General features: G+C 32.4%; 5 protein-coding genes, 1 long non-coding RNA gene and 1 pseudogene across 8 annotated transcripts; 3 read left to right on the forward strand and 4 right to left on the reverse strand.

Moving 5' to 3' along the window:
• The first annotated feature begins 2,076 nt into the window (after window positions 1-2,076).
• Window positions 2,077-7,640, forward strand: LOC146884397 (uncharacterized; annotated as a pseudogene).
• A 1,184-nt stretch (window positions 7,641-8,824) lies between these two features.
• LOC114193899 (uncharacterized) lies at window positions 8,825-11,982 on the forward strand. Of its 2 annotated transcripts, XM_028083880.2 has the most exons (5): window positions 8,825-9,009; window positions 9,151-9,177; window positions 9,437-9,559; window positions 10,255-10,561; window positions 10,848-11,982. In XM_028083880.2, the coding sequence occupies exons 1-5, from the start codon at window positions 8,951-8,953 to the stop codon at window positions 11,649-11,651; spliced, it is 1,320 nt and encodes a 439-aa protein (XP_027939681.1). In that variant the 5' UTR covers window positions 8,825-8,950; the 3' UTR covers window positions 11,652-11,982. The 2 variants fall into 2 exon arrangements, with proteins under 2 accessions (XP_027939681.1, XP_027939682.1); XM_028083881.2 differs by lacking the exon at window positions 9,151-9,177 and having other exon boundaries at window positions 8,914-9,009.
• Window positions 11,983-15,984: 4,002 nt separating this feature from the next.
• On the reverse strand, window positions 15,985-17,585 carry LOC146884398 (uncharacterized). Its single transcript, XR_014984089.1, has 3 exons — window positions 17,447-17,585; window positions 17,262-17,327; window positions 15,985-16,185 (listed from the first exon to the last, which is right to left on the reverse strand). It is a non-coding gene; the product is annotated as an uncharacterized LOC146884398 (long non-coding RNA).
• Window positions 17,586-18,582: 997 nt separating this feature from the next.
• Window positions 18,583-35,008, reverse strand: LOC114193303 (E3 ubiquitin-protein ligase UPL1-like). Its single transcript, XM_028083037.2, has 17 exons — window positions 34,834-35,008; window positions 34,530-34,654; window positions 32,134-32,229; window positions 31,847-32,050; window positions 25,172-31,691; window positions 23,985-25,039; window positions 23,615-23,914; window positions 23,330-23,534; window positions 22,862-23,127; window positions 22,472-22,758; window positions 21,072-22,167; window positions 20,845-20,991; window positions 20,662-20,742; window positions 20,360-20,585; window positions 20,102-20,241; window positions 18,946-19,052; window positions 18,583-18,855 (listed from the first exon to the last, which is right to left on the reverse strand). The coding sequence occupies exons 2-17, from the start codon at window positions 34,623-34,625 to the stop codon at window positions 18,753-18,755; spliced, it is 10,929 nt and encodes a 3,642-aa protein (XP_027938838.2). The 5' UTR covers window positions 34,626-34,654; window positions 34,834-35,008; the 3' UTR covers window positions 18,583-18,752.
• An 8,931-nt stretch (window positions 35,009-43,939) lies between these two features.
• LOC114194558 (transcription initiation factor IIA gamma chain / TFIIA-gamma (TFIIA-S)) lies at window positions 43,940-48,379 on the reverse strand. The gene is made up of 4 exons (XM_028084877.2): window positions 48,186-48,379; window positions 47,868-48,016; window positions 47,715-47,765; window positions 43,940-44,321 (listed from the first exon to the last, which is right to left on the reverse strand). The coding sequence occupies exons 2-4, from the start codon at window positions 47,994-47,996 to the stop codon at window positions 44,181-44,183; spliced, it is 321 nt and encodes a 106-aa protein (XP_027940678.1). The 5' UTR covers window positions 47,997-48,016; window positions 48,186-48,379; the 3' UTR covers window positions 43,940-44,180.
• A 14,181-nt stretch (window positions 48,380-62,560) lies between these two features.
• LOC114195534 (uncharacterized) lies at window positions 62,561-66,694 on the forward strand. 2 transcript variants are annotated; one of them, XM_028086039.2, is made up of 4 exons: window positions 62,561-62,606; window positions 62,705-62,876; window positions 63,040-63,161; window positions 66,398-66,694. In XM_028086039.2, exons 2-4 carry the CDS (start codon window positions 62,751-62,753, stop codon window positions 66,402-66,404), a joined length of 255 nt encoding a protein of 84 aa, XP_027941840.1. In that variant the 5' UTR covers window positions 62,561-62,606; window positions 62,705-62,750; the 3' UTR covers window positions 66,405-66,694. The 2 variants fall into 2 exon arrangements, with proteins under 2 accessions (XP_027941840.1, XP_027941839.1); XM_028086038.2 differs by having other exon boundaries at window positions 62,565-62,876.
• Window positions 64,700-71,445, reverse strand: LOC114195533 (uncharacterized). The gene is made up of 15 exons (XM_028086037.2): window positions 71,231-71,445; window positions 71,030-71,151; window positions 70,893-70,952; window positions 69,743-69,862; window positions 69,522-69,641; window positions 69,287-69,428; window positions 68,654-68,836; window positions 67,809-67,964; window positions 67,465-67,571; window positions 67,220-67,310; window positions 66,964-67,105; window positions 66,406-66,562; window positions 66,181-66,297; window positions 65,240-65,366; window positions 64,700-65,130 (listed from the first exon to the last, which is right to left on the reverse strand). Exons 1-15 carry the CDS (start codon window positions 71,270-71,272, stop codon window positions 64,864-64,866), a joined length of 1,953 nt encoding a protein of 650 aa, XP_027941838.1. The 5' UTR covers window positions 71,273-71,445; the 3' UTR covers window positions 64,700-64,863.
• Window positions 71,446-72,089: the final 644 nt, after the last annotated feature.

Below are 72,089 nucleotides of genomic sequence, written 5' to 3' on the forward strand. Positions count from 1 at the left end.
TTTGTAGATTGGGCAGGTTATGGCCAGAAGAGCCAACAGAGCCATAAGTCCCATCTGATCTGGCTCTGAGGGTTGAGGAATACTTTGCATATTGCGACACTCTTTACATATATATTTTCTTGTTTAGAAATCTGATAAAAAAAAAAGAGTTTTTGAGCCTTATGATTATTTATATTCTTTTATAAGTATTACTCTACAGTGTATTCCGTAGATTCCTGCCTTTTATCTCCTACTACTGCTTTTCCGCTTTGCCTACTTACTATTGTTTTTCTGCCACTACACTGCTTTCTTGTTTTTCTGTTTAAAATTTTCTTTAATGGATAACATACAACCATTTCTAGGCTCCGACTACAAATCAGCCCTAACTGCTGTTGAAAAAATTACAAACTCTCCTCCTGTAGGTTATAAAAAACCTACTTCAGAAGTAGACCCTGTACACACAGTCATTATAGGACAAAATAACACTATAATAGCTCTTCTAGAAGAAGTTTCTAGAAAATTGAATCATATGATTGATTCTACTAAAGGGACGAACTTGTCCAAAGACATAGATGGTCTTATAAAGCAAGTATCAAAACTATCTTTAGGGACACATACACATATAAAAACAACTTCTAAAAATTCACAGAAATTTATCAAAGTTACAACTAAAAAAGATTCAAAAGCTGCAAGTACCAACGCAGCGCATTCTTCAAACAATGATAATAGTTTGTAATGATAACACAAACCAATACGTCTACACAAACACAAGCTGATAATATTAATATGAATAGTACAACAGAACCTAGTAGCACACAAAGATTCCCTGGAACCCCCAGAAGATTAAGGGAACATCAGACTAGAAGCCAAAATCTTATACAACATCCAGGAATCTTAGATAGATTCTTAAATAGACAAAGAACTACTAACATTAGAAGATTAGAAGATTTAGTAGATATACAACAAAATACAGATATAAGATCTAACTCAAGGATATATTCTCTAAATCCTAGACAATTATACAACATAGGGTGGCTAAGTTCTGAACGAACAAGCCTTTATCGATATAGGAGAATAGAAGATTTTCATCTCCCTGACAACACTTATGAGATAATCCCTCTAATATCTCCACAAACAGGAAGACAATTACAAAATCAACAAGGAAGATATGTTCACATGGGGTTAATTACCATTGGAGTCAGATCCTTAGCCAGACATATGATTGGAGCTAGAGCTTTGATAGTTCTACACGATTCAAGATTTCAGAATAATGATTCACAAAGTGTAATAGGGATTTTAGAAGTAGATTTAAATCAACCCTTTTCCCTTATTTATCTTGCTCCAAATTTCACATTAACTTTACAAGATTTTATAAATCATATAAACCTAGAAGTACAAACGATAGGTTTTGGACCCAATTGGATGGGTGAAAATCTACATTTAGACATAACCTTCATAGGAAGAATAAGTAACCATATTTGTTCTATGTATAGAATAAACACTAGACCATTAGAAGAAGCCATTAGCTCTTATGGTACACAATTCTTACCAGCTCAAGCCTTCACAAGAAGAAATGAAGGACATTTATGGCAAACACATTTACCTAGAGAAGAAAATAACCCAATTACAGCCCCTTCATCTGCCATTTTACATAACAGGTTTAGAGGACTTAGTCTAAGTTTTGTAGATTACACAAATATACCAAGACTTGACTTAGAACAAGATAGGTTAGCTGAAAATAGGCATAGCACTTCAGCCATTCCTGATAACGAACACATTTCCATGATGAATATCATACAATACGAAAAAGATGAAAATGATGAAATGACTGATGAAGAATGGAATCATCATCAAGCAATTATAGCCATGTATAGACAAGGATCTTTGGATCTCTCTACAAACACAAATATTGAAGATATTTACGATGAAACAGATAATATCATAAATAATTTCCTTGATAGCCTGTACTTAGACAAAGAAGACAACTCTTCAATAATATTAGAACCTTTATCTACAATAGGTTTCGTCAATACAAGTGTAGGATCAGTAAACCCCAACAGTTATCAGTTAGAACATGTTGGTACACAAAGCTATTCTACTGGATTCATACCCAGAGAATCCCCAACAAATGTTACTTTTACAGATAATCAATATACAACACAGGGAAAGAGGCTCCCAATAGAACCAAATTTCCCATTGCCAAATCTTTTATTAAACATAGGAGGAATTGACCCTCAATTATTACCAACATACATTGAACAATGGACTGCTACTGTAATCCGTGATTATGGTATCCATTACGAAAAAGAAGTTCAGTCTTCACAAGACATGATTGCCAAAGGAGAAACCTACTTAGGTGATATAGCTAGAGCATGTTGGGAATCTTTTAAAAAAAAATTACCCAACAGAATTAAATACATTAGTGATCGAACCAGGTCCTAACATTTATAATTTTTGCTCCCTAATACAAAGATTACTCACTTCTCAATCTGCAAATGATGGGAACACACTCAGACAACAAATTTATTTAGGACATCTAGAAAGGTTATCTATAACATATTTTGGAAAAATTAAAGAATTTTTACAAGATTATCTCATGTATGCCTCCATAGCCGGATGTTTTCATGATATAAGTGTTGGAGAAAAAATGTTTCTTAAACTTCCAGGAAAATTAGGCCAGAAAATCAGAGAATCCTGGAAAAACGATGAGGTAACTCCCATGTTAAATAACCTCTCAATAAGAATACAACATATTATGAAAGTAATGGAAGACACTTGTACACATATTGCAATACAAAAACAATTAAAAAATTCTGATTCTGGAATCTGTAAACAAATATACACTCCACAACAATACAATCAAAATAAAAAATATATGCCCAGAAGAAAACCTAGACATTGCCAACTTTATAGTCATAAGTCTCAATCGACTGTACAAAGACCAACTAATTCTAGAAAGACTTATACTATAAGATCCTCAAATTCTAGGAAACCAACTCTAAATCCTGACAGGCACGTTAGAAAATTTAGAGAAAATAAAAATTACAAACAAACACTAAAATGTTATGCTTGTAGCCAAACTGGACATTTCTCAAGAGATTGTCCAAACATAGCAAATCTTTATACAAAAGAAGCAGAGCTCATCAAATCTTGCCACATGAATCTTCTTCCAATCGATGAAGATGTATCTACTGATTCTGAAATATTATCAGTAGTTAGTATAACAGAATTCAATGATGAAATTAATTTAGAAAAACAACCCAAAAATTATGACTTAATAAATGATTTTACAAATAATGAATTTATCCAAATTTACCCTAAAGAATATGATTTCGAATTAAATGACAAATATAATGAATTGGGCGAAATATTAGATGATTCTGGATATTATCTAATGAATATAACTGAAACAAATATATGTCCTCATACATTACAATACTTTTCAGGACCAACATCTATTCCCTGCCAGTATTGTGATAGATATTTTCATAAATCACAAAGGGCTCATTGTCCTTTATGCTACAAAATTTTTTGTATAAAATGTATTACAACACATCTAAAAATACAAGAAATACCAATTTTTTTAGAACAAAAAGAAAACATAAAAGATAAAAACATAATTGATACTAGGACTTCAATTTTAGAAACCAGAATAAATAACCTGGAAGAAAAAATTCTTCGTCTAGAACAAATAATCCAAGATTCTGGAACAAGTATCATCTTAAAAAACATACAAAATAACATGATGGGAACCACAGAATGTATCCCATTAGTTTGCAATGAAAAACAACTAATATTTGTTAAAGTGTTAGTAAAATTAAATTTTCCAAAACAAAACAAAAACCCTGCTAAAGAAGAAATTATACAGGCCCTCTTAGACACAGGATGTTCTGACAGTCGTCTGCAAAACAAAAGTACCTTCATATATGATTACTAAAAGTAAATATATACAAAAAACAAGAACTATGTCTGGAGTAGTAATGATAAACGACGAAGAAATAAACAATATTTCTCTTCAATTTAGTACAAATTGTGACCTATTTGGCCAAAAAATACATCTTAAAACCATGCGTGTAGAAAATTTAGTCCCTTCAAAACAAAGCATGATTATTGGTTTAGATTTTATTTTAGGCCATAATAGAACTATCACTATAAACAAGGATTATGTCATCATTAGTGATAAAACACAAATGTCACCCATAATTAGTGGAGACAGCTATACAAAACAATCCTCTGATGAATGTTCATGTACAAGCACCAAATCCTCAGAAAAATGTGATTGTATGAAAGAAGATTTAGAATTCATAGATTACTGTCCAGATGACACTATGAACTCTTTTTCATCCATAAAAATACCTAAAACAATCACTTTTGATAATATCCAACAAATTTTGGATAGGTTAAATAAAACTAGTATAATAGGAGAAGATCCTACAAAATTTTGGGATCGTGATCCTGTTACTTGTAAATTAAACATAATCAACCTTGATTTAATTATAAAGACTAAAGATATACAGTTCAATAATTGGGAGCAGGAGGAATGTCGAATGCATATTGACCACCTTCTGAAACTAAAAGTAATAGCTCCAAGTGAAAGTCCTCACAGGAGTCCTGCTTTCATAATAAATAAATCTTCCGAACAAAAAAGAGGTAAATCTAGAATGGTTTACAATTATAAACGTTTAAACGATAATACAGTTGAAGATGGATATACAATTCCGTCTAAAGAAATTCTTATAAATCGTATTCAAAATGCAAAATGGTTTTCAAAATTTGATCTCAAAAGTGGATTCCATCAAGTAAAAATGGAACCAGAATCTATAAAATGGACAGCCTTCTCCTGTTTTGAAGGGTTATACGAATGGCATGTGATGCCTTTTGGTCTTAAAAATGCTCCTGCAATTTTTCAAAGAAAAATGGATAACATTTTCAATGACTGCAAAACTTTTACATGTGTCTATATAGACGACATACTAGTTTTTTCCAAAACAAAAGAAGATCATTACCTCCACCTAAAACAAGTATTATACAAACTTGAAAAATATGGTTTAATTATATCAAAAGGAAAAATGGAAATTTGTAAAAATTTCATAGAATTCCTTGGAACAGAAATAGGTAATGGAACCATAAAACTCCAACCTCACATTTCTAAGAAAATTCAAGACTTTCCTGATAAAATGGAAGACATAAAAACCCTAAGATCTTTTTTAGGACTTTTAAATTATGCCAGGAGTTTTATCCCAGATTTGGGAAAATACACTGCCCCTTTATATAAAAGGAGTCTAAAAGGAGAAAGAAAGTTTAATTCTGAAGATATAAAATTAGTTCAAAATATAAAACAAAAGGTAAATAAATTACCTACCTTACAATTACCATTAGATTCAGATTATTTAGTACTTGAATGTGATGGATGTGAATCAGGATGGGGAGCTATCCTAAAAAGGAAGAAAAATAAATATCTGTCAAAAGATAATAAACAAATATGCAGATATGCTTCTGGAAAATATACTATGAAACCACAAGTTTATCAGACCAGCACTGATTATGAGGTCGATGCAATTATACACGCCTTAGAAGCATTTAAATTATTTTTGATAAATAAGCCAGAAATAACCATTAGAACTGATTGTGAAGCAATCGTTTCCTATGGGAAAAACCAAATAAATAATGACAAAAAACCTCACAGACGATGGTTACTTTTTAGAGATTACATAAATTCCGGAAAAATAATAAATTTTGAACATATCAAAGGATCTGACAATATGTTTGCTGATATCCTTTCCAGGTACATCATACAAAAGTAAGACTCAAAGAATTTTCTATACCATCATATACATGAATATGTTACACATCGAAGATCCTGAAATCCCTCCTGGATTCCAGGTCAGGATCATAATACAACCATTACAGCCAAGAGGGATTAGTCCTGTCTTTAGTCCTAGTCCTGCCATCAAAATATCTAGACAAATAAAAAGGTTTAAAAGAAAGTTAGCCAAACTAAGGCAAAGAAGAAATGAACTATTCCCACACAATCCTTTCCAATATGCTTTTACACTTGCCTCGTACAAGGGCAACATCATGGTTTTAGAACAACACCTACAAAGGCTCAGACATTTTATTGCTTGACCCGTTTGCTTCTATATTGCAGGTACAAATATTCCAAAATGAAATTTATACAAAGCACAAAGAAAGGAATTTTAGGTCCTAAACCAGTCAAGTCCCCCTTTGTGGTGGAACAATACACAAAGTATGGCAAACAAAAATTGCCAATACTCACAAATACCTACCATTTTCCTGGTAGAGATAACACAAATGTCAAATTAAATGTTTTAATTGACAACATATGGAATATTCCAAAATACACAATTCAAAACGAACACCAAGTCACTAAGGTGAAACAAAGCATCATTAGTGCACTATACAATTTCTGCAATGCAGATAACAAAGGAGTTCTGTTAACTTCACCAGCCTCTCCCTCTGGGAAAGGATTTACACATTATGCCCTAATTACAAGGCCAAACAAAGGAGTTTATACTTCTTTCAAAGACATTTCTGAGGCAAAACAAGACCAATTTTGGTCTACTTACAAAGGCTTTAATTCTTTAGAAGAAGCCCAAATGGCTTTAAAGCTGGGAACTATTGATAAAGAAAAAATAAAAATAGGGTTGACATTTGAACCAAGAACCCAAACACACACCTATGCTGCCTCTTGTAGCTTCTCACCACAAATGAACCCAAACATTTTCCTTGCAAAATTCGAAGTCATACAAGAGTTCTTGTTTGAAGTTCATTCAGAAACACAAAATTACAATGGATTATTTGTAAAACCCCAGACTTATTTTGACACAAAAACACCATGCCAAGAGTCTTCAGACTATTGCAAAACAGTAACCACAAAATGCACATGCCAAATAAAATTCATTTTTAGAAAGGCTCAAATTGATTTTAAAACCTTTAAAAATCAATTATATAGAGACATAATCATATGTCTTTCACTATTATTAGAGGCAGGATGTCTCCAAACACTTCTTATCCCACCTACCGAAAAATTCAACTCTATAACCCAGGAGATAAACTCGGTAGTAAATGAAATACAGGCAGAATATATGACCAATATATGTTTACAAATCACCTCTTCCCCAAAAAGCGCCACAACCCCTGATAGTGTGGCAACACATGTCATAAAACTATTCACAGAATCAAATCCAGAGGCCCATGTCCATCTAGAACACAGTCTCTTGAAAGGGTTATCACTCAACAAAGAAAAGCTATACCAGTACCAACTGTGGAAAACTTACGTAGAAGGGTCAAATTGGAATTTCTCCAGAAAGGATAATACCGAATATATCCTTTTAAAAGAAACTATAAACACCAAAATATACTGGAAAAAGTTTATGGGAAACAAATTTCATCCTTTCCCTATAGAAGCCAGTCCAATACTGGTTAAAAGATTTGAAAAAGAAAGGATATATAGAGAAATTTATGAAGAAACAGGAAGCCACGGACAAGGAACTCCTGGATCTTCTTTCCCTTCTGACAATGAAGACTCAGACCAAATACTTGAGGAAGATCCCGAAGACATGATTTCTACGGTAGTCTCCAAAAGAGGACAGTTAAGTGTTCTTACCTGTGACACAGTAATTTTACTCATAACTGAGTAATAGACTGAAGGGTAAAAACACACAACATTCAAACACAGACCACGTCACCAGATGACTTAGACTATAAGTAACCGGTCACTTGAAAACCGGTTCAACAAGTTACAGGTTTCAAAGTTTTTCTATAAAAGAGTCTTTAAGTCCCTTATGCTGGGCAAGAACTCTGAACCCCTCTCTCTCTCTTAAACCTTCTCTCTCTACCTCTGCCTTCTCTCTACTTGTCTCCTGCTTGTCTCTCATCACCTTTCCTCTCTTGTATACTCTGCTTTCAACCATAAATAAACGAAGAATTTTAGAACTCTCTCCCCTCCCTCTGGAATCGAAGTAAGTTTTTATGGAGTAGTTTCTCTCTAGGCATCTACGGATGCCTTGAGTAATATTTATTAAAAGATGCGATAATCATTTAAAGGCTTAAGAACATTTTATGTACATAATTTAATCTTAAATTTATGAGAGAATATCTAACCGGCTCTGCCAGATTTATATTCTCATAAATTTTACATGTTTTAATTCCCCCTCTTTCATGTAATTTAATCTTAAATTTATGAGAGAATATCTAACCGGCTCTGTCAGATTTATATTCTCATAAATTTTACATGTTTTATTTCCCCCTCTTTCAATGAGAATATCTAACCGGCTATACCAGATTTATATTCTCATAAATTTTACAGGTTTTATTTCCCCCTCTTTCATGGTATCAACCAAGAAATTTTAGTCATGTCTAATTAAATTGATTGCATAACAGATCTTTTCAAATATAAGGGTGGAAACTAATTTGACAAGAAAAATATTGAATAACACATATCCTCTTATGGTGGTAACCAAATTACTAATTACACCAAAATTCAAAAAGTAAATCAAAGATGTTGTGTTGTTGAAGATAAAGAGACACCATTTCTCATTCAAAAAGCAAAAGATTCAAATCTAATTGGTAATTCTGTTTTCAATAAAAATTATGATGATTGGATTGGTGCAGCCGCGCAACACTCTGAAATAAAGTTGCTTTGTTGAGGAACTCACCATTTTTGGATTAGAACCACAAGGAAAAGGGAAGAAAAAAAAATACAAAAGAGAAATGATTTAGATTATAATAACAAGTATAAATTTTACTCCAATTGGATTAAAAATAATTTTGATTTTGTTGTGTTTTTTCTTCATTGGTTCATGCGGAAACAAAGAGACAGCACAGCAGTGATTTAATTGACTTTTAGTCTTCCCCTTCTCAACTGCTTTATTGGAACTTGTTGCTTCTCTTAAAGTTCTTTCTTTGTTGGAAGAAGATAAGAAAAGAGATTGAAATTAAGAAACAAAGAATGGATTGGGAAGAACCATTTTACACTCTCTTAACCAACTCATTCACCCTTCTTTCATGGTAAATCCAACTCTTCTCTTTTCTTCATTACACTTGTTTCAAAATTTAGCTGTGATCAACCAAGTTTAACCCTTTCGTTACATTTTCTTATGTTCTTATTCTCTTACATTGGTGTCTGTTTTGTTTTTCTTACACATGCAGGCCTCCGTTTACCTTGCTTTGTCCATTGTAAGTAGATGCTAATCAGTACTCGTAAATAGGATAATGATAACAATAAAGAAAAAATACCCCATTTTGTTGTTCAATTACATTACCCTTTAATTCTGCGAAGCATTCACTGTTCTGTTTGGGTATGAAATTAATTGTATTAAATTGTTGCAAAAATCAAATTGAATGTTTTTCCTTGGTAAAAAGATAATCTTTTTCTGAAAGTACCAGAGATGTATGTGTATGAGATTGGTTCCTATTATTTTTTTTCTTTTTCCAGATTTGTTTCTGTTCGTGCAATGGAGAGTGATTGTCGTTCCAGCAACCAGCGATGCCTTGTTTTTTGGGTTCTGTTTTCCCTGTCAATGATGGTGGAATGGGAACTTTCAGTGTTATTTAACTGGTATTTTCCTTTCTGCTGAGAATTTAATTGATAATCTGATAAAATCTAAAGAGTATTTAGTTTACATCAATCATTAAACTCACCTAATTGTTCATGCTCACTGATAAGCCTGAGTCAAGTTTTTGTCATTTTTTCTTAACCTCTAATACAGTCGCTACACATCTTTCTCTCTCGTAACTTCGAAGTCTAACATTATCTTTCATAGTATATTAGTCATAGAGCAATGTGACAGTAAAATTTTCCTTTAAGCTTCGTATTACTTTGTGATAACAAATAATTCCTAGTTTTTTTTTTTTTTTTTCATTTTAACCACTCATCTTACATCACAAGACATCTTCATTAATTTTTACCATTATTTTGTAATCTTGATCCCAAATACTCAAACTTGTAAACTCTTGGTATGCCATCTTTTCCAATTTTTACCTTCCAAGTTACTGCAATGTGCATACTTTGTTTTAATCCCGCTATTCAATTTATGTCTCCAAAGCTCAAATTAGAAGTTAACCTCTTCCCTTATTCTTCAATTTGATTGTATAGTTAGAAAAGAAAGAAAACATAGTAAGAGTTCACCCTGGTACAATCACTGTCTGCTGCATGGAACCAAATATAACTTGCATTGATAGTAACATATCCTGATCTTTTGATTTTCTACTTCAATTTCTTTTCATTTTTAATTTGCCTATTTTTATTTACAGCCTCCCATGGTGGCCTCATCTGAAATCCATAGCAACTATCTTGCTGTTGATACCTTATGTTGGTGCAGCACCATGTGCCTACAAATTCCTAATTAGACCCTACTGTTCTTGGAGTCCATTTACAAAGATATCAAACATCTTCACTGAGAAGGACACAGATTCTAAATCAGATGAGGGTGGTAAACTTTTTGATGTCTCTGACCAGACAACTACATCAACTCAAATACTGGAAAAGGAACTTGTTGATTTCTCTGATCAGATAATTACGCCAAGTCAAATAAAAGAAACGAAACTTGAAGCATGTCAGGTATTGGTTTCAAGCATTGCAACCCATCTGATAATATTAAGGTTTCAGCCATTTTTTTGCTACTTTTAATTTTTCAATTTATCTCTGAACCCAAATATGGAAATGCCATGGTGAATGTTCACTTGTAATTATGTTGCACATTTGTTTATATACAAGTCTTCACATCTACAATTAGGTGTCTGCTTCCTATTCATTCCTCATCAGATTTTCTATCACTCTACCTCTGATGTGTCATTGTCTCACTACAAATTGATATAGATTTCCTTTAACAAATTGTTTGCATCAGGATGATAGTGCAGGTTGTCACAAAACTGAAAGCAGTTATTCAAGGCTAACTAGTAAAAAGCTAGTTCAGAAGGAATGGAGCTGTGCTTTATGTCAGATTAGTACTACCAGTGAAAATTGCCTGAGGGCACATCACAAAGGGAAGAAACATAAGAATAAGGAAAAAGAGCTAAGAGTAGAGTTCCATCAAACAAATAGCACATACATGTTATCCTCTACTCAGAAAAGAATCAAAGGGATGATTCTGATAAGGAATCTCAACCAAATTGCTAACATTCTCAATCCAGTTTCCAGATCCATAAGATGGTGTGAGTGGAGAAAGCCAGAGTTTGGATGGACAAAATTAAACACTGATGGTTCTATCAACAGAGACAGTGCCAGTTTTGGAGGGCTGCTTCGTGATTATAGGGGTGAACCAATATGTGCTTTTGTCTCTAAAATGCCTCAAGGAGATGTTTTCTTGGTTGAACTGTGGGCAATTTGGAGAGGCCTTGTTCTTTGCTGGGGTCTTGGGATCAAAGCAATATGGGTGGAATCAGACTCCATGAGTGTTGTGAATACAGTTAATAGAAAACAACATTGTCCAAAAGCTCAGGACTATTTGAAACAAATTTGGAAACTATTGAAGAATTTTGATAAATATCAAATTTCTCACTCATGGCGTGAAACTAACCGAGCTGCAGATCATCTTGCTAAGATGGTTGTTTGGGGAAATGATGTGGTTTTGTGGCCTGTTGATTTTCCGCCTACCCTTTGCAGTATCATTGAAGATGATGCCAGAGGAAAGAAATACCTAAGAAGATGAGAGAAGTTAGCAACACACTCTTTTGAAATGAACAAACTCTACTATTGGTTGAAGTTTTGAAAACTATAAACTTTAACGAATTAGAGAGAGTCTACATGATGATATCTAACTTGGGTTAATATCATATTTTCATTTGAATAGAGAAGAAACAAAGTTAGAAAAGACTGATGAAAACTTATGCTGTAGTTTAGTTTCTTCTTTCTTTTGGAGCTCAGTTAATATCACTGTTTTAGACTCCAAAAGATTCAAGATTGATATATGTTGCTACCACTGACCATTAACATTGTTAAAGTCTTAAATAACAAATCTAGACATTTTTTACTGTTTTTAATGTTATTGTTGTGATTTCAGTTGTCTAAATATATGAACAATGTATATATCCTTAGTTCTGTCCTCATCCAAGTAAATGGTTAATCTTACTCTTGAAGTTGCATCTTCTTGTAGTATAGGAGAAAAATGAATGACTTGTTGAAGTTTTTCTAGGTTTCATGCAATCCACAAGTTAATCACATGTTTTTCGTTTTGAATTCTAATGTTTTTAATATAACCAAGTGTCTTTAGAATAGAGACCAAATTGAAAGTGATATATTTTAGGGATTTAGAAATAATCCTAAAGTTCAAGGACTTATTTGAGTTTTACTTACACTAAGGTAATTGTAATATATAATTTTAGTGACTAAATTCAATATTAATTTGAAATAAATAACATGACTAAGAAAAAAAAATGTTTAGTTGAAACCCATGCTATATTCATGGAAACAAAAATGATATGATAAGAGAAAAAAAAATATAAAGTGAGAAAAGGTTCAGACACTCAGAAGTAAAGAAATTTACAACTGAAGCACACATGCTAAATTTATTCTTTTTTTAGTGACTATTGTATTAATTATATAAAATTTTATTTAAGTTCTTAATATATTACATTATTTCCCTTGCCTTTTGTAACATTCTAAAAATTTCATTATCTATAGGATATATAATAAGTGTGATAGGTCTTATTAATAATATAAGCATATAATCCAACAGATACAAAATAGCAGCTATAAAGGTTCGAAGTTGTTTAAAAGATGGGGACTTATCTAGGTACATTCAATTCCCAAAAATGTCTGTAAACACTCTTCATTAAACTAAGACTACTTAATTTTCAAGACCTTGACCCAACTTCAAAGCTACTAGCCCCACTGCACCTACTGCTTATGTATTAATCTATGATCACAGCAGAGAAAGAATAAGAGCAACGTACCAATAAAGGGTGAGCTAATGCATTCAAAAGGAGAATAGAAAATGAATAAATGACATTGTAAGAAGGTTTGAGAAGATTAAATGTCAAACATGTAATAAAGGAGTGATTTAAACAAATAAATTTCATTTCATTCACAATCTATTCACCATGTTTAACTATAATAAATAAATAATATATATATATATATATATATATATATATATATATATATATATTATTGAATGGACTCATTAAACTGTGCACCTGTCACGTTTGTTCTCAATTATCTAATGATGTTCTAACGCCAATCCAACACTTAGGACTAATGCCCCTTGCTAAACTATTACAAGATTAATCTCACTATTTTTCATATCATACTATGTGTCATGTGAAGCTTTCTTTGATTCACACTACATAAAAGTTATACTATGTGAGTAAGATACTAATTGAGTCAGAATAGTTCACCCCAAAGTCTCCTTCAATACACTTTGACACCTTAAGTAGTAGTATTTTTTTCATGAAAATAACCACTAGACTCAACCATACATCGCTACTTCAAGCAAAAATCTAACTTTTAATCATTTAATAAAACAAAATGTCATCAAACAGGAGTAAGATAGAGATTGTTTTTTCCATAATTGAGTCAACAGCGTCTAGCGACAGGGTCAGAACGTCCAACTATATCCACTAAACCAGTTTTAAAATAACTCCAGATCTTAAGATTATCATTGTTACAAGATATCATATTCAATATATATATATATATATATATATATATATATATATATATATATATATATATATATATATATTACATGCACACAACTCACTCTTATGAAATAAAGTTTCACAAAGTCTACATAAAGCATTAGAAACACCGGAATCCACACTGAACCATACAAATTCTTTCTCATCATCACAAACTCTTTCCTACTTCTACATAACAACTTGTTTTCACTAAAAAATCATCATCATAGATTCATAACATTCACTGATTTTTTTTCTTCTCACAATCACCCCACAATTTATCATATTTTCAATCCTATCTATCATATTTTCAATCCCATCGTTCAATCCTTACATATTTACATGAAAGTACACTTCAAACACGTAAACCCCAACTTTTTTTTAAAACAGAGACCCAACATTTCAAGAAAATTATAATTATTCATTCACAACAATGTTAAAAAGAAAACCCCTAATGATTAGCTCCTCTTACCATCTACCAAAGTTTTCTATTGGCATCTCACATTACTCAAACTTGTCTTATATACAACCAAATCCTACCAAAAATTAGATTGTGATTTCTTGATTATTAAGGGACATGGATTTATCTAAAACACGAAAAAGTAACAAAAGGATCAAATTGCACTTACCTATATGTATAGATCGATAAGAATAGACGGTACAATTTGTTGTAAAAGTCTTGCTTCGACTACTTCGATCTTCAAAAGATGAAAAAGGGTCACAGTGTAGGAGGAACATAAAAGAGAAGAACTCATGAAAAAAAAGGTAGAAAGGTATTATATTTATTAAGAGTCCATTTCTATAAATTTTAACTTTCAAATATAATAAAATAAATAAATAAATAAATAATTTATATATTTATTGGATTCTAACGGATTTTTTTTATTGTTTCAATATGTTTTTGCCTTTATAAAATAAAATAAAAAAATATTTTGGTCTCTATTTTTTTTTCAATACAGTCGTGAATATTTAATAAATTATAGTATTTTCCATCCTTATAAAAATGTTTTTGACTTTTATATTTTGGTCATAAAACTATAGAGACTAAAAAAAATTTCCAATGACTAAAAAAATCATGATTTTATATGGATTGGAACTGATCACAAAATATTTCACATCAACAACCAAATTATTTGTAGAGAGTATATAATGAATAAGAACCTAAAAGTACTAAGGTATAATTTTACGCACATAAAAATATATTAAGCCATATATCTGAACATCACCAAAAGACATTATTTAGAAATTAGAAGAATGAAAAAAAAAAGGACAAACTATTTAAAAATTAAAGAATAAGAATGGAGAAATATTAAGCAGAAAGCTGATAAGTCAAATAACCTAAAGCTGTGGACCAAATTAATAGTGTTTATTCATTTAATTAATCTGTGAACATAAAAAGATTAAAAGCATTCTTGTAAGTAACTAAAACAACCAAAGATGGAGAAAGAAAGACAACGAATAATAATGTGTGAGCAATGGTTGATGCACTCAGAAGTTAATGAAAAAATTGTTGTCATTGCATAAATTGAAAGTTAAAATTAATGAAACAAAATTATTAAAGACAGTGTAAGTTTTGTAGATTTTATACTCGTAGTTAATCTTTATAAGGTATGGTAAATTTATTCTTTTTTTAGTGACTATTGTATTAATTATATAAAGTTTATTTAAGTTCTTAATATATTACGTTATTTCCCTCGCCTTACTTTTAAGCACTTTAAAATTTATATTTTCTATAACTCATTAATTATGACAGTGAAACAAAAGAATAACAAGGCCTTTCCCCATCCTACAAAAGATAAGAATGGGTAAAGACGGTTTAATTTAAAAAGACAAAGCAGAACAATTTTATAATTCGAGTTAAATCACTTATTTAGCTATGATTTCAACCTCATTGTTAAATTACAGGTGAAATGTGGTTTTATTCTATGCATTTATATGCAAAATTGAAATTTATTTTCTTAAATTTCAATACATTTGAATTCTCAAATTTAACATTTTAATTGTTTGCATCTTTTAATTCATTCTACTCAAATATCAACTTAAAATACTGTTTAACAAGTTAAAAAAAATTAATGTTATTAGATTAAAAAAATTATATCTATTTAATTTTTAAAGTGTGAGATCAAAATGTATTAAAGTTTGACAAAAAAACGAATTTCATGTAAATTTAAGAACTAAAAACATATTTTATCTTTTAATTATTACTGTGATTATTTATTTTAATCATTTGGAACAATATATATAAAAAAATTTGTATCCATATTCATTTTTTCAATTTTATTCTTTATTATTGTAACATCTCGTTTTCATAGTTTTTATACTATTAAACAAAACATTTAAATTTCAATAATTCAGAAGCAGATGATGACATAGGCCAGTATAATGTATAATACAGTCATCCACAAAATAACCATACATACACTAATCAATACATACAGCCCATACATTACTAAAGGGTTACAAAACACCCGGTCAGCTCAAAACAAAAGGGCTACAACTACTACTGGAAAGTCTAACATACTCATCTCCTGTCCCGGAGGGGTGTATCCTCACCTGCACCTATATCTGCTCACACCATTCAATAAGGACGATCATTGCATAAATAGAAGACACAAGGAACACACAACATACAAAAAGGGTAAGCTAACTTGAACCAAGAGCAACTCATGCAATTGTTACACTTAGGCAGAAAACAAAATTTATCTCACAATTTATCAAAATCATCCAATCAATCACAACCATAACACCACACACCATTCTAGACTCGATATCCGGATTATGTAAGTGGCATTGGAGCTCTCGGTGACTTGCACTTGAGACGGTTCCCAAACTCTGCAGAGTTTTAGGCACAAGGGGTATTCACCCAACCACTCTCAAGGTAAATCCCATCACCTCTATGACGGATCGGATTCATAGACCAGGACCTCCTGCTACTCCCCCCGACGTAATCCATCATACTCTACTTAAGTCTTAATGGTTACTAGGAGTGTCAGGATGCCACCAATACGAGTCCTCATGCCCTTACATTTACTAAAACCATTTCCTTAGAATTTCCCTTGAAATCCTAACTCCAACATATTCTCATTCATATCAGATTCACACTCAATTCCATCACACTGTCTATCATGCATAAGGATCACATACAAGATCAACCAGTATCATCTTAAGGCAATCAATATAGCATCATGTAATTGAAACAATGAGAAAACCAACTTCTGCAGGGAATCTCGCTTAGGCTAGAGGGTCTCGCCTAAGCTAGAGAGTTTATCTCGCTTAGGCGAGTTGCTCTCGCCTGGGCGAGACAGTGGCAAATTAAAATTCCTTGACGAACTCTCGCTCAGGCTAAACTGGCTTGCCTAGACGAGAAGTTATCTCGCTCAGGCGACTCCAGCTCGCCTAGGCAAGATTTCGCGCAGTGACAGGTAATCTTCTGGTATTTTCGCTCAGGCGAGAGCTGCTCGCCTGGGCGAAACTACCAGGAAATCCTCTCTGTTCTTCACATGCACGCTTGCTCAAAATCATCCACCACCCAATTTCACACACAAGCAGTCTCAAACACCAATTAAACGCCTAATCACACACTTAAATCACTCATGAACACAATTCACATTAAATTTAGTTGAAAAGTCAGCTTCCCTTACCTATATTCGAGTTAAAGTTTGGATGAAGACAACCTAGGAGAGGGGAGCAGAATTCCTCAGTCCGACCTAGAAGAATTCATCATCCAGCCACAAAGAAAGGATGAACACATGGTTAGGCTCTGAATGGAAGCAGGAAATTCGAGTTGAATTTCGAAATTGAACTTTAAACCACAAGAGAGACTTACCTAAGAGAAGATTGGCTATGAGTGGAGGCAGCAGGAGGCTCAGGTGTGGCTTCCTCTCCAAAATCTGATTAAAAGTAAGGGTGGTGAGATAGCAGTAAGGATTCAGAGAGAGGGAGACAGAGGGAAGAGTTGAGTTTGCAGAGAAAATGAGAGGGAGGGGGGTTTGGCTTCTGTGTTTGGAAAAGAGGGGTGTTGCAATTATTATTTTAAAAAATATTTATTTTATAAATAATATATTTTAATCTGTTATTTTAAAAACTCTTGTTTTTAAAAATTATTTTATTTAATAATTATTTTAAATTAACAATTATATATTTTGAAAATAAATATTATTTAAATTAAAAAATGTGAATACGCGACATCGCTAGTCATAATAACGTAAATCCGCAAATTGAGAAATAGGTGTATGGGAATAAAGGGCTTACTTTTTACTTTGTTTTTCTTTCTCACCTCTTCTCTTCTACGTGAGGACAATTTCTTCCCGTATTTTCATAAACTTTTCCCCGCAACTCTAAAAGGATTCTATATTTTTTGTTTAAATTGCACAATTTGAAAACTGTTTCTGAAAATAAATAAAAAATTATAAATCATGTAAAAGTAAAAAATGACTTATAGTAAAAAAGTATTTTAATTGTGCAATATAGAAGACAAACAACTACAGGGTAATCTAAAATCTATTTTATTTTTCTTAACCTTCTTCAATTATTGTAATTTACATTTTACTCCTGTATTGAGTAATCAGAAAGTTATTTTTTGCTTTCGAAAGAAGAACATAACCTTTTTCTGTAGGGAGGTGGAAGAGGAAATTTATGAAAACGTAGGAAGAAACTGTCTTATAAAACCTCTTTAGACAGTAACAATAAGTGTTTGGATGGAGTGAGATAGAGAGTAATAAATTAACGTAAAATTTTATTTGTTTGGTTAAAGAGAGAAACAAGGAAGAAAAATTAGACGCATGAGATCCACTGAGTGGAGTAAAAGGAGAAATTTCAAGTGAAAAAGGACTATTGGGGAATGAAACCACTAATTTTGTTTGTCTTATAACTATAAATGGTAATAGGAAAATTAAATCTGCAAGAGAAGTCCTGAAAATTTTGGTATGAAAATGAGGAGGTAGTGGTTTGTTGATTATGTGATTAAAAAACTGCCAACGGCATTTCCCATTGCAAAAATACGACTGTACAAGATATTAACATGATATGAACTTAAAAACTGAAATCCCCTGTACGACTGGATTCTATTCTGAAATAGCTCCTAACCTAAAAATGTAATACATTGTATTTTGTACCCACCCCGATCAAATTTCTCATCCAAATCCAAAACCCTCACTTCCCTCATGAACTGCAAGCAGTAACCTCTCTTCCAAATGTTGTTTAGATGGATACTCCGGCAAATCTAATTGATTGAAACTGCATTAACAAAGCTCAGTTTTAGATCATTTTAAATCACACCACTGAAATTATCCATTACAACTGAAACCAAAGGGGAAAAACACATACCAAGTATGAGCAGAAGGTAAGTGATCAGGACTTCCATAGGCTTTGTGTATCTGAAACTTCTGGGACCCCGAAATTCCTTGAAGAGCACTAAACCCTTCCAAAGGCACCTGAAACATTGCATTGTAAATGTTTTTACCGCTTCAAGTTATTAAAAAAAGGTGTACACATTATTACCATATCATAATGAAGAGGTATGAAAAAACTCGTGCAATTGGACCACAAATCTTAAGATCTTACCAAAAGTAAGAAAATGTATTTTAATATAAAAATGATTAACTAATACATATAATCGTTGAAATTTAAGGAATGCTTTAAATACTGATTATAATATTAAAATTTATTTTATATTCAATTGCAATTACTAAGAAAAAAATCAAGCAGAAAGAGACAGACAAGAAAATTAGTCAAGATATCTTTTGTTTCAAAGAAAGGCTACAAAAGCCAACTTTATGGGTTTCAGGAACAAAAACCCGTTAGAGCTTCTTCAGCAGTTCAGTCAGATCTAGTAGAACACTAAAGAGACACACTGATGATCTGGCCAAAGAAAGAACAGACGATGATGCCCCAACAAATAATAGACAAGTCAGGTCAAGAGAGCGTAGAACAAATAGGAGACATAGAACAAGATCTAAAAGCTTTAGGAAAGGATTTTGAATGGTGTTAGAGAAAGCTTCAAAATTCAATGGCTTGCAGCAAAGAAAGGATCTAGGGAAAAAACAACAAAAAAGGAGTCTGGCTTTCCGGTTACCCAAACCCACAAAAGCCCAGTTGCATCAAACAAATTCAAATGATTAAAACCACAAATTCCAGGGCCCTACAAGTATGATCAGCTTTTGCACTTTGATCCTACTCCGGATCCAGCGGAGAGTCTTACAAAATGTGTAAGACCTTACAATTCGACGACCTTCATCACAATTTGGATACGCTACTAAGATCATTGCATGCATTCAGGAATAAAATTCAGTCACACTCATCTCATACTCTGCAGCAGCTGATCTCAATAGACTCACTCTTGACTAAAATGCTTCAGAAAGAATTTGAATACATGAAACATGTGCAATTTCAAGTAGATGGTATGGATTGTGTTCACATGCAATATATCCCGAATGAATGAGTAGCCTATTAAAATTTGAAAAGTTCCTGGATAGAAATATACCTTTGATGTGCCTGTCACAAACTGCAATAGCCTAGCCTTGTCTTCTTTGCTTAAACCTTGAACAACCTCCCAAAACCATTGGATAACTGGCGATGCAGCACTATATCCAGAATATTCGGTGTTTGCTCTCAAGTCGTCCACTGAAATAAAATAAGTAAAGCAACAGTCAAATTTGCCCTTCCAGGCAAATTCTCATTGGGAGAGCAATTGAACATTAATCACATCTGTTAAAAACTAATGTAAAGGACCGAGTCTCACAATCAATATCAGGAAGCCCACTGATCAATAATTCCAGCTCTTTATCATTGAATATTGATATCAACTCCCTGGGAATCAATTCATTGAACCCTTCCAAGAAAGAATTTATCTGAGGTCGAATAGCTGTTGTCAACCGATGCTCAGCAACCAAATCAACATATTGATGTTTGTTCTCCTCAGTAACTTTGATATTCCGTCCACCGGGAATCAACTCATAATCCGTCACCTAGATATATTTATAATTAAACCATAACAATGCATAATCCAACATTACATCTCAGTTTTAAGAGCATTGTAAATACCTCCGTTCGTTCATATAAGATCAATTTTTCCTCATCTGCGTCAATGCTAAAAGTAAGATCCAGAACATCACTGATATCATTCTGCAATCATTCCAGAAACAGAGACAATCATCAATAATTGAACAACAAACCAAGTGTGATTAGAATACAAAGGGAAGGAGAGGTCTACATAAATGCACTTGCCTCAAGCATCCATTTCAAATTTTTGAAATAATCAGGGTCAATGGCTTCAATATCATGATATGTAACTTTGACCCCAAGAATGTGCTTGTAAAATGATCGAGTAAAATGTACATCCAAGAGTTGACCATCAAATAATGCTTTTCCAACCTGGATAAGACAGAAAGGGGTATAAAAATAATCATATATGACTAAAAGAAAATATTCAAAACAGTTGAAAAGGGACCCACCACTCTACCAACAAATTTGAAATAAGATAAATGTTCTGTTTGGTAAACAGAGTTAGGGTTTGGCTGAAACGTTGATTCATTTCCCACTGTAGTAAAAAGCAGTGCTCCTTTATCAAAAATAACTCTGGACAACAATTGATACCATTCCCTTGTAAGCCCACCTGCATCAATACCCTCCTCCCCTTGGAAGTGAACAGTCAACCTTCCCTTCAAATCTTGAGTTGATCTCATACGAAGCTGGTTATAAGAATCTTCTAGAACATATGCCCTTCTCACTGATATTCTCAAGGGGCTATGGTGATGGTCGTGCTGATGCTTAATTTTTGAACGGAAATGGGCTCGTTTATTATCAAAGTCAATAAATCTAGGAACCTTCAGCATAAGTGAGAAAGATTTCTCGAGCAAACCAGGGTTTTGCCTTATAAAAGCATTTAGTAGCTTCCTATGCTTCTCTGAGAACCGTACAAAAGCAGCATGTTTCTCGTCTACTTTTGCAGAAGTTCCAGATGCTTTCTGGGGAGCAGATGTGCTAGCATACTCAACATCAGAAATAACAGGAATACTTGATTCATGACTAGCATCTGGCTGAGCGGGATGCAATTTCTCACAGACCACAAAGAAAGATTCAATGTACGGTAATATATTTTGAGAACCAGCTGGTAGCGGAGACATTACACCAGACGGTTTAGACACAAATGTACTAGAAGATGTCAAAGACTCGGATGCAGACTCTGAGTAAAATTCTATCTTACTTATGCAACAGCTCAGCTCATGCCACAAAGGCTCTAATACTGAATTGATTTCCCAAACCTCAGAAAGGGCAGGAATACCTTTATCATTCTCCTTCCGAGTCAGTAAAGTTACAAGGGAACTCAACGCTTGCAAAACTCTCAAAATTGAAGCTCCATCCGTAGAAGTAGTACTGAGCAGTGATTTCATTGCTTCACCGAAGACACGTAACTCATTCATTGCAGATGAAGTCAACTTTTGAACTGCTTCTGCCAGCTCAGTGACAAAAAGCTCACAATGACTTGGAGCTATGGCCACTAATTTCTTCATTACCTCCGCAACAAGAGTATATGCATTATCTGACAAACTGACAGGAATGCACAAAATGTCAGATCAACTCCAAGGTTAATAAAACAACTTTGTATATCAATATCAACAATAGTTACATAGCTTAGCTAGAAGCTCTAATTGGTGAATACTTCAACTGTGGCATTACAAACAAAAATGCGAGCAAATGCACATATCAATAAAAATGACTATTAATGATTCTATGTCACGAATTAAACCGCCCCCCACCCATACACTGTCAAAAACACAAAATCTCCTAGTCATTATGAAAAGGTACACAAAAATGCAGAAATGCTGACAACAAGCATAGGCCAATCACATACCCTTCTTGTGCAAGCAGGGAGCAGAGGAGCCGGAGTTCTGCTTTCCGAAGATTACTCAACACTCCATGTGAATCACATTCGACTTTATGACCAGAAGATGTGGGTTTGGAGGAACCCTCAACATCAGTAGATTTGTCATCTCCAGATGATAAAATATTAGAATCTGCATTCACATCTGCCTCCACGGCAGAAATTTGTGGACCCGATGGCAGGTTAGTAGATATCAGGGACTTGTCAGATGACTTGTTTCCAGCACTATCAATGATCACATCCAGTAAATTTAGCAGCTGAAAACACACCACAGTTACATGATATTATGTCAGCACCGACTGAAACTCTGATGGCACGTAAAATTAAATGACAAAGATGCCAATAAAACCAAAGCATCACCTGCTCAAGATGGGCTATGCTCCGCAAATAAAGTGGTTGGTTCAAGAGACCCAAAAGCATTGCAATGGAGACGTACCCTTCATTACTTTCACTTATATTTTCTTCACCTTCAACAACTATCACAGCTTTGCCCCGTGCGTCAACTGGTTCTTTAATTGCAGGGTGAGGTAGTCTAAACTGAAGCAAAATTTTAGCCACGTACAGATGATTGCGAGCAAGATAAGTGAGAGTTTCAAGTATTCTACGAGACAGCAATGGGGGAACTCCTATGTGATTGAAAAATAGGAAAGGTATTAATAAATCCATTCCCAAAAAAAAAAACAAATATTAAAAATGGACAATTCAGTATGCAAAAGCTCATGAAATAAGAAAATAAAATACATTTCAGACAACTCATAATTGGGAAGATTCACAACAATAAGCACCAATGACAAATTGTATTTATGCTGCATAATCAAGTATTCTTACCATCAAAAGATTGAGGACGTGAATACATTACATTGCTCTGACAACCATATAATCTATATGGTGGTTCAACTTTACTAAAATAACTGACAGGCCTTTTAACATCAAGCATTAGTAAGTCCATCAGAATTCTCACTAGAGAGATTCTCGTTTCACTATGAGCACAAAGATTTAAAAGAAGCCTCTGGAGTTGGCCCTTGTAGAGTGGCTGCAAAAAAATAAACAAAGAATTGTAGGGAATAAAGAATGACTCTTATTGAAGGACTTCTTCGAATCACAAAGTAATACCTGCACTACGCGAAATAACCGAATCATAGCATGCAAAGCTTCTGTATCAACAAGAGGTGCTCCATCAGCTTCAACAACCTTAGATCCACCAGACCGGCGAGAAGAAATGGTTCCCCCAGCTGCATCCAAACCAGAACCAACACCTTCTCGTCTTGAAGTCTCCCCTCTTCGACTTCTCGGATACATACCAAACACAGTACGACTGTAACGATGAGCAAACCTCTCCCGCAACATATTTGCCTCAGCAACAAGAGCAGGTGTAAGACTGGCAAGAATAGTATCTGGTGATGTTAACAGAACCTGAAAAGGGGAAAAAACTTAAAATCACAGATAATCTCACTTTTATATAACAGTGAACGTATAAACTTGCCTCTTCTCGTAAGTCTGATGGAAAAGTTGCAATTATTGAGACCGTATCCATTTCCACAGGTTGCCCTTCCAGCTCCTGAGACTGATGCAATCTCTGTGCTTGCTGCTGAGCTAAAACTTCTGCTCTAATATCAGCTGGAAGAGCAGCAAGGAACTCTGGATCAATATCCCCAGTGTTTTGAGACTCAACATTTGATGGCTGAGCCGCTTGACCCTGCTGAGCTGAGAGGACTTCGGCACGCAGCTCCTCAGGAAGAGCATCAAGAAAAGCAGGATCAATAGCTCCTGATCCTGCATCACTGTTTACAGGCTGCTCTGCTGCTGCTGGACCATCTTGATCTGCATCATGGCTTGAATTTTCAGAAACTTCAGTAACACTGTGAAGGGACGCATCTCTTCCAACAGGAGAAAATTGAGTCAAAGGCGTATTTGCTCTTCTTGTGCGGGCAGCCTGTGAATCACCTGCTATCCTATCTGCAGAAACCTGCCTTTCACCACCATCATCATGGCCATCAGCACTTCCAATCTCAACATCCAAGCTCCTAAGGCTTTCACCAAAAGTTGCTCCACTACCACTACTCTCCTGGCTGACAGCTTCAACATCTCTCACATTCCCATCATTATGTTCAAATTGCATCTCAACTGCCTGAGATTGCGTGCTTAAAACATTTGCTTGTGAAGGATCAGTCCCTGTTGGTCTGGCATCCACGTTACTATTATCAATGACTGAAGGAGGTATTGTACTAACTTCCAGAATAGGATTACTTTCAACGGGGACATCTGGCATTGCACCTCCTGCATCCTGTGCCTGGGTGATTCCAACTTTACCATGAGAGACGGCTTCTGCTATGTTCTGATTGGATGACTTTTCGGCACTCGGTCGCCTCAATTGATTGACAAGCAACTCCTCAAGCCCTTGTGGAACAACAACAGCACTTGTCCCACCACTTTGTTGGTAATTATCAGTCCACAAGTGCAAACGTTGGGCTTGGCGTCCACTTCTCAGGGATCGAAATATATTATCCAAACCCACTGAGTTGTTCTCCAATGAACTATCTGAAATATTTAAACAACATAACAAAAAGCCCAAATGTCATCAAAAAATCAAGTCTTGAAACAACTAATACGCTAAGAAAAACACGTCGCTGAAATAGATTATCAATAACAAGAAAATTCAGAGAAACTAGCCTGATTGCCCAGTAGGTGGTGGGAAAGAAGAAGGTTCAAGCAAGAGTGGATGACGAGCAGGCAAGGCAGTATCACCAGTTCTGCCCAAAAGACTATAAATAGATGTTGTCCGTCCAGGACGTCTAGATCCAAAAACTTCAAGTGGCATCACATGAAAAGCCTCATTTGCAAAACTATTATCTCTGCCAAAAACGTCAATATGGTCAAAAACATTAATTCCCTCCTCAAGTCGTAGTATAACACCATCTTCATCTTCCTCATCATCCTCATCCTCTTCCTCCATCACTTCATCATCAAAATCTTCATCATCAATCTCATGTTCATCTTGATCTGTGTCAGGAAGCGGCAAATGATGGGCTTCTTCCAAATCATTGTGTTCCTCGTCATCCTCCTCATCTTCATCTACATCCTCACCTTCATCACCAGACATATCATCGTCATCTTCATCAAGGTTTTCTTGGCCACGAGGTTGAATTTCAAACTGTAGACCCACATTTTCCATTCCATTTTCAAGATCTCTTGCATCCTCAGAATTCTCATGCATGTAATCATCCTCATTACCAGGAGCAAAACTCCCATCAAGATCTTGATCATGTTCCATATCATCAGTAACAGCTTCTGACCCACCACCATAGGAGCGAACTGCATAAGACCTGACATGGTCAACTTGAAGGGAATCGGGATTGGCTTGTGAGGTCGTTTCCATGGACTGAGAGATCTCACCAATATTATTAGTTCCTCCAGGTTGACTTAGAACAGAAGGTTTTGCAGAAATATCACCCTTCCCTGTACTAGAGTCAACTGAATGGACATGCTCCTTGGTTACCAATTCAAGAGCTTTAATAATGCCAGTAGCAACTTCAGATGAATCAGGATGGTCAAGGTCCAAAACTTGTAGAGTACAAGTGAATGGTTTAACCAATCCAGAATCAATAAAAGTGGTGGTGGCCTCAGCTGAGATGGATGAACCAGCAGGTGTTCGAGCAGCCAAAACATCATTCAATAGATCAACAAAAACCTGAACTTCATTTCCTGGACTCCTAATGCCATGACATAAATCAACAAATTCATTGATGATATAACTAATCTCACTAAAAACCCTTTTCCTTGCCTCTGTAGACCGAACACAGGCAGCCACCAAAAACTGGTTGGCCCTGGTTGCTAATTTTTGCCTCCAATCCCCATCAACTTTCTTGTCCTTCTTTGAGTTTCTAGAACATGGAAGAAAATTATGAAGAATATGACAGAATATCCCACCCATGCTTAAACCTGCAGGACTCTTTTGATAAGAAGCCCTAATGCTGCTCATTTCAGCATCTCGTCGAAGTAGAACATGAACAGATGATGAATACATCAATAATATCTCTGTCAGAAGCTTTAGAATGAAGACAGTCTTTGCAAGTGATGCAGAAGCATCCTGACTACCAGTTTCATTGTCCTCAGACATGGTGGCAACAGCTTTTCCTTTCCCTTTAGCCAAGGAGACATCAATTTCCATATCAGTTGATGCTGCGTTTCTGGGAAGAGCATTTGAAGCAATGTCATCCTTCAGAGGGGGAATAAAAGTGCAAATAGATTCAAGAAGAAGTTCTATTACATTAATAAAGCTTTGGGTAGGCTTTTTGTGACTTTTGGCACTCTTGGTATTTGAATCATTAATTTTGCCATTGACAGAAGGTGAGGTGATTGTATTTCCCAAACTAACTTTCCCATCACTGTTCTGTACTTTATCTTTCTCCTTAGCTTTGTCTTTATCCCTGTCTTTCAACAAGACAATGTACGGCCTCTCACCAACCATTTCAACTTGACACACAGATTGAGCAGCTAGCATAAAAGTTGCTGGATCCCGAGAAACCACAGAAGCTAAATTTGAAAGGAAATTATGAGGATTGACCCTTCCATTTGGATGACGGTTGGATGCAATTATGAGACTATGTTTTATCTCAGATTCCATCGCAAGTTGGAGTGTTTGTGGATCTTCAAGAACATGACGAACAATACTGGCAGCAACATTATCAAACCCAGGGAAGAGGCTGCTGGTTGGCAAAGAAAGAAGTAGACTTAGCCCACCAGCATCCAAAAAGGTAAGAGCTACAGAATGATTCCTTGTAAGATTGGAACACAGTAACAGAACAGCATGCATTGTATCGGATGGAAGCTGATTCTTCATACAACTACAAGCAATCTCAACCAGTCTCTTCTGTTCATGTATATCAGCATACTTCATACTGAGTCCAAATGCAGACTGCAACCTGTTTTGCTTATCTTCATCAATGGTAATTGATACCTGCTGGCTATTCACAGGTTCCTTCTTCAACTGCTCAGTAATTTCAGAATTCAATTTTTGATCCACTTGCAACAACCTGTCTAGTGCTAGGAAAGCAGCAGTGACCCATTTTGGTATGTGCTGCTTCTCCCTGCTATCTAGACTAGAATCCCACTGGAACAGTAGATCAGAGGCAATTTTAATCATACCACTCTTAGATGCAGCTTCCCTAGCTAAAGAATCCTCATTAAGAATTAACGCAAGAACATGAAAAAGAGCAGCCAGGATGGCATAATTTCCATTGTTAGAAACCAAACCACATTCTTTTATCCGTTCCACAATAAAAGAGACCACATTAGTTCTATGTTGACCATCATCCTGAGAGCAAATCATCACAAGCAAGTCACGGACCGGAAAAGCAAGTGGATCCTTTGACAAAAGTTTTGTGCAAGTAGATAGCAACTCATCAACAGGAGGAAGTTGGACCATCTCTTCCTCAAGATGTTGGGTATTGTCATTAGCAGCTGCATCCTTTGAATCTGATTCAGAGTTTCCAAGGGACATGGCAAGTGCGCGGGCAAGTTCATCATCTTCTTGTGTCTCCTCTGGATGAGAGAACAACCACTCCATTGCCAACTCCACACTATTTGACCCAACTTGCCTCAAAGCTTCTTCTGCTCTAGACCTGGTAAAACCCATCTCTACAATGGTTGAAATCGTTGTTTCATTAGGAGGTGGCCCAGTAATACGAGCACCACCACTACCATTCACATTTTTAACTTCAATGCCTGTGTAGACATGCTTAATTATAGAAATAACTGTAGAGATAAACTCGTAACTACAATCAACAAACTGGGGATGAGTCCAAACAGGAAGTACAGTCTTCATTACTCTGGATTGAAGGACCTTCACAAAAGTCTCAGCATCCCTTGGGAAAGGTGCGTCACCATTAGTGAGGGGTTGTGCAAGCAAATGCTTTGTGAATGATGACAATATAAAAGAAGAAGTCACTAGATGGTCCATCAATTTCCCATAACTAGCCAAGGAGCCATAAATCCAACAACTATCTGAATCTTCCTTGTCATCCTGCTTTGCATTTGCATCATCAGTATCCATGGGTGAAGCAGGGGCCCGATTAACTGTAAAGAGCAGCTGACTGGTAGCTTCAAAGGTAGTTAATACAATTTCAATAACACCACGTCCATACAAGCAATTTAGCAGAATAGGGTTGCAAGAATCTAGCCTCTCCATTAGAATATTATCCATAAAATCAATCACCTTCCCAAAATATCGACATTTTGTTGATATGGATTCTTCTGTTCCAGAAAGATTTACACAACGGCCACCATAGTTCATGTGATCAAAAGCAATGGATGCAAAAGTAGAAGCCACTGATTTGGAGGCAGGACTTACATTCACAACATCATCACGTCGACGTGAAGGTAGCAACATTACTTTTCCCAACTCTTGGAATAAATGGGTAATGTGAAATGAAAGTGATCTAACCATGTCACAACAGGAGGTATAATATGGTCTCTGCTTGTCAGATTCCTTCTTATGAGCAGTCTCAGAAGTATCATCTGACCCAGAATGCTGGACCTGGTTACTAGAACTTGACCGCATGTTAGATGATGGCCCAATTGAAATTGATCTATGTTGAGAACCAGGGGAACGGCCCAAATCTCGATACAGATTTATAAGGTTAAAAAACTGAGATTCAACGCTCCATCCAGGTGTTCTCCTTCTTAATAATGGATCAAGAAACTGCCTGAAAGAATTGAATCTTTGCTCTTCACTTTCAATTGCATCCCCTTCTGCCTGTTGTGAACTAGAAGAATAAATACCATCTTCGTCATTCTCAGGCTTTCTATTTTCGAGTAGAGCAATTTGCCACAGAACTTCACGATGTACAAGCCCAATATCTTCAAGAACATCCTTACTCCCATTTCCAAATTCCGTAAGCAATGCAGTCACCCAACGATTGTCTTTTGATGTAGCGAGAAATAGAAGGAACTCAACCACAAAAAGTGAAGAAAAGAAGCCACCATCAGATGTCATCCTTGGATCCAACAACAAAGGTTCAGGAGCTGCATTAAATCCCTCTAAAGCTTTCTTCAAGTGCTCCCTAAGGGAAGAACAGAAGGCACGTGCCAGAGGAATGGAATGATGTTGAGCAAACCCTTTAAATACCATAGTGCTATGTAAAGCAATAGACATGCCATCTGAGGATTGTGCAATAGAGGGGCGTAACAACAACTTCAACAAAGCTTCAATTCCTGATTTTTCAACAAACAAACGGCATGTCTCACCATTTTCTATAGTTCTTTGAACCAATACCATCAAATGAAAAACACATAGCTGAATAAACTGCTCATCACTCATCCCTTCTATAGCTGAACTGGATGTACCGACAATGCAACACTGGCCTTCATTTTCTTTGTTTTTAGAATCTGTTTCCATTGCAGTGCTCTCAGCTTTTCCAGAAGACCCTATATTTTTTCCATCCCCAAAGGATGCAATCTTGTGGATGATTTCAATGATGATATCAACACCGGTGCTTCTCAGTGAAGATACATGCCGTAGAAGTTCCTCCACAGCATTCGCCAAAGGAACAATAGCCTCATTCATGGCTAAAACATACTTCTTGCTAGTGAAAATGTCAAAAAGGAACCGTAGTGATGAAGATTCTCTAACAGCCTCTAACCCTTTGGCATTGAGACAAATAGCCCCAAGACCATTTGGAATGCATGACAAAGCCTTTGATGAAGGAAGTATGTCAGATCCAACTGACAATAAAAACGCATCAGGAAGACCCATTTCATGCAGTGCAGAAAAACATGTTGGATCTTTGTGGATTATTTCACTCATAACAGTAACAGCTGAAAAATAGATGTCACCACCAAACTTATCTACATTCTGAAAAATTACGTTGAGAGTTGTAGGTAATGGACTGTCATGAGAATGCTGAGATCTGGTAGAGTTTGTAGGCGCATATGTTGCAGAACCAAGCGCCTTAAGGGAGACCTTTATGAGCCTCTTCTGGGATTGCAATTGATCAGTATTATGTCTAAAGCTTTCACCAGTAAGCATCATGCTATCAGTTTCTCCAACTAAACCAATGACTCTGTGTACCTCTTTCTGTAATCTTTGAGTCAAAAGTTCAATGCCCCCCAATTCTCTAAACAATGATACAGATGAGCTACTATAATCCATAAGCTTCTGAAGAGTTTTGACAGCAAAACAGACAAGATGAATATGTGTAGGATCAAAATCCTCCAGCAAAGGCAAGAAAGTAGGCACCATACCAGAACCTCTAATATTATTTGCAGATGTCGAGGTTGAAACCACATGGAGCAGATAGAACTGAAGAAGTGCTTCAACAAAGGCAAGGGATGATGGATCATTAGAACTCTTCAATGACAAAATAGCCCTTTGGAGCACATTCAGGAGTATCATGCGGTTCCCACCAGCAAAAGTTAAATTAGATCCACTGAGTATCCGGGCTCGATGATGTGATGATGTACATGCTGCTAATTGAGCTCCTAAAGCAAGCATTGCAAGTGTTCTAATAGATCCAGATACAACTTCCTCTGATCGGACAATTCTAATCAATTCATTTGTATATTCTGGTTCATTAGCAAAAAAGGAGACAAGTTCTTCCTGTGCATCACCAGACTGCACTAGAACAATGAAAGCCAGTAGGCAAATTCTGCTGTAAAGCCTGCATATTCTAGGAGACCGAAAGGCCCGAGCATATCTGATTCTAGTGAGCAAGGAAAATCTGAGCTCAGAAGGAATGCTATATTGTTCAATGCACTGCTTCATCAATGACAAATCATCTTCTTTGCACAGATGTAAATCTGGCATGTGTATAACTGTTGTGCCAGTGGAAACTGCCTCTGCACTTTGTTCCTTGCTCTGGGCACTGGGAGCATGCAATTCAAAATAAAGGGTAGTACCTATGCGATAATTTGATTGGTCATGACCAATCTTTGTAATATCAGAAGGAAATAAGCTCAGTGCTTCATCTTGGGCATCCTCATTTGCCATAATACAAGTGTACAATCCCAGACCTTCCTCCTTGCTTCCCCAGCCCTGAGCTAGAGACAAAAGATAGCTGTTCACCGAACCACAACAAATCATCTTTGTACTTCCATGAAGCTTAGAGGGGTTAATTTTTACAAGCGCAGAAAGAGTTTCCAATGCAGCAATAAGAATCTCAGGATCTGTCGATGCAAGTAAAAGCTTGAAATGCTGAAGAGGAACAGATAAAGATAAAATATCAGAAATAAAAGTTTAAAATATATATAAAAAAAAAAAAACACTTGACTAAAACAAACAGGGGAAGGAATTAAGAAAAATATATCAATTGAGACCAGGCATAGATAATACACAATTGACCAACTAACCTCTAAGCCATCAAAGGAACTTTTGTTTGCACAGTTCTCTAAAATTATCTGTGTCACTCGTAATATTTGCAGAATTGCATGTTTTGGTAATGGGCTGCCGTCTTCTAGATTATCTAACAAAGTCAAATCGTTTCTACATGACAAATAAGTCTTGAAGTATGTATCAAAATGAAGCAACAATGGTCTCCAGTGATGGAAATTCCCCTGATGTAAAAGAAAGGCTTAAGCACGGGGAAAATAAAATAAATTACTCATTGCAACAAACAATCAGACTAAAATGGCAAAACCTTATTGTACTCCCACCGAAAGCCAGAAAGCGGAATGGCAATATCTTGTAATGGACATTTGATAATCTTCTCAATGAATCCTTTGATCTTAGGAGGCTGAAACCAGTCAACCACCAAAATAAAATGACATAACATGGATGTTGGGTAAGGAAATGAATGAAGATGTCTAAAAATATAATAACATCTAAATAAATAATACAAAGGAACATAAGAATACACAATTTGAAATGCAGTTGAAGCAAATTTGCAAATATATTCAACTTCATAAATTTGTTTGTGACAATCAGTGTTGACTGAGGAGTGACAGTATAACTCAAATGTTTAGAAAAAGGAAATTGTCACCAAATAACATTAATATTACCAAAAGGAATGGATATAAATAAATGGAGCAGACTCAATTTAAATGAAGAGTCGTGGTAATTGCCACTTTAAACAATGCATGCACAGAAAGAAGTACCAAAACCTAAAGCTGTTCAAAAGCCACAAGCTGCTATTTCTCCTTAATGAGTAACAGGGTATGTTCACACTTCTGTATTCTGTATACAGAAAATTAAAGTCATGTAACCTATCAAAGCCTAAGATACACAGTACACAACATGAAATCAGTATATTAGAATATCTACTTTAGTGAGAAAATAAGAGTAAAATTGGGAGTTTTCTCTTAAATTTTGCATTAAATATTTTAAAAAAACATGGTGATGGGCTCTCTTGATGATAACTGACTAACTACCTCTAAGTTGGTCAGTGTTCCAACAGAAAGAAACAATGAATACAAAACCATATGCTTCAGTGATAAAATGTAGAGAATGCCACAAAAAATAAGAAGCTAGAAAAAAAAAGAGTAAACTAGAGAGTTCTCTAAATTTGAATAAACTCCCTTGCCCAAAATGAGTTCCAACATTTTAACTGTCTAACTATCTCTAAGTCAGTTATGAGGGGGATAGAAGCTATGACTACACTACATTCTACTACACATGTAGTTTTCTCTAGTGACCTTGAATACGACAGTAAATAATGATAAAATATCAACTACTTGTAAGTAATATGGATAGAATTGGAGCTTATGAATCATATTCTAATATTCAGTGTTTAAATTAGACAACAAAAATGCATCCAGGAGGCCTGAGTTCTATCAATACTTACATAAATTTATGCATAGTGCAACTTTTATGAGAAACAGATGATTACATGCTGATTAAACCAGCTCTAGTAAGTGACTGGTGAAATCAGCAGATAAGGTAAACAAGTAACAGTTTAATATACTCAAATTTTGAGGTAACAAACTAGTACAAATACCATTATCTTAACTGTATATTATTTAGTTCAGTGATGTTCAGTGATGAATACATCGGCTTATAAATTTAAAACACGGTAACTAACTATGCTTCATTTGTAAATATTTTAAACAAACTTGTAGCAAAGGCATCTTATATACTGCATATTATAATGGTAGAAAGAACTATTAAAATGAATAGAAAAAATCAAATACAACACCCAAAATTCAAACAAGTACACAATTGAGTTGCTTATTCTAAACTTTTTTAGTTAGTGGTAAATAGTTTTGAGACAAATCCCATTTCAGTCCATGTAAGACTAAAATGGGAGAGCTCAGTTTACCTTTCAAACGCACTGCCAAACAAAACATAAACTACAGAAACAGTAATGTAGCAATAATGAACTCCACATCAAAAATTATGGATTAATTCCATGTACAACTATTTTTGCTAGCTTTCTACCAATTTGAAGAAAACATAAACTCAGTAATATGCTTTACTAATTAAAAAAAATGCATTTGGTGGTCGTCGAAGCAAAAAAAAATCAACTTTTTCCTAAGAATTAACACAGTTACAACAGAGAAAACAACTTCCAATCATAAATACCAGCAACACATTCAAATTTTCGATCAACAAACACAAGTACAATGCATAAACCAGACTATCAATAACTAAATACAATCAACCAAATGCATAGTGCTCTAATATCCCTGCTACATGAAAACATTATTCAGTTTCAATATTTTCTTTAGAAAACAAAACTCTTAATAACAAACACACACGAAAAAAAAAATTTATAGTTCTCACAATCAGATGAATGAAGTCAGAAAGACAGAATCCACCAACAACTAAAACACAAACTTCTATCCTTGAACGCAATTCATATCAAGGCATGCAATTCATATCAAGGCACACACGCTATATTTTTTATCACGTCATATATCAATGTCAAGCAATAAGAATCCTAATCCTAACTATATATCAATGTCAAGCAATAAGAATCCTAATCCTAACTATAGGTTTCGTCCTTAAACCATATTAGAAAACATTAATCCCTATTATTAGCAAACACAACAACACAATGCATATTAGATAGAGAGGATAAACAAAAGACACACTCACAGGCTCAGTGTCCAACTTAACAGAAGGACCAATGGCACCTTCGTTGGACAGAAGCTGGCGCAGCCTCGAAGGCCAACTCGATCTTAGGGTTGTCATCTCACCTCAACAGTACACTGAACCACCACCTAAAACCGAAACCAAAAGCAAAATCAAAACCAAATCACAATCTCTATGAAATACGATCAAATTAACAAGTTTATGAAACAGAATAGGTCGATAACAATCCGCGATTGCGCCGAAGCGATTACTGACACGGAATCAGCAATTGGTGTTGAAAAACTGGATCAAGTTGTTGGCAAAGTACCTGAGAGATGAGAGAGAAAGGAGAAAGATGCACACACATTCGAAGGACTACGATAAGAAGAAAAAGTGAAACCCCAATCAGAGAGGGAGAGAGAAAGGGATGAGAATCCTTGCTTTGTGTCTGCGAAGTGAGAAGAAATTTGATTTTACTTTCAACACAATTTTTTGTGCCCTCTGTGGTAACGAGAGTGTTATATAGAGTGAGGACTGAGGCTGGTTGAGTCCTTCTTTTCCTTGCTTACACTATGGGGTCTTCTAAGCGCGCGTTTTTTTCCCTTTTTACCCCTAGGTTTATTGGTATTCCAACGTGGGTGTTTCGTTTGTTTGCTTAGTTTGTTTAGTCTTGTTGACTTTTGCCTTTGAAGTATCACATTTTAGATATAAAAAAAATAATCATATTCTACATCATTTTACTTTAATCTTTTATTTGATTTGATGTCACATCAAACTAAAAAATGAACTTATTAGACGGTGTGATACTAAGTAAGTTTATTATTTTGTTAAGAACAAATAGAAAAGTTCGTGTTGGGATAAGTAGGAAAATATGTTTTTTGCATGATTTAAATTGTTTGCTGACTTAATAACACATTATTAAAATTTATTGCATTTTATTAGTCTGGATTTTTTATGGAGGAGGTGACTAAGAAAAATAAAATAAAATATATTTATAATATTTAAGAATTTGATCAATTCTTTATTTAAAAGAATGCAAAAATCCAATTACTTTATTAACTGTAAAGGTAACTTTTAATATAATTTTTATGAATTCAATGATATCTGGTAATTTTTACTATTAAATTTTTGAAAAAAATGGTAGTGATAATAAGTAACTTTATTTCTCTCACACATACGCGCATGTACGGTGACGCAAGTAAAATGAAAACATTACTATTACAAAAATGAGAACTTTAGATATAACTCATTCAACCATATATATATATATATATATATATATATATATATTAAAATAAGTTGAGAATCATTAATTTTTATTCTTTAATTTGTGAAGATATTGAAATAAAATATAATTATATTTTACATATTATTAATTAATTTTTTTATTGTTGGATATTATATATAATTAATTATTATATCTTTAAATATTATGTATAATCAATTTTTTTCATAATTTATTAATACTAGTGAAATACATGTGTTTACTTTTGTATGATAATACAAATTGATAAAATTATAATTATTATAATTATAAAATTATATATAAATATTTTTTATGATTTTATTGTAAACAGTTATCATTTATTTTGTAGTTAGTTTAATAATTAAAAATCATTAAATAAAAAATCATTAAATAAAAAATGATTAAATTAAAAAAAAAGTATAAAATGAATAAAATAACTATCTTAATTTAAAAAAAATATTTTAAAGGATAAAATTAAAAAACGAATATTAACACCAAAAAGGAATATGTATATATTGGAAATGCCTCTATATGTATATATTTTAAAAAAAAAACTATTATTTAAAGAGTAAAATTAAAAAACAAATATGGTAAAAGAAAAATCCCTTTTAGCTACCGTTTTACTTTTTTAAAATATTAGGTATACTTTATTTTTAAATTTGATTGTTTAAATATGATATAATGATTTCAATTTATATTCAATATAATTTTTGTATATGAAACAAAATAATTTTTTACATGTGATAGTTAACTATTATATTAAAATAAGACGTCTAAATTAAAAATTAAATTAATATTATATAATCTCTAATATCTCAAATTACTTATTCTTTTATTTTATTTTAACAATAAATTTTAAAATAACCTTATAAACTAATTAAGATCGTATTCAAACCGCTTAAAAATACGGTGTAAATGTCTCCTTCTTAATATCATATATACTATACATTATGTCATATATGTCTCTTATCTAGTAGAAGTTATAATTATCATTACAAGTATACAATATATTATTCACAATCTATACTCCAAATGTTATAAAAAGTTCAATTATGTTTCTTATATGGTTATATATTGTTATAAACACTACTTTTGAGCCTAGTTCAATAATATAACTCACTTAACCACCAACATAAGTGGATTTTCATTATGTTATTTTTTTGCTTTAAGTGTAATACACCAAGAATCGTGATTTGAGTTTTTGTAACCTTAAAATCATACAAAAGGTTCTTTAACATCACCTAACAAATTATTGTCCTTTTAACTCTAAAAAAATCGATTAAATGTTTTATGATTTGTCATACACAAATCCTAAAGTTTTCAATTTTTATGGACACTAAAAAGAACAAAACCCAAATATTACTTCACAACTTGAGTTATCAATTCATGGCAACAATTAAAGAATTAAAGTGTTTTATCCCTCATTTAATTGAATCAAAACACAATTTCGAGAAATAAAAATATAAATATGCATAGTTAATTCATGATTTAGGACTAACCTTGTTGCTTTTGACCATATTTATACTCAAGAGGAAGATAATCCAATGCAATAAGTAATGATAATTGCATAATATTTCACTTCTTAGTTGTATTATAGAGTATTTGTGTGACTGAAAATTGCATAGTCTTTCGCTTTTTCATTTCGTAATTGCAACTTAATTTATATTTTTAGAAGAGGCAAAGGTGAGTATTAGATTTATTGTATTATGGAGTTCAAGAAAAACCTTACCACAATTGAGTTTTGAACCTGAAACCCAAAATTAAAAAAACACTCCATATTGTGTTTATCTTTCTACATTTTTTTTCACTAACAAAGCAAAGTAATGGGTAAGCATTTATATTGGGTTTTAATTTTATATTATATTGTCAATCACTAAAGGTAATCAAGATGTGAATGGTTTCTTAAACCAATATTTCAACCTTATGGCATCATTTATGGCATCATTTAAACAAAACAATTGGTAAGATTTGATAGTTTGATGGTTTTATTTAAGTCGTTCAAGTGTCTTTTCTTTGTCTTCATGGTTTTAAATGTTAAAAGTGTGAAAGTTTTTATTTTTTTCTCTAAGATTTAAATGTTTTCTTTTTATATTTAACACGTTGAAGTTTATGTTCTGATTTTTCGTGATTACATATTCAAATCGATAATGTATTTAAGGCATTTTGATTAAAGCTTCACATGATTAGGTATAACTATTCGTCACTAGTTTTTTTTTTTTCTTCAATCACCATTTTTCTTTTGGTCATCGAAGATCGTGTTTTTTTTACATATCAATTATATTTCCATTGCTCTTTGAAATTTATTACTTTTTTCATTCAAGTTTAACTTTTGTATTATTTAATTATTTTGTTTTTGTATTTTGCTAATTAAATTTGTATTGCATTTATTTTTCAGGTTATAATTTTATTGTATTGGGACTAAAAAGTCTAACCAAATGTCATCTTTCACTATTGAAATGCTCACAGTGTGTTAAGTAAAGAAGTATATATATATATATATATATATATATATATATATATATATATATATATATATATATATATATATATATATATATACTTCATTCCTTCATGTGTTTGCAAAGTTACCATTTTTTTTTGCCATTTCCTTCTATTCATTTTTCTCTAATTAATCACAAAATCAATGGACACCATGCAAAATATTCCCCACGCAAGAACATCCATCTCAAATACAAGGTCTAAAGTATATTTTCTATTTTCTTTTCCTTTCAATCGTATAATATTTTTTTTGTTCTTCATAAGCGTATTTTGTTTATGTTTATCAAAATTATATTGTTTGGTTGCAAAAATGTAAATCCTTTTCTATTTATTTTGTGTTTCTCATTTATCTCTCTTTTACTTAAATGCATTTTCACCATAAATTTGAAGCCCCACATATACATGAATTGAAATATTTCTTAACAACATATCTAATCATTTTGTTCACTTATAATGTTCACTCTTTCCATCAAAATTATGAATGATTTTTTTCTTTAACAACATTTCCACCATACATTTGTATGGATTGAAATTCATGTTTTTTCATCTCTTTCTTTCTTTCTTTAGAATGAGAGTTTTTGTTATGTTGACTGAGGGTTCGACATTGTATTTTCTTCCAAACTTGGTCATATTGGACTTTGGTTTATTAGAAAGGTAGCATCCACGTTGTTACATAAACATGGACATACACAATCTTATGTTGACTGAAGGTTGGTATGAGCTCAAAAGGTTCTATGACTTTGTTCTAGATCAATACTTACATTTTCGATGCGTGGGGGACATTTGCTCCCACATTACTGTATTTAAATGAGAATATACATTAATGTCGCTGACAACTTTTCATAAACTCCTGACAAAAGTTGCTCCTCTCACAAATGCATATTTGATTCATTTTTATTAAACTTTCGAAATGTCATTGCCAAAAAAGCCATTTGATGAGATATTTTGTTGTTGTTACATCTTTTAGTTATTTAATTTATGTTGGTTTTGTCACATTTTGTTTGTGTTAATTTGCATGTCATTTTGTGTAGGATTTGCCTTTAGATTTTGAGAATTATTTTTACAAAGGTAAACTCACCATTAGACAAAGTAAAACGTGAATTTCTCATAAGAAACTCTCCCAAGAGGTTCGTCAAATTTGTGAGTGAATAGAAGAAATTTTGTTTTGTCCATTGATTGTAGGAAGGTGATCAAATTGTTTTTGAGGTTCACACTGAAAAAACTACCTAGTGAAATAAGAATTTTCTTTGGATTGTAATTTTTTTAAAGCTTTTTGTTATAATTTTCTAATTTTGGGAGAGAGTCACAAATAATCTTATGTGTATAAGTACATTGTTTCGTTATGTTTAATTATGGTATGTTTTATTTATATTAAATTGTTTTTTTCTTTTTTTAAGTCAAGTGTTAACAAGTACTTTACACAATATTGCAAGTGTTTGTAGTATGAATGTTACAAAATATTATAATTTATTAACAAATAAACAAATAATGAGTAAATGATTTATATTGTATTTTACAATTAACATTTAATGATTATTAATTCAATAAACTTATATGTACAAATATTAAATGCATTAAAAGTTATAAAAATATAATTGTAACATTTAACCATAACTTTGGAATGAATTAAGTGTCCTGCCATGAGGATAAGAACTAAGTGAAGATTAAGTAAAGATTTTCTAAAAATATTCAGTTGTTTAGATCAAATTTTCTTGCGTTCTTAAAATAATTATATCTCTAATAGTTTTATTTGTGTAATCTATATTTTACAACTTCTTGATTTGTTTTAGCTTGAACAACATATTCTTACTTTATGTGACAAGAACATACACCTTAATAATATTTTTTTTTAAATGCGTATTTTCGTTCATGTGACAAGAACATATACCTTAATAATTTTTTTTTAAAATGCGTATTTTCATTCAAACTAGATAAAATGTTAGGTATAAACCTGATTCCTTTTTTTAGGATTATTGTTCAATCACTTAAATTTCTGCTTGCAAGTCATTGTGAGTTCATTATGGATACTATTACGAATATCTAAAATCACATATGTGATGAAAATTACTTATCATACACTACTATTGAATTTTTATGTAAAAACAATTGAATTTATTTTTTGTAATAATAAAAAAAATCAAATATAAGTAACATGTGCATCTACATGGGTATAAATACCAGTAAGAAGACAAAACTCATTACAATGTTTTAAAAAATACACATTTTTTAAAATAGTTATTTATAAACACCCATTTTTTAAAAATCATTAATTTTTTCCTTTGAAAAAATGCTTTTATAAATACTTACTATTATAGTTAAGGTACCATTGACGCAATGTGTTATTAGTCAAAGTGATTCATTGGTTGAATTGTGTGATCCTATGCGACTAATATCAATATATGTATATATTCACACATATAATTCTTGCAAATCATATCAATTGGTCATGTGAAAAAGGTTTAGTAGATTAAATCATAATTACATCATATTTTTTAGGTTGTTACACCTTTAAGTAGAAGGACTTATTTGTGACTCTTGGTTGCAATGTTTGACCCAAATGTAAGTGACAAATATAAACAAAGGCAAACACAATTTTGAATCCCAATAAAATAATTACTAAGACACATATTGTTATTAGTTTTATTAATTGTTACATTACAAAGATTTTGTAAGTCATATCACAATCAAACTATGTCACTTGGGCTTAATATATACAAAGATAACAAAAATAATGAGAGTGTAATACTTCATCAATTTTTCTAAGATAACAAGAAAATTTTATTTTTGATTAAAGAAGATTTTGATATTGTCTTTTATTCTTAATTTAATATAAAAACACATTTACCTAATAATAAAATTAAAAAGTTTTGCATAATTAACTCTTTCATTTACAATAAATTTTGACTTTTATTTTATTCATAATACATAGAATTACCTTGACCAAGGTTGGGGTTAACTCGCCTTGACCTAGGCTTAGGTCAATTCAGCACAATTTGAGTTCGGGCCTACTCGGCACGACCTAGGACCTAGCTAGCTCAGACACGATTCAATCGATCCCAATTAGGTTGAGTCTAACCTGATTTTGATTGAATTTGGCCTAATTTCATCTTGAATGGGTCAGACCCAACTAGGTTTTGATGAGGTAAGGCCTACTTGGTCTTGAGGTGCAAGTTAGCTCTAACCCAACTCAACTAAATATGGGACAATCTTGAACTTGGATCCACCTCGACTTGACGAATTATCAACTTGATTAAATGCGAACTTGCCCCAACTAGGCTCAATATGGACCTAGGCCGACTCAACTTGACCTATATCCAAGTCAACTTCACTTGAACCTAACCTTTGTCAATTAGCTCAACTTGAGTCCGGATTAACTCGATTTGATATGAGCCCAAATCAGCTTGGCTTGATCCTGATTGGATCAATTCAGCTCAACCTAATATTTTTTAACTTGAAATGAAGTAAACACACCTTTATTTTGGATTTTCAAAATTCAAAAAAGTATCCAATTTATATAGAATCCAAATGTAATTAAATAAATTGGATCTAAAATCCAAAAATATGAATTTGAAGATGAATCCATTTAAATAGACTTGAAATAATATAAATTTAGATAGTTATAAAATATATTTAAATCTTAACATACAAAGTGCAAATGGCAAATTGAATATACTTACTATTTTGTTCGTTTTCAAGTTGAATAATAAGGAATGCATTACACTCATTAACGATATGTAAAAGGAAATATATTTATTTAATGTGTCAAAAATTAAAATTCTTTGAATCGATGAAGCATGATTCGGTAAAAGTAACTACTAATGTAGTTTTAGGTTTTTTAATCATCACCTTAGAAAATTAAACTTTGTAAAGACAAAACTAAAATATTTTGACCAATATTCAAAATATGACGATCTCATGGGTATAGAAAGTAATTGTCTCAAACATTTATTCGGTGTCTTTAAGAAAAAAATAACTACCGCTATGTAAAAGAATGATATATCATAATCACTATTAAATTAGTCATTCATGTAATACATGACTTTGTAATTCAATTGTTGATATTTTTTTCAACTATATAATATATTGTGTACTACAAGATATTCATATATTTCCAAGCACATAAATATATATTAGTCACTACAACAAATTTGTCTATTATCAATGACCAACAATTAATTTTTACTTGTAAGATCAAAATTTTGGTGACAAATAAGCTTTTTGAAGGACACAAATTTGTTAGTAGTTTATTATTAGTAAAAACCAACGTCGATTAATAGTTTTGTTAGTATCTACTTATAAAATTTTAATAGGAAAACACTGTAGAAAATTATTTACAAACACATTAATAGAAATTTACTAACAAATATATATGCGGATAAATTATGAATGTAACCCATCTAAATACAAGTTACTTATGAAAAATGAAAAATTGTCATAAGTAAGTTTTGAATATGTCATCAATTATAAATGAAATCACTAACAAATACATCTATTAATAATTACCAACAAATATTTAATAATTAAATTTTAAACATGTAGTCTGTATTTGGATTTAAGTTAAAGAAGTTAAGTTGAATTGAACTTAAGTTAAGTTGGGTTGAATTATCATTCAACGAAAAAACAACTATGAGATTAATTTGAGTGCCGACTATTTTGGGCGTTTTGGCACTAAACGAATGCAAATTTTTTTTAGCAAATATGTGGGTTCAACTTTTAAGATTCTTTAACTAATATTTGGCCGAACGTGAAACAAACAAACTCGTAGTCATAGGAATATTCATTTGTAAATGAATATTATAAGTGTCAATTGATACTATCAACTAATATTTCTATCCGTAAAATTTTCTAGTAATATCTTTTATTAACATCAGATCCAAATCACCATTTTATTATCAAGAACAAGCTTGATGAAATACGTTCTTCAAGTGGTTCCTATTTAGAGTCATGCGAAGAAGTACATGTTGCACTTTGATGCTTGAAGCTATCATTCTCACCTCGATATGAGCAAATTTTCCAACCTTGTAAGGTTTTCTCTTAAATTTGTGAAGACCCAACGTAAAAATTGTTGATTTTCTCGTGTAAAAGGTCAAATACATATTCTGAACACTAAACCATAAATCCTAAAGTAGAGAACTCTTTCAAATTTGTCATGAACAATAAAAATATTATTTAGGGGCAACTGCGTAAACAAAAATCGGAACATAGATTTGGATTCTGTCGTTGTTGCATAATTAAAACCATGGAACCTAACATGGTTGTTGCATAATTAATTTGATGATAGAGTTAAAAAGAAAGATATGAAAAGTTGTGAATTTAACTCTCTCCACTAATCTCTCCATTAACCTTCAAAGTTATACGTTTGACTTAATAGGTTAAAAAGAAGTATGCCAGATCTCCACTAACATAATTTGGACAACTAACATTACCCATCAAAATATAAATGGCAAGAGTGTTCTGAAGGAGAAACACTAGGTTAGAATTAAAGAAGTTTGAGAAAAAAGCAAAAGAATAATAAACACTAACTTCTCACTCATTATCCATGTGTATTTTTTCATTGATGGAATTTCCAGAAAAAATAAATAAACGATAAATTATTCCCATTCCAGATTTTACGACGTAATCTACTAACACTAGCCTGGCGAAGAGAAATAAAGTAGTTTGCTGGTACTCAGAGATGAATAGATCAAACTACACTTAAAAAGAAGAGTGGATTCATCCAATTCCCAAGCGGTATTCTCATTGTGGCATTAATTACCTAATAATATGAAGACTGATGGCATTTAAATCTATAATAACATACAATAGTTGCTAGTTCCTCCAAGAATTTAAGACCAGTCATTGGTCCGTCATTACGGTCTGGCCACCATTCCCATAGTACCAGCAGATGCAACAATTTCCCCTTCATCACAAGGTGGAAGAAATTGGGCATATTATTGTGTGAGCAACTTCGAGTCACACGCCACTATTTTAACCCGTCCAACATTCTCTTGGCTGTCTTCATTCTTAAACAATGCATCTTGTAAGATGAAGGTCCAAACATTGTCGCAAAATCTATACGTGTGGAGGTGTCCCTGTTATTCAAACATAGTTCAAGAATTACATGACTAAGAAATTCAGTATCGAACACAGAATGCGTCAAATGTTGAAAGGAGGAATTGGAGGATTGCAGCGCCACATTTTGTATAAGGTATAGCTGCTAAACACACTGGCAACATGAAATCACAGCAGCCCATAGTGAAAATTAATATTCCGTCAGGCAAGAAACAATACCATTTCAACACATTCACAAGAATGCAATATCGAGAGGTAAATAAATCATACTACAAAAAAGACCTCGAATGATCAATAGTGGTTGAGCTAACCAATTAATAGCCATTTCCATTATGTTGATAATATGCTCCGGATCAGTAACAGAAAATAAAATCCTCACGCATACATAGCTAACCTCGAGAATTTGAGTCATGAACATTTATTCTTTAGAGCTACATGAACAGGGAAGATCATAATCATATCCATTTACAAAGATAGAAACTGTTTTGTAGTTAGTGACCGGAAACATTTCAGATAGTGAAACATTGTTTTGCTCTACTTTTTAATCCATCTGCTTTTGTCACATACACTAATAATATGGCTAAATGAAAAAACAAATAATAATAACATTTTATTTAATAGTATCAGCCTCAAGAATATACCAGAGCTTAATACATGAGAAGATTGGGCATTTTGTTCTACCCATATTTATTCACAATAAATCTACCCATAAGCAAACCTTAACGGTCAGAATCCAATAATCTGAAAGCAATGGTCACAATGACAAAGATAACAGCAAGCCATGACAAAAAAAAAGGACTTATTTAGCTTCATTTCCAGAAATCAAGCATAAAGCAGATTATATATAATCAATTGACTACATACCTGACAATGAATTTCAAATGTTTAAAGCCATAAAATTAAGTGGAAAAATATTTATAAATGGCTAACCATGCAAGCATTCTCTGTTTGAATCACGTGAGTAGGTATTGATAGATTTTTTAATAGGAATATTAATGTCATATTATTAAGTCCAATAACAAATGGCAGCATACTCCCTTCAACCATAAGTTTAAATTTTCATGAGCATACTTTATCACTTGATAAACATACTAAATCATGAAAATAAACAAAAGACATGTACATAGAAAGAGAATATAGCTGGAATAGAGGCTATACTATCCTCCAATGGGGGATCATAAATGAATGAAATTTCCATAATTCAACCCCAACTTTGACAAAATAGCAAATTTCAAGCTTTTCTTGTGAGCAAACGTTTATATTCATGGTGAAATTTTCATATCTATCCCACTAAGGGGGAAATTTTAGAACCAATTCCAAGTCGCAACTAATTTGAGTGAAAGACTCAACCAAGCCTTAAGTTTTTTACATTCAATTTGCATATGTAACTCCAAAAAAGTGCAAGGGACTTTCAAGGAATAAACGAAGGAGAAAAGTAAGAAAAAAAAGGGGAAACAAACAAACAAACATCGAGGCTTCCTAAAAATTATAAGATACAACCATAAAAAGATTCTACAAATCGTAAAATATATATATATATATATATATATATATATATATATATATATATATATATATATATATATATATATATATAAATATACACTCAAGTCTTAAATATTCTACATAGTTTTATACTCCTTGTTCTAATGTTCATGCATGATCTGATGCTCATAGCTAGTGACTAAAAAAGAATATTTTAAAGGTAACAAGAAAATATCTTAAGCAAATCTACAGACTGTCACTGTGAAACAATTATAACCTTTTAAGCCATCAACACAAGATAAACAGACAAGCATCAAGATCAACTTATTCCAAACAACAATCCTCATATAGTTCTCCTCACATACTTGATTTGTTTACTAGCTTTTTTCCTTTTTAAAAGTTGTTTAAGCCTTTAAGGTAGTTGTAAAGCAATGAAACCTTTTTACGTTATTTAATGTAGTTTAATAGAATAAAGACATTCATTAAATATTTGGTTCCCTACAGTAATTCTCCTTCGAAGACACCTTCCGAGCAAGGATTTGAACCAGTTAGCTGCGTTATTGAAGTATTAGATGCTTCAATTATGAAATAATTTTTTTTTTGAATAAATTATTTTTTAGCAGTGTTCATCAGTGGCATATGGCCAAAATTCCACTATATAAACACACCATTGTGGCCTATGGGCTTTCATAGCAAGCCTCCCTTCAAAAATTCCATATGGTGGTTGGCAAAATATCCACCACACCAGCAATGGCACCACCATATTACAACACTGCCCTTCAAAATCCCTCGAATTATTTGTGTCACTTTATTCATTTATGAATAGCAAGTTCTCAATTACCTGCAATAATGCCACAATCACAGGTTGCTGCTATAGTGCCACAATCATCAAAGTGCCATAACATTTAATATCAGGAATAAGGTTTTTGAGCACAGCCATTATACGCCGCTAAGTGCTATTGACTAGTACAATTAATACTCGAGATAGTGTTAGAAAAATAAGTAACGTGTTGTGTATTCCCTAACACTGACAAACAAGAAGGATGAAAAATGCAAGCATTTCCTAATTCATCAAATTGCACAAACTCACTTCGCTTAGAAGAGACCTTTGCCAGCAGCTCAATTCATTAGCGACCAAATGAACTGAAATATTTTGGCTTCTTTACAAAGGATTTGTTTGCACTAACTTTTCACAAGGACTTCTAAGATAGAAAAATAAGAAGAAAAAATTAAGTAAGGTTCTTCATGAGTTAAAATTAGCTTATGCACAAATTAAAAATAAAAATTCAAAGAAGTCGTCCAAAAAAAACTTCTATAAACTAACTTGTGCATAAGCTAATGTTAACAGCTAGAGAAGTTCATTTTTTCTTCCTATCATAAGTCCTTATTGAGAAATTGGGCCAAACAGACCTAAAGACAAATCTCAACTTTCATGTTTTAGTTCCTTCACGTGTGAACTGGCTTTAACATGAAAATTTTGAAGCACAATAATTAAAACAATGCTTCAAGTCAACAACCTAGCATTTAATTTAATTCCGACTAAATTGTCTTAGCTAATTATACTCATATAGAAAAGAGAATCAAGCTTAACTCATTGATCAACAACAAATAGTTATACAATTCAGACAAGACTCTGCTAGGCTTGAACCCCTCGAGTCACTTCTATCCCTAACCGCAATCAACATCAGAAGAGGAAATAAATGCCTATACATACCATATCCAAAATTTAACAACTCAAACTATATAATCTCTCTCTCTCTCTCTCTCTGTATATATATATATATATATATATATATATATATATATATATATATATATATATATATATATATATATATATATATATATATATATATATATATATATATATGTATGTATATTTGTGTGTAAATATAATTAGAAGTGGAAAATAAATGCTGTAATGTTACCTTGATGGAGACCTTGCTCTTAACTTGTGTTTCCAGAGCCTCAGTCATGGACTAAAATATCATTCAGACGCAAATGAAATAAAAACAATAATAACACGTTAAAACAGATCCAGAAACAGAAACCTAACTGTCACGAGCAATTGAAAACCGTACCTTATCGAATTGAACCAGAACCTGAATCGCGAGCTCAGGGCTGAGAGTACCGTTCTGAACCATCTCGTCCAACGTCTCCGTCAGGCACATTCCGATCGTCGACCTGCGGTACAGTTCGAACGTCGCCATTGCAGCTTACGAGACGTGATCTGCGTCGATTGAAACGCACGCATTGAAAACGGAACCGACATAATTCGAAGGAATTCATAGAATAGAAAGTAATAATAGAAAGAACAAATAACGCTAAAAGCGATTGCGGTGAAGCGAGGAAACGCAGAAGCGGAAAAACGGAGATCTAAGAGATGGAATTCGTATTACGAATCGGGTGGCGACGTTGGAGAGTTCAGAGTGGTTCGCTTTTGTTTCGTCTTCTTCTTCTTCGTCTTCTGCTGGTGCTTCTGAGTTTACGTTTGGGTTTGGCTCGATAGCGTTTGGGAGCGGAGAAATTTGGGGCTTTTTATACCCTAGAATTTGGAGGTCATCGTATATATAGTGAAGGTTGGAGAACAGTGTGCAACTACCATTCTGCCCTCACTCACGTTTTTGACATGTGAGAAGCCACATTCGCAAATTAAAAAATAGCATATGTGTAATATTTTTTTGTAGGAGGTGGCCACATAACATTGATGCTTATTTTATAAAAACAACTTATATTCTATCAAAAAGACAATGTTAAACTTTTACTTTGCATTTTATATTGATAGGAACGTGAATGACTGGATTAGTTTCAAATAACTATGTTCTGAAAATCGAATCCTTAATTAAATCCATTTAGATCAACTAGTCGGTGATGAAATTGAGACTGAATCGGTATTAATAAAATAATGTTAAATATTAAATAATATATAAAATAACATTACAGAAATATAATATCATATCTTGATAATATGTTTTGTAAGTTTTTAACATTCAATATGCAAAAAAAATCAAATATACTTTTAAGGTTCAATCATTTATATTAATATATTTTAAAAACAAGATTCTTAAAATTATTGACTTTATGTGAACTTTTTTTTCAAATTTTTTTTTAGATTAGATCCATTGGAGGTATGTTACAGTAGTTCTAATAGACTAAACACGGTATTTGACCGGTTCATTGATTTTCTTTTTTAATTTTCTATTTTAATATTATTTTAAAGACCGTAATTTTAAGATATCGGTTAAAAATAATTAATATTTATAGAATCTAACAAAAATTCATAATTAATTATAATATTAAATAAATCTTACATGATAACTATTAACACAATATTATTTTTATTTAAAAAATAAAAATGTCTAAAAATATTATACAATTGTGTTAATATTGTATTTAATATTTACTAATAAATGTTACAAAATAATTAAATAATAAAATAATTATATTTTAATGTTGTTAAAGGTTAATTTATAATTCAACAAAAAAGTTTAAATTAATAAAAAAATCAACAAAAATTAGTGTAAACATCTAAAAGGTTTACAAAAAAAAACAATTAAAGTATCAATTTAAGACTTCATTGAGTTTTTAAAATGCTTATTTTGTATAAGAGAATTATTGTTTAGAAATTTCAAAGGATATTTTTGTCTTTATAAATTTGTTATATACATTTATATTATTTTAATTAAAAGAGTTAATTATTTGAGTTTTTAATGTAAAAATGATGGAATCAATGCATATTAATTATTCCTTAAATAGTGCCTTTAGGGCATTGGTTAACATCTTCCTTCTAAAAATAACAATAATATAGGAATTCCATTTCATTTTGCATATAATTAATGTAGGAATGAGAATGAGGGTGGTGTCTGTGAGACCCTCGAAATAGACATTTAGATGTAGAAAGTAAAAATATATTATATTATAAATTATTTTTATTAAAAAATACTAAATTATACATAGGTTCTCCAACTATGGAGTTCAATATACAAAGCTTGGGTATCTCTCTAGAAAACCTTTCTTTTAAGGCTCTTTGTCTTCTCTCTGGAAAATCTCACCCATATTTCATCTGTTACTCTTCCAATAGTGTACTAGGCTAATTAATTTGATCTCCTTCTGTGTAGATAGATTCATCTGTGGATGAAAGATGTTGAGAAGTGTCGGAAAGCTTAAGAGTATCATTTGAGGTGAGGGAAGCTAAAATTCTAGTTATTTCACACTTGAAATTCGTTCTAACTACTAGTTATAAACTGAGTTGTTTGTGATCTTGAGCCTAGAGTTTGATTTTCTCTTGGTCTGTGTGGATTGATTTTCATGAGAAGTTAGTATTATGGGAAGTTGTTAATATGAGATGCTCAGATGTGTGAATATTAAAGCTATTAAATAAGGGTTTGTGGTATGTTTTGTAATATTAGATGGTAGAATTTATTTGTTGCATGAGAATGGTATTTAAAATATGTAATTGGTGTGTTATTAAATTGGTTTAAGTAAATGGGGACTGTTTGGTTTGGCATTGTCAAAATTTAGGATAATGTTGTTTACATTATGCAAACTCGTTAAACGAGTCTCATTCTCGCTTAGCAACAACCAAAAATGAATTTGGCAGAGAGTCAAGATATAGAGATGTCAAAATGGGTTTCAACCCGTGAGCCAACCTGGCTCACCACGGGTTCGAGCCGGGTTGGGTTGAGAAAAATTCAACTTTTTCAAAAGTGGGTTGAACTCAACTCGGCTCACTTAACCCACGGGTTAAACGGGTTCGAGCCGGGTTGAAGGTGGGTTGGCTCACTTAACCCACCAATATTTTTTTACAATTTTTTTAAAATTTTTAAAATTTTTTAATTTTTTTTTAAATTTTTTTTAAATTTTTTTAATAATTATTTACTACTCCTATTATATTTGTTCACAATTTCATATTTTTAAATGCTAGAATGTTGCTTAATTATATTTGAATAGTTTGAATGTTTAATTAATTTGATTGTCGAGTTATATATGTTGATACTTTAATCTTTAATTATAATATTTATACTAAATTACTCAAGTAACGGTCTTATAAACAATTTTTTCTAAATTAGTATGAAAAAAAATTGTATAGTTTTTTAATTTATATTTTGTTGAATAACATGACAAAAAATTTGTAATATTAGCCATTCTTTCTTAGACTATATGGATAGGTCTACTCGCTAAGCAAGCAGAATCTCGTTGAGCGAATGCAAACATTGATTTTGGCTGAGAGTTAAGAGAATTGGGACTTGTTGAGCGAGTTTGTCTCTTTAGACAAATTATTCTAAATTTGGTTCCAATGCTGGACTCATTAAGCAAAACATTCATTTGTTAGGCGAATTAACCTCCAGGGTTGCTCCCTAGGCGAGTGTATGTGCTTATTGGGCAAGTTTATACATTTTAGGTTTGATTTATTTAAGGAGCTAATTCATGTGATGTATGTGAATGATTCAAGGAGATGTTTTATGGTTAGAGGAATGTGATATATCTATTATTGTAATTAAATTGTATGGTCATATTATTCTTAGGGAGGAAGGTTATGACATGTGAATCTAGTATTATGTAATTACTAAGGACATTCTTTGGAAGTTATCCTTATACTCAACTAGACTTTCAACCGTCTCATATAGAGGAAGGAGTCTAGGTGGTGAAGAGGGAAGGATGTTCCTATAATTGGTTTGAGTCGAGGACTCCACTTCTCTTATGCTATAAGTGAACTCACTTTGTCATGAGAGAAGAACTAGGTATCATTAGTGGAATTGTAACATTGAGGATTTCAATATAAATGACAAAGCAAAACTTCAAGAGTCCAAATTGATGCATAAATTTGGGTTTTTTTAGTCTATGTCATATCTATGTGAATTGATGAGAACATATTTTGTGATATTTGAATTTATATTTGCTAGTTTGATTATAGTAGATCTTTATATAATAATGAGTCAAACATGTTTTTAGTCCTTAAACATTAATGCAAAATTGGAATTCGTCATGATTACCTTTGACATTTTGTATTACCTTAACTTATTATTGTATAAAGCACGTTAGTCAGTCACTTCACTTACTACATAAGAAGTTATCCGATATATTTGACATTTTGTATTACCTTCACGACATTCCTAATTGTTATGTTAAGGTAGTGAGTTGTGCGTATGGGCCGAAAAATGGCAACATATTTTAGTGGATGTTGAATAAATGTTTTTTGTATACAAAATAAATAAATAGACGTGTTTTATGTATGAAATTAGTAAAAAGTATGAAATTACATCATGCAACAACATGACTAAGCCGATTCCAAGGTTTGGACCAAACTTTTCATCTTCTAGGACCTTCTTATGGACATTAACATAGGTCTTGCAGATTGATCCTACATAACATATTCAGTACTTTACTCTTGAATTACAAACAATTTCATTTGTAAATGAAAGTCATGTCCACTAGCCTTCATTGTGATTGTTATGTCACCAAATCCATTGTGCTTGAATTATTTCACAATACATGCTACAAAAGGTAACCTAGCCTTATCCAAGCACCTTCTGCCATCTAGTTTGCTCACGTATTTCATGTCGCCATCATCAACCAACCCTACATTAGAGTTTATTAAACTTCATTGTTCAATAATTATGTAATGCAAACTCCCTTTACGTTTATACCACGACACTTGATAAACATTTCTGCCTATTTTCATGGATTCGAGTTGAAGTCACATTGATATGATGCATCAGCAATTTGGTTGACAAATTCTTGAGTGTTTTTTGGCTCATCAGACTCCCTGTTTACTAAAATAACTTGGTTCCTATTGGGACCAGGAATAAAATTGGTATTTGAGTTGCATTTCCTGAAGAATGATTGTAGGTCTGAGTCATCAATATCCAAACCCTCATATGGTTCCATTTTTGCGCCTGCATTACAAGGGTTGAAACAATGATGTTGGATTATCTTGTTCCTTTTAGAAGATTAATGAATATGGTGATGATTGATTAAGAAAACCAAGGAAATCCCCACTCTTTAAGATAACAAGCTATCTAGATGTGAACGGTCCTTTCCAAGGTTCTAAAGAAGAGAAGAATGGATTGATTCAAAACAAATAAGAGTGGACAACACATAAAAAGAGTAAAACCCAAGTCACACACACAAAAGAAGAAGAAAGCATAAAATGGAAAGGAAATGAATGATAAAAATGTGAGAAGCATGTCACTACAAGGCTATGTTAGAAGAAGCCATGACAACCTTGAAAATGAGTCGATGTGTGCCGCCACTTAAATCAAGATTCAAGATAAGTCTTAAAAGAACTCCACTCCCTAAGGAGGAATACTCTCACAATGGTTGATACACAAAGGTGTTTAATTTCTCCAAAATGTTCAACCCTTGTACAAGTGTTAAAGGTCCCCTTAAATAGAAGTGTTTAAGGGTCTCTTAGTAAAAATAAATAAGCTAAAAATGATTAGAATGTAAATAACAAAACCTAGAGTCTAGAAAGTAAGTCAACAAAGTAGCACATGGACACATTCTAGAAGCCTTCTTGGCCAAGGCAAGGTGGATGCTCCTTCTAGATGTTTCTAGACTTCTTGGAGGCCAAGGCATGTGGTCATCCTTTCTAGATGTTTCTAGAAAGCTTTGCTCTTTCTCTTTCCTCCACACGTGCTCTCCAAAAGCCATCAAAATAGGCCACTTGTCCTTCCTTGTCCAACCTCTTAATGAACCTATAAAATAAGTTAATTTTCAATTAGCATGTTGGCTTTAGGTTAAGCTAATCCTTTGAGTCAACAAGTCAACCCAAAGTCAAAGTCAACAAGTCAACTTAAAAATAGTCAACCAAACCAACTTAATAGAATTTTAAATTGAAGAAAATAAAAGCAAAGGAAGAGATCAAGGAACTCCCTTTCTTCTAAGCATGTGCCATGAGCCATCATCCTTGGTAGAGATCAATCCTTTATCAAACAATTCGTGTATTGAAAAACTATTGTGTTAAATAAGGTGAATAAAAAGAACAAAGGTGTTTCGAACTTGATAGCAACGATGTGGTTAGTGGAATTAATGTACCAAATATTTACCTCTTGGATGGTAAAAGATTTGTGAAGTCAGAAAATGAGCTTCCTTCAAAATTTGTTTCGTGCACTGGAAGATGTTATTTAGTGGTAACTATATTTATATTAAAACATGTATGACGAACTTACCACTTTACCCTTAAAGTTTCTTCTTGTTCACGTATTCCCTTCGGCTAAACTCGTCCTATTTCATTGCAAAAAGAAAGACCTCTCTCCTACCCACCCCACATGGGGCATTGAATGTAGGGTGATATAACCACTAACACCCAATGTTGTGCCATTGAATGGTGGACCGTGGATTGTCGTCAACTTTGGTCATTACTTCACCCAACAATCAACAACTTCAGTGCCCATAGAAAGATGAGGTAAGTGCAGTATTTATTCATACCATTAATGAACCACTTCAAACTTGTTCCTCCTCCTCTGAATCCTTGAGTAGTTCCCTAAAAACGTCATCTTGCATTTAAAATTTGACAAGGTTTTGCGAAACACCTTTTTTTCACCCACCACCGATTGCATAAAGGTTTCATTTTTTTAATTTTGATTGTATGGGTCCTCACCTTTATGGTTGTCTTAGCAATAAATTTGTAGTCCCCTTTATTTTTATTTGTATTTATGATGACTTCGTCATGTAATTGAACGTTTACTGTCAGGAGCGAACATACACATAACATTCAACATGGAAAACTTAGAACAGACTGACAAAATGCCACTAGATGACATATCGTTGTATGAGGAGGACCTTTGTGAAATAACGTGTAACGACATGGAAGCTACTAATTACAACAATGAAGGTGTTGAATTAGAGCAAGTTTTGGTCTCCATTGTTGGGATGTCTTTCGAGACAAACAAGGATGTTAAAAAAATTTATAAGGATTACGCTATTTGAACATGTTTTGGTGTCAGGATAAAAAGTTTACAAAAAAGAATTGATGACAACATATGCTACTTGAAGTTAGTGTGTTCACAAGAAGGAAAGTATATCTCATCAATCCCTCCAGAAACGAAGACACAACGTACCTATAGGAAGGATTGTCCTACTCAAATTTTCTTGGTTATTAAAAAAGAAAAATGGTGTATTTAAAGTGTGGTGAATGAATACAACAATGATATCAACCCATGAAAGCCAAGATTAATTAAAGGTAACAAAAACATAAATATACATGCTAAGAGAACTCTTCACATAAATGAGAGGCAAGAGTGCAGATAAATAAGAGTTTTTGATCATTAGTTTGTGATACAAGAGGTTTTGAAAACCTTGACTTTGATAAGCGTGACATTAGAAACTACATCAAGGTTCAAAGATGGGCGTCGGGAAAAAAAATGGGGATGGACAAACATTGTTGAATCACTTCTCATGAATGAGACAACTAAATAATGATTTCTTTTACGAGGTTGACTTGAAAAAGTAACGTATTTGAAATGTTTTTCGAGCTGATGCTAAGAGCCAATCGACATGTGAGGATTTTAGAGACGTTGTATCCTTTGACACCACGTACCTAACAAACAAATATAACATGCTATTCGCACCTATTGTGGGGATTAACCACTACGACCAATCAATTTTACTAGGCTGCAAAATATTATCTAAAGAAGACAAAAGTACTTTTGTTTAGCTGTTTAGTGTGTGGCTAAGGTGCATGTCAAATAAGGCACCAAATGAGATAGTAACCGACCAATGTAATGCGACATAGGTGGTGCCTTTGGCATATAATGAACAAAATTTTGGAGAAGTTGGTTGGATATACTAACTACAATGTGATTAAAGAAGCATTAAAGCATTTGGTGTAAGAGTCTGTTGACGATGAAGCATTTGAGTGTGGGTGGGAGATTTCATCACAAGTCATGCATTAGAAAATAACGATTAGCTTTCCACCTTGGTCGAAGAGATAAAGAGATGTGTTCCATGTTACTTGAAGAATGATTTCTGGGCTGACATATGCAACACACAACAAAGTGAGAATGTATTTTTTGATGGATTCATTAATTTGACTACCACACTTTAACAATTTATTGTGCAATACGACAATGCCTTATGACAAAAGGCCGAGAAAGAGTATTGACTTTGCATCATTGAATATGACACTTCCTTATGGGTCTCAATCACTAATTGAAAGACAGTTCTGTCAACACCCAATTTTATCCGGATGGATAAATTTATTTTCAAAAAGAAATAAAAAATAAAAAATAAAAAAAAGCTTTTTAGTTAATGGAAAATAAAAAAATGTGAAACAAAATTTTCTTCAAAGATTTTCAAACTTTAATTTTAGAAAAAAAAAAAGAGAGATGAAAAAAGAAAAAAAAGGAAAAAAAAGGAAGAGCCTAATTTATTATCATATTCCTCTTCATGAGCCTAACAACTCTACCTTTGTTCTAATATATAAATTAGTGATATGATTATAATAATTAAAAACAATATCTCTTCATATAATTAGAATCAATATTACTAATTGGGATTGATTTTTGTGCTCTGATTTGTTAACGATTATAATCAATATTACTGATCTTGATTGATTTTGTGCTCTGATTTGCTATGATTTGATCACCATAATGTGCTGCTATTATTGTTCATTACAATTAAGGCTAAGATTGCATTGATATTGCAAGGCGTGAGTATAAATACGCACTCTGTCATGATTGAAAGAAAAAAATATTCGCTACACTTCCTCTTTCTCTTCCATTACCAACCAAATAAACACACCTCCTTTTTACCTTTGTTGGCAAAACAAGAGGGTGGGATTGATATGGAAGAGAACATATATCGAAAATTTTGAAGGTACGTCATTGCCAATTTCTAATTCTTTTGATTTATTTTTTTCATTTTTCATTATATATTTTTTAATCATAAACAAATATTTTTCTTCATTTCTTTTGGTATCTGTCCAGCCGCTTGTGTCACGTGACACCAATTTTCCAATTTTTTTTTTCAGAAAAATAAAAACATATAAAAATCTAAAATAAAAAAATGTTTTATTTGTTCAATTTTTGGTGTCTATTCGACCGCTTGCGTCGCATGACACCTATTTCCAAATAATTCAAATTTCCAAAAATAAACATAAAAAAAAGTTTTCAAAATTATAAAAAAATCAAATAAAAAAGTTTCTCAAATAGTTTTTCATAAAGAATTACGTAACCCTGATTCTCTATTCACATGGAGATACATAGGAGCGAAAATTAATCCTCGTCGGGCCCAAAAAAATCAAAAAATTATTTTTGGCTCTTTTGTACATTCTTTTCTTTTATTATACTTTTAGAGGAAAATAAATATTTTGAAAACCAAATACTTTTGCACATTTAATTAAAGGTACCGTCTTAGGACGGACGTTGTGGGGTGCTAATACCTTCTCCACGCGTAACTGACTTCCGGACCCAAAATCTGATTTGTTAGCAGACATTGTCTTATCTTTTTGGTTTTTCCGTAGTTTTCTAGAATAAACTATGGTGGTGACTCCAAATATCTTGTTTTAATATTTTATTTTTGGTTTGTTGTCTCGTCGCGATTTCGGTTGCGACAAGTTCCAATGTAAGTATACTCATTCTAAATTTGGTGAAGTTAAGAATGAATTTAAGTGTAGGATTAATTATGTTGTAAAAGATGTGATCTTAAATGGTTTGGAATCAAATACAAAAACTTAAAGGAGTGTATGTGAAATGGTAGTAATGCAAACAAGTTTCAAGAAATGTATTTTGATCCCATAACTCACGACATTAGAAGTTGTTGTTTGTTGTTTGAGTTTAGAGGTATATTATGAATGCATTGCTTGTTGGTTCTTGGACATGAGGGAGTTACAATTGTTCAAGCAAAATATGTGCTAAAAATGTAGAGCAAACTCATTCGTCAAAGACATACTTGCATAAGAGTATCTTACAACAGTAAAAAGGATGAACCAAATGTGGAAAGATATGATGCATTGTGTAAGCAATTTTACGACCTTGCTGAAGTAGCATGTGAATTTAAATGTGCAATTGAAAATCTATTCAAGCAAATGGAGTCAATAACATCCACTCATGACTTAACATCTTGTAGCAGACTGTTGATCTGTTTACATGATGACACAAACCCTCATTTTCCCAATACGAACCATAGTTCGTATTTGTCCTAATACTACCAAACTCATCGGCTAACGCTGAAGAGGGCAATCTTTCTGGACCCATCCATACGAGCCACAACTTGCACACTCATACTGGCAACACTCGCCAATCCGAGCCACAAATCGAGGAATGCTCGTGTTCATTCACCATCCTGAGCCACAACTCAAGAGATGTCATTTCGAATCATAACTCAAGGAATGCCACGTGTTTACCCTCTATCCCGAGCCACAACTCAAGAGATAGCATTCTGAGCCACAACTCAAGGAATGTCACTACAAAGTTCATCCTTAAGGTATCAACCAAAGTCTCGTAGACAATGCACATCCAAAGAAACAAGCCACAAGTTGTGTAAAACTCTAAATCTTATTATGCACCTAAAACTACTATTCCAAGCACACCATACCAATACTTGACCATGGACCCAAGACACATCTTACTTCCACGAACCTGCCCGTTTGTGGTCCAACCTCTACGAATCTCCCCGCTCGTAGTCCAACTCTACGAACCTCCCCATCCGTAGTCCATCATACGTGATCTATCCAACTACGAACCTCTCCACTCGCAGCAACCCTTAAGTGTGAGCACAAAACATACGAACCTCCCCGCTCATATCCTCACACGAGAGTATCATAATATGAAACTCCCCACTCATATTATCACGTGTTCACCACCAGTCGTGAACCTACCTGCTCATGACACAATCAAACATCTCCTGGTGCAAGCCCAACATCACAAACACGCAAAACACAAGCCAAAAAAGCACACTACCTTATGTGTTATCGCCTGGCGTTGCCTATAAGCCGCTAGGCGAAATGCCAACGCACACCGCTTGGAGGAACGCTCTCGCCGCTAGGCACCAGACACAAACAAAGCCACTATCTTAGTGGTTATTGCCTGGAGCCACACTAGTAGTGTCACTACTACTAGTTTTTGACATTTAGAAACTAGTTCTCAGTGAACCCAAACAATTCACAAGCAATCCAAAACATTAACGACACTTATCCAGTTATATTAGCATGACTGAATCACAATTCAATACATTCATATACCCAATGGGTTCACAGTTGAGATCATACCATTACTCAATTATTAATAGAATTCACCACATATCACATGCAACAACCCCTATATATATTCATATATATACTCCACCATTTAAATCCATGCTAGCATTCAATTTCAAGTTATGAATAATACATGCTCATATCAAATATAAAGTAGTAGCACTCTAACAACTTAAGCACATGATTATATGCACCAATGCGAATTAATATAGTACTTCACACCTCTTATGCAACAATTTCCTTTATATTGATAGACATGCATTGAACAATAAACCCATTCTCAACATGTGACTAACCCAAAGGATCATTGAAATTCATGGAGACTCACAACAGAACCTAACCATGCTTCCCACTCATGCATTTTAAAAACCTCCAAACCAGCAATCATGCGTATCATATATCTCCAACTACAGGCATCCAAATTCAAATCATACTGTACAAACTAAAGAGAAACATGTTATGAACCCGCTGTCAAAATTTCAGCTAAATCGAACGGTTAACGAACCGAGAGATGTAGTTTTACGAAAATTGCACAGACTAGAAAAATAGGTGGTGTCTAACGCTCAAAAGTCAAGGACCTAGCGCCTGGTGATAAAAATATTAAATCAAATATTTATTTCTTTTATAAACACAATAATTAATACTAATAAATAATAAAATATAATAAATAATATAATAAAGAATAAAGATTAAAAAGAATTATCAAGATATTTTTTATTATTTGTTTTCATTATAGATTGTGTTTTTCATAAATTGTTCTCATATTTAACTCTCATTTGTTTTCTTTTGTTTCTGAAAAGAAAAAGATCTATTATTTTTTCTCTTATTTCTCCTTTATTCTCTTCCATCCTCGAGGAAGAAAATATTAATTCAATAATTTATTTAATGAGTCTCTTTTATATGTCTATGCCTTGAATTTCTTACAAATTGTTCTCATCTTCCATTCTTACCTATTTTCTTTTCTTTCGGAAGAGAAAAAATCAATTATTTTTGCTTTCATCTCTCAACTGTTCTCTTCCATTCTCAAAGAAATAAAGAAGAAGGTAATTCTCTTTTGTATCACTTGATAGTGAAATATTAGTTTAATAATTTATTTAATGAGCCTGTTTTATATTAATTTTTTATTTTATCAACATAGAAGAGAAAATGATTGTACACACTGTTTTTTATAATTGAATTTTAAGTGTGGTTTGATTATCATCGAATTTCTTTTGGTATTTATGTCTCTCAATTTTTGATTAGATTATGATAAATCATTTTTTAGTATTTTTTTAAAAAATAGGTATATTGATGAAGAATAAAAGAATAGATTATTTAAATAGGTATATTGATAAATCATTTTTGGTATTTATGTCTCTCAATTTTCTTCTTATACTTCATTTTTTATTGTGTTAGTGACAATAATAAAATGTATAAATTTTGGATGTATTATTTGGACACCCCCAACAATGTTGGTCAAGATCCGCCACTGACTGCATGTAAAATACAAAAAACCATGTTTTGACACATACTTTGATCAATTTAAAGGTACCCAAACATGCATAATTTAACAAAGGTTCATTCATCATGCATAAAACTACTCAAAACCAAAGGTGCATGTTCAAGCAAAAGTACAAAGTCACAAAAACGAACCAATCCAGTTTGTACCGCCTAGCGAACCTTCATTGCCGCTAGGCGGTTTTTGGGCAGAACCCAAAAACTTAGTTCAAACATCATGTATCGCCTGTCGGACCTTCATTGCCACCAGGCGGTTTTTGGAAAATTTCCAAAAACACGAAAAACCCAGAAAATTGACTGAAACAAAAGTCCAAATTTCATACATCATACAATTATATAATATTAAAGATTAACGGACGAAGTGCAAGTGCCCTCTTCTTGAATTCTTCAATTTTCCTTCTTCAATGTGCTTCCTAATTTCCTCTCAATTTCCTGTTTTCAGCGCTAGCTGCTTTCTTGTACCCAAAAGAACATGGTACCTCTCTAATTTCCCTATTACCCTCACTCTATCACCTTAATTTCAATGATCATAATGAGAAAACGAAAATCACATTAAAAAAAATGTTTAATATTTAATCAATGATCATTCAAGATGGTTTTCCAACCCGAGTTTTATGCTCCTTCACATTCATGCAGGAGAAAACCAACGAAAATGAGGGTTGAAGGCGCAATCTTGTGTGGAACGGAATAAAGGGAAAAGGCTAGGACGGAGGTTGTGGAAAAGAAAATCATTGTTGTTCTTGCGAGACAGAATGAAAAAGAGTGAAAGAAGAAGAAAAACAAAGCGTCAAACTTCCAAACAAAAATAAAATAAAGAAAGAAACACCTTTATGTTATCTTTCCATCGTATATTATTTAAAAAATAAAAAATTAATCTATTTAGTGTTTTCAGGTAAACTTTCTCAACTTTATCAATACAATTTTTGTTAAACAATTATTTTCGAAATATTAAATCTAAGACGTGAAAAATTACCGTCAAACCCGCCAACTCAGTTACTTAAATGCAGAAATGAATTGCAATACCGCACTTTAAATAAAGATGAGATAACAATTACTAATACTCAGGTTGCGTATTCAAAATTTTGAAGCAAAACTAAGCGACTAAAATACGTGGACGTTACTGCAAATTGATTCCCCTGTCACGAAAATATATATATATATATATATATATATATATATATATATATATATATATATATATATATAAAAGTAAGTAAAAAATATTATGAGTCTTCATTCAATAATGGTGGTCAGATTCTTATACTACAAATGAGTAAATTACTTCCATATATTGTGAAGGCATTGATGTGTCTTTAAGACTGATTATGGACCAACATGGAAGGTAATGAAATTAACACTTTTACTTACATATTAAGTGATTGTTAGAAATTTTTACTGAACTTCTTATATTTTAAGGCTCTTCTAGATTAAAATTGGATAACATGAAACTTTATACAATGTTGCAAGAGGTGGACATTGATGTAATTTCTTTAATATTTTATTCAAATTAAACTAAAATATAAATTGGTAGTGATTTTTCATTTGTTTGTTTTTTAAGAATCAATCGGAAAAAGAAAACTTGTTGATCAAAACACTAATTATAGTTAAATATTTATTTTTTAAAATATTTTTGTAAATATCCGCGGATATGAAAAAAATAGACGGGTACCGCATAACGGATACCCGACGGATATGAGTACAGGTACGAGACAAATATTTATCCAACGGATAGGATATGGGAGAGCTACTACGCGTACCCTATCCGTCTCGTTAACATCCCTAAATAAAACAATACATTAAAAGTATTATCTAATTAACTTAAATAAATTCAATAAAAATTTATTTAAAAATACTTAAACTTATAAATTAAAGAAGATTTTTAATTTGAAGATAAAATATAGATAGAAAATCTGGAAGTTCATACTTGAAGGATACGCGCTAATGATAAATAAATGAATTTATGACAAAAGCCTAAGTGACACGTATAGTGTATGTAGCTGCCACGTAAACAAGGAAATCAGATTCCAGAAACGTGTAAGTAAGCCTAACTCATTTCATTGTGTTTCTTAAACACAAAATTGGTTCAATTTGTTCGTATGAGGAAGATGATACTGTGAATGCTGTTGTATCTTTCTAAACTCTGAATTTTAAAGGGAAGAAAAGAATACTTCTATATATATAATATATATATTATTTTTATTTTATTTTATTTTATTTTTTTAGTTTTGCAGTCGGTATTATCAATAAAATTTCAAGCTGAAGGGAAGACATGGATAATTCACCTTCAGAACAAAATAAGACCTCGTTTGGGTCTCGTTTGGGGAGGAGTTGCATATCGTTTGCAGCTTCTGTTCAAGAAGGTTTTCGATATGTAAAAGCCTTTTTTGTGGGTCAGGTTCGAAATCCAAACACGCCCTTTGTTTTTGTTTTTCATTTTTTGTTTTGGTATTTCAATGAATAATATTCATTTTACACAAACCAAAACGAAATTGCTTTTTCTGATGCAAGAGTTTTTATTTATTTATTTATTTATTTATTTTTTTGTTGTGGAAAAGCAGGTAAAGACAATTACTGCAAGAAACGAGCAAGAGGCAAGTGAAGCTGAACTTGAGGCTACGAAGAAGCAGGTTGATGCTGCAGATGCTGCTGAAGATATCAAGAATAGACTCAAAAATTCTCAGTAATTTTTCCTTTTTCACAAGTTACTACCAAATTTGTGTGTTTTTTTTTGTGTGGATTATTTATGTCACGAGAAAAAAACAAGATTTAACTCTTATATATTTATGATATTTGAGCATAAGAAAAGTAAGGATTTAACTCAAGAATATATTATTTTCATAAAAAACACAAGGATTTAACTCGTAAACATGTATCATGTCCATTAATATAATGCACAAACAATTTTTTAATATAATATGTTTATATTCATGAAGACGTGTATATCGTATTTGGTATATAAATAATTTTATTAAAAAAAATAAGGATTTTATTTACAAATATATCATATTCGCAAATATCTAAAGACATTTTTTGATAAAAAGAAAAAAAATTAGGAGATTTACCTGTATAGTCGCATTGGCATTCCTATTTCTAGGATAACTATAAATTGTAATTGTAGGACAAATATAAATAAACAATTATGTGAAACGGTGGGTTTATTTTATTTTTTGGCCCATTCTTATTTCTCTTGAAAGGAAAAAATAAACTCTCTCTCAGCCAATTACTTCCTGCACCCCATTTTTTTATTAACTTAACCTGACTCAGTTTTTTTATTCAGTTTTTGTGATATTTTTGGTAGAAAAATTGTAAAGAAACATCTTCTATACTAATTTTTCTGCCCCCTTTCTAATATTTAATAGAAAAACTAATATTTTTACTTTTATACTCTATTCACTTCAAATTATTTTATATCTTAAAATAAAAATATGTTTTTGTTGCTGTACCTTTCTAACATTTAATAAAAAAAACTAATACTTTTACATTTCTAATCTATTTACTTCATGATAAAAATATTTTTTCTCAAATTATTTTATATTTAAAATAAAAATATCTTTTTGTTATTGTACCTTTCTAACATTTAATAAAAAATTAATAATTTTACTTTTTTAATCTATTTCTTTCAAAATAAAAATGTTTTAAAACATTTTCTTTTGTGTTGACTGTGTATAAGGTAAAAATATAAGGTGATTGTGTATTACCACTTTTTCTTTCATAAAATAAAAAGTGTTCTTATATGATTTTTTTTATAGGCAAATAATAAAAAAGTGTTCTTTATATATATATATATATATATATATATATATATTATTTTTTATCTACAAGTTAGTTTTTGTGTTGAACTCACAAGCTCTTCTATTTTTTTTTTTTTAAACTCACCAAACTAATTCTCCAAATATTAGTGACATCAAACCCACGACTTTTCTCTTTCTCCCGTTTTGTCTAAACATTAAACCTTCTCTTTTCATCTAATTATTAGACTCACTTAACTAATTCTTCAAAGTATTAGCGATATCATAACCACGACTTTTCTTTTTCTTTCCCTTCCATCTAACCATTAATGTTCTTGTTGGTGTAGATCATGTTTAGAGTAAAAAAGAAAAAGGTGACTATGCATCATCACTTTTTTTCGGTCTAGTTCAGGTCAAGTCTATAACAGTTCTACTAGTAGAAAAAAAAAAGCATGAATCCTCTTTGAGAAGGAATAATAAAACAAACCCATTATAAAGAAGCAGAACAAACCCTTCCCCTGTCTGCAATTTGTAATTAAGTCCAATGTAGAATATCTTCATACACAAGTTATCCAATACAAGCAAACAAGGTAAAATATATTTAATTGTAAAGGATGTTGTAGATAGGAGCATGTTCATATTCAACAATCTAACTTAATACTCTTTTATAGCAGAAATAGGTTTAGGACCTTCTAGGCGTATATAATCATACATTATTCCCTGAAAGCGAGCCAATGGACCAGTTGCCACAGTTTGAGTTAAAAACACAGTGTTATCACCTTTCTCTAGCAGAAAACCAGGCACATCAATGTTGAATAGCCAATAGAGTCCATGAATGCCATGTCTAGCTATTGCAAAGTCCTTTCCAATCACCCCTGTAGTAAACAGAGGAGGATCTTGTTCTGGATCATTCACTCTAACCTTAATATTCGATCCAAAAACATCATGGGATTAGACAAGGCATAGAAAGTGAAAACATGTTAAGAAATTGTTGGAGAAATATATATAGGTTTTTTATGAGGTTTTGTACCTGTAATTCTGACACATTTGCACTTGCAAGTGCCAACCGCAGTTTGTAGATTTTACTTGCCTCTGTGTCATCCAGGTTGAACTTAATTTGCCATGTAGTTCCTTGGTAACTGCCATCTTCTTTTTTTCTGTATTTTTTGAACCAAAGATTTAATGGGTCAAATAGGTATTTATAAAGACAATGTTCTCGGGTAGAGTTTCATCTCAATAGTTTGCATAAATATTAAGTCCTTTTCATGGAACAATTGGGGTTTATAAGGAAGAAAAAAAATCATGCGTTTATATTGGGGAATTTAAATTTTGATCAATTCAAAGGAATGCTTTGTGTTTTTAAAAGCGCTCTTCTTGTGAACATGCTTAGTTGAGATATTTGATCAAAAATTGGAAAAAAGACACCTGTAAAAGGAGTGATGTATCTAAAATTTGAAGAATAAGATATGGAAAAGGAAGTGTGAAAAATGAAAATAGGAAGAATTAGTTTATCTATAACTCCATCATAATGTGAATTTAAGGTATAGATTGAAGATTTTGTATTCTTGAAAATTCTCACTTCTTAGAAATCTTTAAAACTAAACATAATCAATGGAATGAAAAGAAAAAAGAAAATCAGTCCTTTTTGATAGTAAGAAACAAAAAAATTGGATTTTAGTATGGTGTTTTTAGGGTTGTTCTACTGTAACTTGATTTTGATATTTAAAATATATTAATTTCTTTTATATATTAAAATTAGTATCACTTGAAAAAAATGATATATGAAAAATGCTAAAACCCATAAGAAAATTGGGATGAAAACAAAAATCCCACAAGGAAATTGGAGTCAAGAGATAAAGGAAATGGAAACAGTTCCAAATGTTTTTATACATTCAAATGTTTGATCAAATGATAGCATTTTTTCAGATTTGTCTTCTTAAAAGAAGTAGTAGTTTTATCACACTAACGTACCTTGTGACCTGTGCAAAGAACCAATCTTTTGCATAATCACTTACACCCACAGTGTAAATTAAATCTTCATTTGGGTATAATTCTGCATATCTTTCCCACAACCCATATTGCCTATACCTGTGAAGAAGAGTGAACCGAACTTAAGAGTGATTAGTAGTTTCGATGGGAGCAGAAAGCTAAAAATGTTGAATAACTTGTTGTTTATTTGTGTAAATAGGAGCTGACTTGTCTGGATGATGAACAAAAAGCTTGTTGATGTAGTTGGGATTGGGATCAGGAACATAGAATTCAGCAGCAGAACGATCTGGAATGCCTATCTCCCATAATGTTGGGCCATCTCTTGGAGCCTCAAAAACAATCTCACCAACATCAATTTCACAACCTGCATATTGCATTTTTCATACACTTTCACAAATCATCATCATCATTTCTGTAAAGTGAATACTTGTTTATTCTCAAATTATGATGTACATTAAACTAAGGATATGAACATTGATGGGGTGGCATTCTCGAATTTGGATTCTTCCTCAGATTTTTAGCTTTATATCAGTATATTTTGAAGTTTCAACAGAAACAGTGTATTTTGAAGGTTCAGAAAAACCCAACAACCCATCTGTAGAAGTAGGAAGGAATTATCCTCCTAAGGTTAAACACAATTTGACAATTGAAAGAAATGAGAGATTGGTGTTTTGTTTTTTCATTTAGATGATGAAATGGGTTTTTGATATGATTGATTAATACTTTATTGCATTGATTCAATATGCACTTAATAGAGAACAGAACCTGGTGTAATGGTGAGGAGAACATTGCTCCAATACTCTCCAATGAAACCTGGAACCCATGCGTAGAGATTATAATCCCCACTGCGTATATTCTCGATTGAGAAGTATCCTTTCTCGTTTGCTTTGCTCCAAAATTGGTATCCCTGGTCAAACAAAAAGGCATTGAAAGTGTTTGATTATTTGACTCAGAGAAAAAGAAAACAGAACTCAAATTTTGGGTTATTAAAGAAGCATATGCATCCATCGTTTGCTTAAACCTTGCATTCTCTTTGCCATGATCCAGCTTCTCCTGGTGCTGCCACTCCTATATAAGCGCCTTCTGCTATGATGTACTCATCACTCAAAAACCTGACAAAAAATTGTCATAGGAAACATATTAGTTACTCACTTTAATCCTCGACTTTTGCAAAAAGTTCCATTTTGTTCCTAATTTTACATAGTATTCAAACCGTTTGTGTAAATTACAAAGTTAAATGTTAATTTAATTCATAACTTTTTTTACCTGTCTTGGACTAGTAATGTGCCACAGACACTGCCTCGTTGGCTAGACTTCTGAAAATCTTCCGAGGCTGGAAAATCGTAGGGCCAACTTTGAATTTCTGCCTTCGTCTAAAACCCATTTTTGGTCAAATCGTTCACTGTTAATTCATTTACATTTTTTTTTTCGTAACAAATATTTCATGAAACTTTTTCGTAACAAACGAATTTTCTTATAGATTTTATGAAGTTCTATGAAATATTTGTAAGAAAAATCTCACATTCTAACAGTAATTGTTATATATTTTTCCTACATGAAAAACAAAAAACTTGAGAAGTTTAACAACTTGGTAATGAAAGTGAAAAAACCTTATCTTTAGCATCTTCCCATAGCACTTTGGGGTCATCACCATCTAATGAAGTGTTGAGATAAACAAAAGTTGGCCCAAAAACTTTCTTCCATGGCTCCTTTGGTTGCAGTTTCAAAACTATATCTTCTCCTGCGTAATGAGCACTCAGAAACATCTGACACATACATCAACAACAATGTTGCATGTTATTTTTTATTCAGCACATCAATATTAATACATCAAACAATATTTCATATAAAGAAGAGCCTACTAAGCTCATGCTTGAAAAAAAAAAATCGAATTAAGTACTGAGTCCATGTTATTTGTTGTTTTTTTTAGTGTTATCTCAATAAAAACAAAATAGAAATTTTAAATTCTTACACGATCCTATAATTTTTATATATATATATATATGTTTTTAATTTCTTTTACTCGCTATGATCACTTAGATCCGCTTAAAAAAAGAATGATAACTTGAAAGAAAGAGTGATGAATTTATGTTTCCATAAGAGAAAAAAATGCCCATATCATTCTGTCAAATCATCATTCTCTAATAACATTAACATTGATATAATGAAAAAAATCACATTGATACATTGAGAGAAAAAAATTAAGAAAAAACATTAAATAATTTTTATAAAGAAAAAAAAATAAAAAAGGTATGAAGCCTATTTTGTTAATATGTTAAATATATAATCTAGTGTGTTATCAAAAAACAGTGTCATGTTATAATTAATTTTGGCAAAACAATGTTGTTTTATTATCAACATGAATATAACATGCATAAAAAATTGAAAATAAAAATATGAAGGAAATGTTAATTAAATGATGAAATGTATAACTGAGTTGAAAAAAGAAACTCACAGCCAGGCTTATTGGGCCGACATGGGAAGTAAGATTCTGTTTTACTGGGCCACCTGATCGAAACTCATTGCTTGGTATGATTACCCAAAACCCTACAAATGGATCGGTTTGAGATTGAGAACTTATCCATCCATGAACCATAAGATCTTTGTTCTCACTTGAGTATTGGTACTTGTCATCCACCTTAATCAACAAATAATAAATTTCATTAACCATATATAGTGTTAAAGAGTTAGGGTATTTTTAATTAGAAGTATTTTTAACAATTAAAAGAAATCACTAATTTCAACTTTGAGCTATTATCCTCTTTTCTAAATGGTCCTTAAATAATGTTAATAATTTTAAAGTATTGCATTTGTGTCATTTTAGTCTCCAAGATGAAGTGAGTATTTCAGAAAAAATTAAAGATTCATTTGGAGTTTTTATTTATTTATTTTTTTTTTTTATATTTGAGACATGACAAAGAGAAATAATGTCTCTCAGAAATCATTTTTTTTAAAATAAAAAATAACTGAAGCACTTAATAAAACATTTTTTTAATATAAATCTAATTAAAAAATATTAAAATTTAAAAGATACTTAAAACTAAATTAAGTATTATTATTATTATTATTATTTTTAATTGAAATTTACCTCTCCCTTAAACTCTGGCTCCAAAGGATTAACAAGCAAAACTGCTTCTGGTGGAACAAGTTCTTCTCCTCTTCCAGGTAATCTGTCATCAGGGAGAGGCATAAATCTTTGTCTATTATCAGACACCACCATGTAATGAAACCTGCAAAAATATAATTTCTCAAAATCATAATAATTAATTAACAAACAAGATTAAGTAAGAGATTAGTCATAATTAAGGTTAATTAACCCTTACTTATCTTTACTAAGCTTGTAAACAGTCCTTATTTGAGGTATGTTGAAAGCAGGCCACTCCTGTAAGTGTTCAAAGATGGTGTAGGAGTAGAATCCTGAGGAATTACAAAGCATCACATACCTGCACAGAAATATTGTGTAAATGTGATTAACCAATTATTAATTACTATTAATTAATTAATTAATTATGATGGTTGACTTCAATCTTATATATTAACCTACCTCTTGTCAATATTAAGAGGTGCTTTCTCTCCTTTGAGAGATGGATCCCACTTACTTGTGAATGAGATTTCAACCTGTTTATCATTTTTCATTATAACACTAAAACTTGTTCCCACAATCCTGCACACCATTAATTGAAAACCACCTTCATCATTGTTATTTACACATGGAATATTTCTAACACAATATAATCTTAATTTACGAAAGGCATTTAAAATACCTATAGTTAATCTTTATCTAAATAACATTTTCTAAATGTAATGTTTTCACCAACAAAAGAAAGGGTATGCAAGTAAATCAAAAGCAATGATTTTCTCTCAACTCCTTTCCTTTTACTAACCAATCATTGGATGGAACATTCATCAGGGAAAGAACGCTAATGATAGAAAATTTAACATGTAATATTAGATTCATTAGATTCTACTACTGGGTGTTTTGTTTTTGGAAGGGATTCATTTAAATATTTAATAACAATGAGATACAAATCAAATTGATAACCAATATGAACAATGATAATAATAATAACAATAAGACAAATGAAATTCAAATATACCGAGTCTTCGATGTAAAATTTTAAGACAATAAATTTATGTTTTCTTTTTATATATTGTTCAACTTTTTTATCATCTTTATTATTTAATGTAGATTTAAATGGTCCTCTATAGTTTATAGTTTCTCTTAGAAGTAAGTCAAAGTTGTCGCATGTGATATTAATTGTCCCATGATAGAGGTTAAGTATGTCAAGTTACAATTGAATCGTGGCGTTTGGACTAATAACTATAGTATTTGGTCTAGTGATAAATGCTTGATCCTAGATCCTAATAATTGGTATCAGAGTCAATGACATAAGTTTGATTCCTGGTAGGTAATTGCTAAAAGAGAAATTGTTGCAGGTGACATCAATTGTCTCGTAATAGATGTCAAATCACAATCAAATCGTGAGTAAAAAGAGATGTGCCTAGACTAATGATTTTAATAATAAACACTCAATCTTAACAAAATTCAGCATCAATTTAAATTTTTTTCTTCAATCTTTCGAGAGCTACTTGACATAATTGCGTCAGATCATAAAATAGGCAATATCTCGAATGCATTGTTGCAGTAAATAAATACAAAGATAATTCTTCAAACGAAAATTATAACCATGTACCGTTCAAATGTTCCGGTGGTTCCTGTACTTCCAGCTACACTCCAAACAACGTCCCAATACCTATGAATTAATTATTCAAATAACCATAACTGAGAAAAACACTCATCAAATCTGAGTCTGAGTACGCACATACATACCCTCTATCTCCAATCTTGTTACGAGTTTCAAGCAGATTATCAATGCCATTATATTGAATTCTGGTAACAAATCCTCCAGGGTTGGATAAATACACTTGCACTATACCATTGTCCATAACCACCTGCAATAATCTCAGAGCATTAATTAATCTGTTATGCAATACCTTAATCGATCATAAAAGTCAGAAAGCAATCTCTCACTTGATCTTCTTCCACATAGAGCTTCACCGTTGGTGATGCCATGGTGATGATCTTCGCCACTTAAAATGTAGTTCTGGTGCAGAGTATTTATCTGATATGCAAGTTCTGGAGTTTCTTCAGAAGAGTCTTTAGTCAGGTTTTTGCTTCAACTAAAAGGCAAGCCTTTTTTTTCTGTCTATTTACTTGTTCGATTTCATGGTCTTATATATGCTTTTACTCAAAGGTAACTATAGGATTTGTGATTTATATACGTAAAACCCTCGGCAAACATCACACTACACATGTTTTATGTCAGGAAAATGTTATTTGACACTAAAATTTATTTTACATCACACTATACATGTTTATGTCAGGAAAATGTTACTTTGACACTAAAATTTATTTTATTCTCATTTAATATTATCCTTCACTATTAAAAAGGATTGTTAAATGATAGTTACAAATATCGAATAACCTTTTTCCTTTTTGTCACGAGATTCTGTAGTGAAGAGAAAGTCATATCTTTGAAATCTGTGTAACACAAGGAGTGTTAGTTGCAAAATATGTAGTATTCCCCTTGTCTCATTGTAACATTCCAAATAATGATATGATATGAATATTGTTGAGGATGTGTTGGGAAATTGTTTTTTGCGTCACCCAATTTCGCACTATCTTTTCTTTATTATGGAAGAGTTTAACGGTTCTTGCAACTCCCAATTTAGCACTATAATATATAATCCAGGCTGTCCCAATGATCACACCCACCATAGCATGTGACAGCAATTTTGTAACATTATATATCTTTAATACAATTTTGATATTTATTTTATTAACTTTCTAATTTTATTTTATTTTAAATAAAAATATTTTGGTGTTCTTA

Source organism: Vigna unguiculata, chromosome 8 (assembly GCF_037176805.1).
Source record: "Vigna unguiculata cultivar grain cowpea cultivar isolate G323 ecotype 2 chromosome 8, ASM3717680v1, whole genome shotgun sequence".
Taxonomy (NCBI): domain Eukaryota; kingdom Viridiplantae; phylum Streptophyta; class Magnoliopsida; order Fabales; family Fabaceae; genus Vigna; species Vigna unguiculata.

What these genes read in the sequence shown, in the direction of transcription:
- LOC114193899 (XM_028083880.2), top strand. Translation starts at nt 8,951, where the DNA reads ATGGATTGGGAAGAACCATTTTACACTCTCTTAACCAACTCATTCACC. An exon ending in TCATTCACCCTTCTTTCATG is followed by an intron (nt 9,010 to 9,150) that starts GTAAATCCAACT and finishes TTACACATGCAG; the next exon opens with GCCTCCGTTTACCTTGCTTT. An exon ending in CTTTCAGTGTTATTTAACTG is followed by an intron (nt 9,560 to 10,254) that starts GTATTTTCCTTT and finishes TTTTATTTACAG; the next exon opens with CCTCCCATGGTGGCCTCATC.
- LOC114194558 (XM_028084877.2), bottom strand. Translation starts at nt 47,996, where the DNA reads ATGGCGACGTTCGAACTGTACCGCAGGTCGACGATCGGAATGTGCCTG. An exon ending in TTCTGGTTCAATTCGATAAG is followed by an intron (nt 47,766 to 47,867) that starts GTACGGTTTTCA and finishes ATGATATTTTAG; the next exon opens with TCCATGACTGAGGCTCTGGA. An exon ending in AGAGCAAGGTCTCCATCAAG is followed by an intron (nt 44,322 to 47,714) that starts GTAACATTACAG and finishes TTTGAATAACAG; the next exon opens with GGACACCTCCACACGTATAG.
- LOC114195534 (XM_028086039.2), top strand. Translation starts at nt 62,751, where the DNA reads ATGGATAATTCACCTTCAGAACAAAATAAGACCTCGTTTGGGTCTCGT. An exon ending in AAGCCTTTTTTGTGGGTCAG is followed by an intron (nt 62,877 to 63,039) that starts GTTCGAAATCCA and finishes GTGGAAAAGCAG; the next exon opens with GTAAAGACAATTACTGCAAG.
- LOC114195533 (XM_028086037.2), bottom strand. Translation starts at nt 71,272, where the DNA reads ATGGCATCACCAACGGTGAAGCTCTATGTGGAAGAAGATCAA. An exon ending in TACAAGCTTAGTAAAGATAA is followed by an intron (nt 69,429 to 69,521) that starts GTAAGGGTTAAT and finishes ATATTTTTGCAG; the next exon opens with GTTTCATTACATGGTGGTGT. An exon ending in TTTGTTCATCATCCAGACAA is followed by an intron (nt 66,298 to 66,405) that starts GTCAGCTCCTAT and finishes TCTTCTTCACAG; the next exon opens with GTATAGGCAATATGGGTTGT.
- LOC114193303 (XM_028083037.2), bottom strand. Translation starts at nt 34,625, where the DNA reads ATGACAACCCTAAGATCGAGTTGGCCTTCGAGGCTGCGCCAGCTTCTG. An exon ending in TTCGGTGGGAGTACAATAAG is followed by an intron (nt 32,051 to 32,133) that starts GTTTTGCCATTT and finishes CTTTTACATCAG; the next exon opens with GGGAATTTCCATCACTGGAG. An exon ending in TCCCTGCTTGCACAAGAAGG is followed by an intron (nt 22,168 to 22,471) that starts GTATGTGATTGG and finishes CATTCCTGTCAG; the next exon opens with TTTGTCAGATAATGCATATA.